Here is a 67,685-nt window from a genome sequence, read left to right as displayed (position 1 = left end):
TGAATGATACGGTATGGCCTCACTAATCTGGTAATGGACCTTAATCATGTAGCCAAGTTAGAAAGCTGGAGTCGCATATTGGGGAAAACTAAACGAAAAACCAACTTTTTTAAGCAATTATTTTTCTCCATCAGAATAAAAATTGCAATCTGCTTTATATTCAAAAAAGATTAAACCGAACCATGATGTCAGTCTCAAATTATGAAATAAATACTTCATTTGATTAAACTACTATAAACATTACAAGCAAACAAATGAAATAAGTTGTGTTTGGGCTCATTATTTTCTAAATATTGTGCGGATTTATAATTTTGAAATGCTGGTTTACTTTCTTGAACTCATGAAAATTATACCTCAATGCATTAGCCTTATTTAGTTCACCGGTTTCATTCTTCACCACATTTAAATTAATACTATGAAACGCTTGTATAGAAAACAGATCTTTTTGAGCAGATCAAAAAACTCGAATAAGAGTATCGCCCACCCTAACCAGTTTGCTGCCGGTCCCCAAAACAGAACCCAAATGGTGGTGCAAATTACCTTTCCTTGGCCCCCTGTCTTACAGTGTTCACAACCTCATACCCAAAGACTAATGCCGAGTGTTTTTATGCCCCGACCCCCTCAGGTGAAGTGATTTTTAACTCTAAGGACAAAGTGCATCCTGAAGACAAAAGTTGTGTCTATGCCCTGACATGTGATGAGTGCAATGGTGTGTATGTTGGTCAAATGGGCTGCAAATTTAAAACTCGTGTTGATGAACACAAAAGAAGTGCTCGTTTGAAAGACTCCAAATCCCATTTATCTAAGCACCTTTCTGAATCCGGCCACAGCAATGATTTCAATATTAAAATTTTACATGCGCATGACAAAAGTGTAAAACTGGATATTTTAGAAATCACCAAGTGCACTCTTGCACGCTACACCAAAATTTTAAATGATATGACTGCATTCAAATGTTCTAATTTTTTATCTACAGTTTTAAAATCTGATTTCTTTGTTGACAATCCTCCTCCTCCCCTTCCCATTAACCTCGTCACCACCTGACCTTCTATCTGCCTCCCCCCCCCCAGCTTTTATATTTTATGTTTTGATCCTCCAATCCAACCAACAATGCCCCCTCCTCGTCTTTTAGGTCCCCCCTCCTCCTTCCCTCACGCTGTTGTTGGGGAAATAAGGCTGGACGTTGTACGCTATTGCTCTGTTAGTCTTGTTAATGACAGTGTAAATGTCGAAACTAGTTGACAGTTAAAGTAAAAGTTTGTGGAATAGTACGGGGTTTTGTTTCTCCATAAACAGATATTTTTAGTTTTGCCATTAGAAATAGGCATGCCATAAACTGAAATAAATATTCTCTTGGGAGGGAAAAGAAAAAAATTATTAACGATAGAATAAAATAATTCTCTGGTTTCTATCAGGGTCAGGTGCTCCATCTACCTTTCTGCTGACATTTCAATCAAAGACTTTTCCATCATCATCATGGCCTTTGATACATACTGGGTGTTAGGTGCCATGTTTATAAAATTTTCCCTCTTCTTCTCTGCAGACTGTTAAATTGAACGAAGTCATTAGCTTTGTTTTTCCCATGCTACTATTCGTTTACGGCGATGGTGCGACTAATTTTTAGTGATTATTTAAGAAAGTATTTTCTCTATATCAATGAGGCTTCGCATAATTTTCAATAGGCGGGAGCAATATGTATATGTATGTGAAAACTAAATGAGGTTAAGGTACACGTTTTGGGGTATCTTTTTTGGGAATTCGAACTAGTGAACCAACACTTCCTCTAAATGAGAAAAAGTGTGTTGTTGGAAAAACTGAATGTGGATAATAACGGTTCTCCCTTTATTTCCCTGATATTGGTAGATGCTTCTCCAGCCTTTCTCCTGTAGAAACCTTGCTCCTGTCAGCATATAAGAAGAGAGATGTACAATATAAACATGGCACCCCACTTAGGTCATAAATGGCTTTGTAGAAAATAGTATACTATGTGATTTTTGATAATACTTACTTACTTACTCCCAGGGCCATACATATCTAAGTAGATATTTGGCCGCACCAACAATCCTCTTCCATCTATCTCTATTTCCTGCGTCCTCCTCGGTCGCTCCTAATCGCTCCAGGTCTACCTTCACTTGGTCCCACCACCTTCGCCTTGGTCTTCCTCTTGGCCTTCTTCCTTCAGGATTCCTCATTATAACTTGTTTTAAATGATTAGTGTCCCCTCTTCTCAAAATGTGCCCAGCCCATCTAATTCTTCTACATTTAAACTCGCACACTACATCTGGATCCTTGTATAGCTCTCTTAATTCTCTATTGTGTTTTCTCCTCCACTCTCCTCCTTCAGAGATTGGTCCATATATTTTCCTAAGGATCTTATTTTCAAAAACAATTAATTTTCTTTCTTCCTTTTTATCCAGTTTCCAAGTTTCACTTCCATATAACAGTACGGGTCTTATGATTGTTTTATATATTCTGGTTTTAGTAGTGTGTGATAGTAATTTTGAGGACATGAGTTTGTTGCAGGCGTAGAAGCATCTGTTAGCCAGATTTAGCCTGTTTTGTATTTCTATTGCTTCTTTGTTTTCTCTTGAAATAAAAACGCCTAAATACTTAAAGGAGTCCACTTTTTCAAATTTGTGGTTGTCTATGTAGAGAGGATTTTGATTTCTGTTCATTTCAATTCTTGTAAAGTGTATATATTTAGTTTTTCCATCATTTACTTTTAGTCCTAGCTTAGCTGTTTCTTCCATGAAAAGTTTTGTAAGCCGGCGTATGTCGTCTAAATTTTCTGCTAAAATTACCACATCGTCTGCAAAAGCAAGTATATTTATTCTGGAGCCAATTGTTACGCCTTCGTCCATTTTTGCTACTTTTTGAAGAGCTTCTTCTATTGCTAAGTTGAATAGGATTGGGGATAGTCCATCACCCTGTCTTACGCCTGCCTTTATCCTGAAAGGTTCCGACACCCGTGCATTTATTCGTACTGAGCATGTGGAGTCTGTTATACTTGTTTTAGCGAGGTTTATTAGCTTTTTTGGAATTCCGAACTTGTCCAACTTTTCCCACAGTTTTTGATAATAACTGAATCATAAAAAAAAACTAACTCAAAAGGATCGGACATTCAACTGACAATACAGAAGGAACAGTTTCTTACCTACGAAGGTTATTTTGGAAATGAGCTATGGCCTTTTTTTCTTGTCTCAGAGCGGTTAGGCCGGCTACCGTGAAAATTCATTGGTGTTGGAAACAATTATCTATCTTACGCACAGATGAAAGTTGCTATTCGCTACTGATCACAAATTTCTTTTCCAAAATTCATTTATTAGATTCATTTCTTTTACAAAAATTTTCAATTCGATTTTTGATTATGTTTTCTGAAATGAATAGGAATTTCTTTAGTGCTAAGGTTGTTGGTATGTATGTATTTAACTATAAAGAATGGGAATTTTAAGGTGGTATGATTATTAAATGATCTTTCACAGCTTAAAAGCAATGACGAAAAGAATTATCGGAGAATTATAGTGTAAATAACCGCTGATAATGTTTAAAATAGGCCACTGAAGGCAAATTAGAGCGGTGGAAACATAAGCAAACATTTTTTGCGACTGGACAAAAAGGTTTGAAATTACAAAATTTGATATTACTAAGTGCCAATATTCCGGCCCGATGACTTCGTATTATTGAGAGTGTACTGTATCTATGCATTTACATACCCAAGAGGTTCTAAATATGGAGGTGAACCCTTACTTGAGTACAAAATTTAAAAAAAAGTTCATGGTCTTGAGTTAATGGAGAGAGAGAAGTTGATGTTATGAGAGAATTGCTGCAATTGCTACTAAAGAAAAGTCCCTGGGTTTGGTGGATGTAATTGAAGCAATGCAGGTGCTCAAATTGTCAGAGACATTTTCATTGAAGTGCCTGGAAGCAATTTGTAGTAAGCAAATATAAAAGAGGATAATTTGGCCACTATGGCAAATTTTTCAATTGAAAATACAGGAGTTTAATTGTAATTTGTCCCTTTATGTAAATTGAAAACAGAAATATGTGAAGAATAAAATATGTACATTTAATGTGAATTCAGTCAATTCTCCAGGTTAATGATTGCTACCATTATCCTTAGTCAATGGCATTCAAAAGTTAGGGTGACAGGAGCGCCCACTAACAGTGTGGCTGTTATCAAAATCAATTATTTTGTCGTTAAAATAGCTCCGATTTCAGGTTAAAATAACCCCATTTTTGCTAAAAAAAATCACTACTTTTGGCTCTAAAAAACTAACTGATAATAAAGATTAAGTACAAAAGATAATCTACTTTGTCCCAAGAATCACTTTTATCCCCTGGATTTCATTTCAAACTGCTTCCATTAGAATCTGACTTCTACATAATGACATTATTTGAACAGGGATTCATTAAAATAGTGATTTTTTTTTAAACTTCTAATTATTACAGTTTCTGTGGCCATATTCCATGCATTTATCACCTTGGGCTACCATTGCCTTAGGTATTCTCAATTTTCCAGCTTTGGTGTATTTTTATTTGGCTGTTGGCAAAGGTGGATCCAAGATTTTTTCTGGCAGGGGGCACAAATATTTGACAGGCAAACGGTCTTCTTATATTTGAGTTTATGGACAACATACAATAATAACTGTACAAAAAATTCTCTTTATTTTTATATTATACTTAATGATATGAAATTAAATGATTGAGGCTCCAAAGTACACAAATCAAAATGAACATAACAATAACCATTTTGAAAATCTTGTCTCTTTTTTAAGCATCCGCAGGAGGGGAATGTGTGCCCCTCCCCTAAATCCACCCATGTCTGTTGGAGCATCTGCTATGAAAAATTTATGTGACCAAAAATTACAAGTGCAAGTGAAATTCTAAAACCAGGTTTAGAAGAGCACCTGGTCTCCTTCGTTGAAGCACTTTCATCCAATCCAGTACCAGCTCTTCTGTCATCAGTGTATTATCCTGAATCCTAATCAGTATTGCTCAGGGAAAATTTTCTTTCGGCTGTTTTTTTAATCGTGTATAAGGTAGGGTTATTCCATCAGCAGTGATTGCAGCAGCAAGTAATCCTATGCTAATAATGTCCCAAAGTTTTCACTAGCACTGATTTATTTCATCTCTCTTCTTCCGTGGTTGATCTCTGCATTGCCCATTTGCCCCTGTAAATAATTGCCCTGCAGAAATTGGATTACACACTTATGGGGTTATATGGTACTGCCTTGCATTCTGTTGTAATATGAGTGGTTTTTTGCGGGATTACCATGAATCATCCAAAACTCATGGTCATCTGAATATCTCCTCCCAAATTTCAGCTCACGGGAAGAGCAAGTGGACGACTAATTTCCATAGTTCAATGGAGATGATGGTGTGCTCAGTGTAGAGGTACTGGTGCAAAAGTAGAAACCCTGTTTTAAATTATGTTATAATTAGCTTGTTTTCAAATGGAGTTTTTATAAATTCAGGAAAAAAACTCACAAAGATACTACCCTTTATAACCGCTTTTGGTTTTATGCTAAATTTATCATTTACTTCGTAAAGATAACAGTAATTTATAATTTGACACTACGATTACATAATCAAAATGTGCTGGTAATGTGGAAAAATTTGTATTCTGGCTATAATACCATAGCATAGTGAAATATCAGATCATCTACTTATTATTAATTGAAAAATCAATGCTTAAAAAGTAGCAATTTTCAATATAATGTTCGTATGCATAAGTCACAAATGTAGTTCTCATTCTCTCAATTGGTGCACAAAGTATGTTCTTCTTTTCTCTTACGGAAACAATTGCTTTGATCATAGAATGGACATTCCAATTTTCCCATTTACACTTGGGCTTGGGGTCAATAATCTTCATCGGCTTCTGAGTCTGGCCAAAAGGTGATGTAGTAGACAGAACACATTTAGGTGAGGGTAATGTGGAAACATTTCCACATTTACCCCAGTGTTCTGCTTCCACATTACCAGCATCGGCGTATTGAACCATGAAGCTTAAACAATGCTACACTTTCCAGCTATTAGATTACATACTTAGTTACACCAGATTGTAGCATGCTTTTTGCTTAAAAGTAACTTATATAGCACTAAGAAATAGCTTGGTGAACTAGGTGATTAAATTTAACTTAAAAACTTACCTCAAAGGTTTTACGAGTGAAGAGAAACTTGGAACAAGTATTTCACGGACAATAAACCATGAGTTAATTGTCACCGCTCCTACAGGCTTACTTAAGAAGCAGGCCAAGAAGTTGATGCAGTCACTGTTAGCCTACAGTACCTCCTAAGCCCTAAAGGTTATGATTCCACGTTACCAACAAGCTTCGACATTTGCACCAGTCCCTCTATGTATAATACTGGAAATATGCCTGGAATGAAAGGTACATCTTCATGATACATGTTTTGATGTTGTCACTAAAACACCTAATATTCCAATTAAAATGTATTATCCAAATTTTCGTAAGTGAAATAAATTTTTGGAATATAAAAAGTATGATTCCAGATATTTTTAAAGTCAAACTTAGTCAAGATTAGTGAGTAATAATTATTTAGTGGTTAATTAGTATGCGCTCAAATGTACATTCAGTATCACAAACCATTAAGTTGATATTGACCTCGGGTATTTACCGCCGTGTAATGGTTACCATGTTTATCAAATCCCTAACCCTTAAATTGTATCAGCCATCCATAAAATGGAAATGCCTGCCCTTACCTAATTCATAGCATTTTTATGACTACCGTATTTGCACGAATCTAAGACGAACACGATTCTAAGACGACCCCCCCTTTTTTGGAACTCCACTTTGGGAAAAAAATTTTTGAAGGGAAAACAATCAATGCGGGAATGTTTGGCTATGATGCCTATGTCCCAGGAAACGCAGGATTTTTGGCGCGTAATGACAGGAATAGTGGTACTTAATGGAGACACTTAGGTCTTATTGTTGATTCGACTAATAGTTTCTTTGGAGGGTCCATGATCTGAAGACGAATAAAATTAAACTAGTGAAAATGAAACCTGACTTTATTAAACCCACACGGAAAACACTCCGTGGTATGAAGGCAAGCCACCCTGGAAAGTAGGTAACCACTCGTACGAGCTATGCTATCACGTTCGGCGTACGGAGAGCATATTGGAGGGGGTGAAGCATGACCATATGACTGTGCCATAAAATTTTTTGTCCCAAAGATACCCTTACCCATTCTTCTCTAATTAGCGTAGCGTCAGATGGGCGGATGAATTCGTATTGTTCGTAGGGAGGAACAATATATCCTGAGAAGATATCCCTTCCTCAGTAACTCTGACAAGTGAGACTTATGGTGTAACTCGTAAATTGGTAACTGATAATAACCTGATATCCTGTTTTCGGAAAAAAAATGCCGCATTTACTGCCGAGAAGCTCAGCTACGAGGATAACGAGCTTCGCCAAAAATCACCATCGTATTTTTCCAAGTAGTTCCTTGCTTAAAAATGCTTAAATAACGTTATAAATACGTTGTGTTTGGTCTCGTTCTTTTTTGAATTACATTGCAAATATTCCAGCCTCATAAAAGTGTAATACCAATTGCCGAAATTCATTGTTTGACACCTTTTGAGCTAATAGGTGATTGCATGCAGCGGTTGACCTCCAGAAACTGGGGACTTTGAAGCAAGTAGGCTGAAAAAGGTCAGTGGGTGAGAAAAGGGGGCGGGAAATGCGTTCCTATTGTTCTCGTGTAACTTAATATTTTTTCGAAGCTAAGGTCTTCGTAATACGATCCCTGCGCTAGCTGGGACCTTTCGCTTGTTTTGGAGAAGCGTCAGAGGGAGGAGGCGAGAGCTGAATGGAGGGGGATAGCGGATCTTGGGAAATGTGCTTATGCTACTACCCCAAGGCTTTGAGCTTCTCCCAATGGTAATTTCATTTCGTGGGGAATATTTAATCTATGTGCCTGTCGTTATTAGCCATAACTGCCACATTGTATTTATTTCGTCTCATTTTCGTCAAAAGATGGATGCGGGAAATTTTCGTCGGGACCACGATCTTCAAACGATCAATTCGGAAAAACGATACTTTGGAGATGCGGGAAAAAATTAAATTGTCTATTTGGAACTTTATTTGGGACCAGAAACGGCGAACGATTAATGCGGGAAAATGATCAATACGGGTACGATAGATCGGGGTCCCACTGAATAACTTTTCTTTTGAAAGTGGCAGTGTAATAAATTCTTTTCTCTGCCATCGTAATACTCTGAATGGCACTGAATCACAACTAAATCGATTTCTCTAATCAGAGGCAAATCATGTTGCCTTCCTACCTTCTTAATGCAACGAATTTGTAGCAGTTTATTCCGCGACGGCATTGAGGCTTTAACGTTACAATTTAGGTAAATTGTAACCAATCACACGAACATTTTGTGAGTTGATCGAGCTTTAACTTGAATGGAGCCGATCCCAGGGTAAAGTAGGCAATCTCGCGGACACGGCAGAAGTGCACCCGGCGGCTGATCGGAACGCACCGAATCTTTGCCTGCTGCCCAGAAATGGAAAATGTTTTTTTTTTTACTTGAACGCAAAATTAAATATGCTAAATTACTGTTAAGCTATTTTTGACGTTGATTTTTCGTTGTATTGCTATCAGGTGGCAACCTAAGGTGTCAATAATTTTTCCGACGTAAATTATGCAACCCGATTGACATCGAGAATTTTGCATCCGATTGTAAGACGAACCCTCTTTTCCGCAGGAGTTGCGAGGGAAAAAAACCTCGTTTTAGATTCGTGCAAATACGGTATTTACTCCCTCCAGGAATCACTGATTAATTCAAGTATGCATCTCATGAGTGTGTTTTCACCTTTTTTAATAAGTTCTGGGGCTCTTTCATCTTCACCAGGTGACCAATTAGGTATTTTTTATGTTCCCGACTATCACTTCCTCCATCATAAGCTCTTGGATGTCCTCCTCGACTAATTCCTCTTGACCTTCATGCACCCTGCTCTCTTCCACAAACTCTTCATCATTCAGCAGATCACATAAATGCTGTCCATCTCTAGTACTAGTGACTAGTGACTAATTTTTCATCATCTCCCAGTATCTTTCCCACTTTGTCCCTATACATGCCCAATTGCTCAGTACACATCTTTTGTCATTCTTTCCACTATTTAATTTTCTTACTTCACTTGATTGATCATTAAATTCTTCTATTTCTTGTAACTGCTTTCGCATTGCTCCTGATTTCTTTCATCTGCTCACCTATTTGCTATCCTTTTCATACTATCTCCTACTGATTCTTGTGCATATTAGTAGCAATCATGATTTCCTGGGCTTTGTTTTTGTTTCACACAGAGTCAATACATTCTGTATCCAACCAGTCACTATTTCTTTCTGTCCTTTCACCAATGTCTAACTCTGCTACTTCCTTAATGAGTCTTATCTGCCTGATACCCTAAAAGTTTTTTCTCAATACCTCTTTGGTACTTGTCTGAGCTCTTTTGGATGTCTAGCTTTCCAATTTTTTCGTGTTGATTTAGGTGCTATTTTGGTATTTGAAAAGTTTTGTTTTTGATGGCCCATGTGAAGTTGTGGTCACTGTTGCAGTCACTCTTGCAGGCTCTGACATCACTAACTGATGGACTGATCAATAACCTTCTCTTAGCCAGCATGTGATATATTTGATAAATAATTTCATGTTTCTGAAGTGCCTTGTGAGATGTGCAATATTTCCCTGAGAATGTAATTTTTGGAGAAGAATTCAGAAAAGTTATAAGATGAAGATGTTGGCATTAATTAATTATTATTAAAGAGCATGAAATGTACCATAAATTTAATTCTGACATCTTTAATGAAATTCCTACTAATTTTTCCTAACATGATGCTTATCTGCCAAATTCAATATAAAGACGTAGCTTATTTTGGTAAAATGGGTAAGTTGGCTTAATGTTGTGCCTTGCGAAAGCACATTGTGCTAAGTAGGCAACCTTCAACTCATTCACCTTTTTTCTTTGTTTCTGCCCTAAATAATCTGATTAAAAGGGCTTTCTCTGGTATATTTTGTCTTGGTGACAAATGTTTTGATTATGTTGAAGAGACTTGAAAATTTCTTGATTTTTGCCATAGCTGCTCTAGAATTCTAAGATAATGGAAAAGAATTGGATCCAACTGTGCCATAACTAAGTACCTAATTACTTGTCTCTTAAGTCATTGAAAATGGGTGTGAACCTTGAATATTGAGGTTTAAATGTCAATATTGATCATACCTGAATAAATTGGATTGTTAATAAAATTGCATTGGCTTTTCAAAAACTTAGTCTTTGAATTCATGCACATATTTTACTGTGTAGATTTGATGAACTACTGAAATGTTATGATTTATTTCATATTGTATCCTAAGCAAATGAAATAAATTATTTTTTCTTTCTCAAACTAAATGACCACCTTTGCTGCTAAAAGCCATTTGCTAGAGTCAGCTGGTTTAGGTATTGGATCAATGCCAGTATTTCTGTCAGTGATTTCATGACACCGACCTCACCCCCTTGGTGTATTATATGTCACATTGTCCCATGCTCAAGAGCTGCTGGTAATGTAAAATAACTTGCACCTACGGTAACCTTGTGTTGGCCATTCAGGATAAACCAATGGGGAACCAGATGGTAGACACCAGGTAAGCAAAGAGTCTGTTGTCAAGGTGGCAGGTAGTTGGAACTTGGGACTGAAGGCAACTGTAATGAAAGAGCATTTTCTCTTGAGTGGCCTTCTGGTTTTTCTCTGCTCTGCCTGGAAGTACCAGTGGAGGAGTGCTAACACTAATATCCTGAAGAAGATATAATCACCAAATGTAGCTTGGTTCCTCATTTAGGTGTATTGGATTCCATCACTGTTTAAAGAGGTAATCACTAGGCAAATTGATGAACTGGATAGTTTTATCGCTCACATAAAAAAAATGTTTCAATATCGAAGAAGGTTTCAGAGTTCATGAATCATCCTTATTCAATGACTGCTAGGTTTGTTCAGGTAAGGACCTGCCATCTTATTACTAAAGGTGAGTAATTTATAGAGTTGTGAGTTATTGAAAAGAGCACTTTAGTTGCCCTGTGGGAGGGGGCTTATAGAAGAATACCCCCTCAGTATCCCTGCTTGTCGTAAAAGGCGACTATAAGGGTTGATGCTGGAAGCATCGAGTTTAATTAATCCAATATTGGACTAGCCTACCCAACTATGTAGATGCATAGTGTACTATTGTCAGGAATTATGCATGTAAAACCTAGCAACAATTCATATGTTTGACTGAAAATATCGTAGGATATTGCAAGTACTGCATACAGATAAGCAGCAGATAATATCCATACAATATCCATTTAGTGTTATAAAATAACCTTAATATCCATTAGATATCCAGCATATTTGTATAACCTTATGTGGATATCCAGAGAATAACCTAAGTTCCCACTTCAAGATATTCAATAAATTTCCATTGCTTACATACATACAATATTATTGTACAGTTACATGGATATCTATGAAATATCCGTGGAGCACCAAAAACCACCCCTCCCTATTCTTTATTATATCGAAAATCAAATCTGCTTCTACACCCTGTATCGTCCCCTATGGTACTAACAATTATTGCTGGAAGCAACCTTTAGTCTGAATCTTAATAATAAATCATAAGCCACCCAAAGTGACATGTGATCCACTTAGATACTTCAGAGGCAGAAGGAACCATAATCACAGATGACAAAGAGGAGGCCAATGCCCTAAATAATTGTAAGCAAGTGTTTTTTCAAGGATGGAAACCAGAACGGACAAAATTAATAATGTAACCCAAACGATAGGACAACAGGAAGACAATAATAATAATAATAATTTATTCGCTGGAGGCAATACAATTGCACAGTTTCGTCAAGTTATATTACATAAAGGATAAAAACACAAACAAACGATGGCAATAGAACGCAAATGACAATTAAAGATACATCAGGACAATATTTAATGCATTAATTTACATTTAAGTTTTTCCTTACATACAACATAACTCATTTAAGTTTTTCTTTACGTACAGCATAAAATTCATCAGTAGAATATAAAGGTTTTTGTATTAAAATTTTTTTTAGCTCAGTTTTGAATTTAAACAAATTGCTGATTTTTTTAATATTTTGAGGGAGTTTTGGTTATTTTTAGACCGATTAAAACTTAGCGCTCAGAAATTTTTGGCAACATTAGAAAAATGAAAAAAAATAAGTCAGTAGGACTCGATGGAATTTCTTTCGATTTATTGAAATTGGGTGGCTTGGCCGTTTCGAATTGAATATACCATTCATACAGTGTTACAATAATAATAATAAGAATAGTAATAATTTACTTTGTCCAAGGATCTACAAGAAGATATAAGCCACGTCAAAAAAAATAAAGGGAGGAGAAGATTCATACAATTTAGTAGATTAGAAACATATAGTTGAAATGTTATGTACAAGTATTTATTTTCACATATAATATATTTTCAAAACATGCAAATGAAGCACAAGATTGTGGAGTCTGTCAGGTATTCCGTAACAGAATAATAATTCTCTTCAAGCAGGAATGCCTTCAACTTCCATTTCAACGATAGCAATGACTCGCATTGATTTTTTAATTGGTGCAGGAGTTTATTTTATGTTTGGAGTCACATTTCTCTTGGACCTAATTTAGTTCTATTTGTCCTTACCGTATTACCTATAGTGAAGGCTTTGCCTATTTCTGGTTTCATAATTATGAAAACTGGAGTTAATTTCAAACGTCCAGATTTTTACGCGTAAATAATAGCATCATTACTGGTCAACAATCCTAGCATTGGTTTGACGCAGCTCTCCACTCAGTTCTCATATCAGCTAATCTTTTCACACCTACGTATTTCTTCTCTTTCACATATCTCTTAACTTGTTCCATATATTTTGTTCGAGGTCTTCCTTTTCCATTCTTGCCTTCCACTTGTCCTTCGACGATTGTCTTCATCAGGCCATCATGTCTCAAGATGTGGCCTATAAGGTTGTTCCGTCTTCTTATTAACTCGCTCCCATTGGTTTGTTGGTCGTATCCTCCCCTATTTTATTTTCTACAGCCTCTTTAAAAGCCAGTTGATGCTGAACCTCCCTCAATTTTTCAACCTGCCATATGTTTTTCACGGCTTTCTTCAACTTTTTAAATTTAAGGTGGCATTTCATCATAACTGAGTTATGGTCACTATCGATATCTGCCCCTGGATAAATTTTGCAGTCCTTCACCTGGTTCCTGAATCTTTGTTTCACTAGAATGTAGTCGATTTGGAATCTTCTACGGTCTCCTGGCATCTTCCACGTGTATCTTCTTCGCAGGGGATTTTTGAATAAAGTGTTGGCAACCACTAGCCTGTGCTCCGTGCAGAGTAGTAGCATTCAAGTAGCCTTTCTCCTCTTTCATTTCGGTTACCCAACCCATATTTCCCAGTTATTATTCCGTCTTGACCTTCGCCGACGACGGCGTTCCAGTCACCTAAAATAATAAGATTTTCTTCCCATTTTACCTGCTTGATAACTTCCGCTATATCTTGGTAGACATCTTCTACTTCTTCGTCTTCATAATCTGACGTAGGCATGTAAACCTGTACCACTACAGTAGCTACGGGTTTAGTATCTATCTTCACCATTACTATCCTTTCATTAAACTGCAGGTAGCTTTTAACACGCATCCCGGCGCTCATTCTAAGCACTATGCCTACTCCAGCATTACCATTTAGCGATCCCGTGTGTATCATTCTGTAGCTTCCACTCCAAAAGTCTCCTTCCTGGGGCCTAAGTCCGTAACTTGAATTCTCCTTTCTCCGGAGAAAGTGTACTCTCCCGTAGTTTCCTCCCGACTGTAGTCCGTAACTCGGCGGAGAAAACATTGGTTCCTGGCCGCTACCGGAGAAAACTCTAATTCTCGGTATCGGATAGGAAGAGCAGATAGGTATGAAAAATATTGAATCCGAAGCCGGCGATACCGTGAAGAACCAATAGAAAAGCTTTGTTTCAAATAAAAAAACGAGAGGGAAATCAAACGATTCTCACCTGTAATAAGGGCTACTCGTTCATCATTAAAGTTAAACTTTCAAATAAAAGAAATTGATGCATCGAAATTATAATTGATTGTGGATAAATCGATTTAAATCCATCGCAGATATATTTGTTCATTAGTACACACAAAAGAGTATATTATACCATTGAAAAAGGAGAGACTAATGCGTAACACCAAAGCATTTTTATGTTTTAGATGTAGGTAATCTTGTATACAAACGGCCGCTGTATTCATTGATGATATATATGGCATATTTTTTTGCACTTCGGATGCTTACTTTCATTGGTGAATGCATGATGAGTATGGAAAAACTTAACTATCAACGTCAGTATTACATGCATTTATCCTCGAAAAGCTGAAATACACAATGTGGGAGTGGAAAAAGAAAATTGAAAAACTTAACTATGCAGAAAAGAATCGTAAAGAAAATAACGTTAAGATAAATGTGTGAATGGTACATATTTATTCTTGCAAATACCTACGTGCCAGCAATTAGTAACATATGTTACAATCTCCCAAAATGTTATAGTTTAGGAAACACAACAACCTGCCTCGCTAATTTTAAAAATTTCAAATACTGACAGCGTAGAATAGCGAAAACATGGGGAAAATGGTTTACTAGAGGTATATATAGAGAAAACAAAGCAAAATTACCCTTACTTGTACATATTTATTGCTCATCATATCACATACAGCACTACAACGCACACATTTCTATCTTTTTAATACTTATAATCATTATATTCGGAATCAACTGTTTCAATAAATATCTTGGCTCACAATAAATATAAAACACTATTATGTAACACTAATAAAACATGGTAATCGGTTTTCCAATCACTTTGCACACACTAAAAGAATTTGCACTCCTTGAAGTTCGAAAGGATTCTTTACACCTCACTTCCTACTCATCACTAACGACTTAGAATCAGATTACATTATTTCACATTAACATTGCGAAGACAATTAAATGAATAGGTTGAAACAAATTGCTAAACCAGTTATTGTAACACCAACAAACTTCGAATTTCACTATCACTCTCACCGTAACATGTCCAAAACAAAAACAAACAACAACACAACGAAATGCGTGAAATGTAAACATTGCCAAGCTCACATCTCACAACGAATTGGGAATTGGTAATAGATGCAATACGTAATAAAATCAAACAGAACTTAGAAGCGAACAAACGAATGAACATTAACAGGCGTTCGATGTATCCCTAAAGTAAGACTAGTTCAAATATGAAACATATCCCCTTCGCAATAGTTAGATACCTTTCATCGTAATGTATACAGTTGATTCGTAGCCTAAGTAATATACGTGCGAAATAATTTCGTCGAAGATGTTACATTCACAACACACTTCACTCTTTACTTCATCATCTATGTGCAATCAATTCACTAAGGGGTTCACTAAGGACACAAATTTTGTTCACTTATACTAGAGGCACAATGAAAGTTCACTGCACGTAGTTTCCTTGCAAATGCAGCCATACAAAAATTTCTATCCTTGTCAGTAATTACACTACATACGTTGCCTGCCTAACTTGAAGAATGCATTTTCGTGTTATATTTTGTCACAAATACGTAAAAAACCATATTAGAATACAATTAGAACCGCAGTACGATCGCCCACAACGGTCCGCCATTGGTATTTTCCTCGTTTCTCCTATGGAGAAAATGAATCGCCGGGTCCCGGGCGGGTGACTCCGAAGCTCCCGTCCAGGGCGCGTCAGTTTCTCCAAATCGCGTTACGGACTTCAGTCGGGAGAAAGATACTCTCCAGGAGAGTCAGTTTCTCCGTTACTGGGAGAAAGTTTTCTCCGTTACCGGGAGAAACGAGTTACAGACTTCAGTTGGATGAAACTGGAGCTTCACGAGTCTCTTTTCTCCCAACTCGGGAGAAAACGAAGTTACAGACTTAGGCCCCTGGGGCCACTTCATTTCGCTGATGCCTAATACATCGAGGTTCATTCTTCGCATCTCCACCTTCAAGTTCTCTAGCTTACCGCAGGTACGAAGTGATCTGACGTTCCATGTTCCTATCCGTAACATTCTATCTCGTTTGACCGATGTACCCTCTCGAGTAGTCCCCGCCCGAAGATCCGAATGGGGGACTAGTTTACCTCCGGAATATTTTACCCGAGAGAATTCCATCATGTCATTATATAAATTGAGTGGAGTAGCTGTGACTCCTCGGGATGATAATGTGGTGGTTTCCCCTTGCCTTCCACATCGCAGTACTACAGCCGTTAAAGTAAATGTTACCACGCCCGTAGTGGAATGTGTGTCGCTGTACCGACCAGTATGGTCTCCACCTTCGCACATGTGAAGAAGAGCTGCTGCCCTCTCCCCCGGGTGATGAGAGGCATAATTGTTGGCGGCCCCCAGTCGCCAAGTCACGGTATCTTCACAGGTTTTGGGCTGCTATTATGGATGGAATAGCATCATGCTATTCTTCGATATTGCAACCGATGTTGCTATAATATAGCGTATTGCAACGCCTATGCTATTTGGTATTACGAACGGTTGCAATTCGTGTTTTACTACACCGGAAGACGTAATTCTCAGAATAGCATAGGCCCGTTGCTATTTGCTATTATGAACGGCGAATTGCAACCGATAGGCTTGCAATAATATTACGCGGTCTCAGAGGCCGAGCTATTCGGTATTGCAACCCAAAAAGGACGTCCGCACAGACACTGTCATCTGTTTTCAATGTTTACTGCGAAAAATGGCGGGACCGCTGTACCTGAATTTAAGGCGATTTCTTTTGGCATACGAAGAAGTAGAGAATCGAGGTCGACTTCGTATCGAAAGAAGGGCATTGCGAGATGCGACTAATCCCTTTGAGTTGCGGGAGGATGAATTTATTTCATACTTCCGCGCGTCTAAGGAAGTAGCAAGGTTCGTGGCTGACCGTCTTCGTGGCGACTTGCACCGGCAAAAGTCTTTCGGTCTAACTCCTGAATTGCAGGTGAGTAAATACTCAATTACTTAAAAACTTATTCGTTTGCGGATACGTTCGCTTGCCTATCTCATCCCTTTTTGCGACATGCAGGTACTAATTACTCTGCGCTTCGTAGCTCAAGGGAGCTACCAGCTGGCCGTTGGTAATGACTTCGTTTTGAATGTCAGCCAGCCTTCCGTAAGCAACTGCGTGAGGAATGTCACCGCTGCAATTACCCGCCAGCTGAGTGACTGCATAGAAATGCCAAGGACACACCAGGAGAAATCAGCCATCGCACAACGGTAGCAGTCCATCAAAACCTTTTAATATTGAAGGATCTATTTATTATTCATTATTTTGACTGATAAATTTTAATCTTAAGGTTTCGGCCGATAGCAGGGTTCCCTGGCGTGATTGGTGCGATAGATTGCACGCACATAGCAATTGTGACACCAATCAACAATCCAGAAGGTTACAGAAACCACAAGGGTTTCAATTCATTCAATGTGCAGATGGTAATGTATCCATACTTGACTGCTGAATTTTTGCTTGATTTCACTGAATGTCAGAGTCCACATCTTTCTTAGGCCTGCAAATATCAATTTAAAAAAATTTAATTAGTCGATTCCTTTCCAGATATGTGATGATCAGATGCGCATCATGAATGTGGTCGCTTACCCAGGGTCGGTACACGATCAATTTATTTGGTCTCACTCCAGGGCAAAGGCTATCATGAAAGACGCCTATGATAATGGGATGGGGAAATTTTTTTTATTAGGTACGTTCCTTATGAAAAATGACAGAACTTGACTTTACTTCTCATTAATTGTAGGCCGAGTATTCTTTCAGTGTACTATTAAGATTTTTTTATACCATGTCAGGGGACTCTGGTTATGCATTGGAGCCTTTTCTGATGACACCTTTGCCTCATGCCGAGGAAGGCACACCAGAGTACAGGTACACCTTGGCCCACTGCAAGGCTAGATGTATAGTGGAAAGGCTGTTTGGTGTCCTGAAAGCTAGATGGAGGTGCTTGAGGAAGGATAGGGTGTTGCACTACCAACCACCCCAAGCTATCAATATAATTACGGCTTGTGCTATTTTGCATAATATAATGCTGAAGCACAGGTAATGCACCACTTTGCATGAGAACACATAACAAACAGGGCTCAGTTGAAATTACATTTTCCACATTTCATTTATAGAATGCCTCTTCCTGACGTGGAAGTTGAGGTAGAAATTCCCCTCAATGCTCCAGAAGATGGAGACAGATTAGCTGTAGCCAGGGGCTACCAAAGGGATATCATTCAAAGATATTTCCGCTAAGGGTATGAATGCAACAAGAATAGTATTTCACTGAAAGGATATAATTTGATGAAACCACCATTTACCTCTCTCTCCATTTCCTTCTTCACCAGGTTGATCTTTCTGGTTCCCGGTGAGGCAACCATCAATTTGTCAGCAAAAGCCTGCATGTGATTTTTTCCCTGTATTTATGGTATGCTGAGCATTGATATTTGTAGCTGTAGCTCTGTAGTATATGTAGGTCTGAGTAAAATCATGCCATGAGTAATTGATGTAAGCTGCTGAATTGCACTAACATTTTACAATTCACCCAAATTCTTTCCCTCCTCTATATTAAATTCCTCCTTTGGTTAGGCATAGCCAGTCATTTAACCCTTCACCTTAATCTCTTCCTCCATTTTCCAAGCATTCTATCAGAGAAAATATTTTCATTTTGTTGCAGGGGATCCCCTTCCCGAGGACTACAACCTTGACGTGGTGGAAGGGCTTGAGTGCTCCACCACCCTTTTAGTGTCTTTTATTCCTCCTAATTTTGTCGGGCATTATTAATGAAAGGGTGTGAGCCAGACTAAAGGTAGTCCCCCATTTCCCTTTTCAAGGCTGATGACTCCAGTGAGCTACTCTTCAAGTACTGAACATGAATTGATGCAGAAATAAGGTTATGTGAAAATTAACCTTCTTTGACCTGTTTTTGGATTGGCTCCTTGAAATGAGGAGATTCAAAAGAATTTTAGAAGAAATCCTCACAGGTTATGAAAACAAATTAAGATAATATCAATTTTCAAATGATGAATAGTAGTATCCATGTTGTACCATTTATGAAATAATTATGTTCTTCCATTCCATATCTTGCTGATCAATCCCTTACGAAACATTATTTGAGATGCTGCCTCCAAAGATTGGAATAGACTACTGGGAAAGGAAATGGAATGAGACAATACAAACCTCTGGATACCATGTTTATTTCATGAAGCTAAGTATACATAATGAATTTGATACAATCTAAAATGCATCTGCAAGTGAATGAAGGGGCACACCTGCAATTCGCTATATAATCTCTGTGTGTCTCTCATTTCAGAAATCTTAAGTAACAAAGAAATGACATACACGTGGAAGACCCAAGAATATTACATAAATATCTACAATTGCACATTCAGTACCATGCATGAGGAAGGCATTTCATAATAAAAAGCTTTCTCACCCCCTGGATGGAAATTGAAGGCTTGTAATCTGGAAGAAATACACTCAAGGAGAGAGCAATGTATTAATGCTTAGTTGAAAATATTTGTAAGCATTTCAGCATTAGTGAAATTAAAAATATTAACACTAGACAATTTTAAGTCACTCTATCATAGCGATAACAAATTCCTTAATGCATGTTTACTAGAGAAATGGAAATCACTAGAGAAATTCTATGTTTCTCCAGGATATAAAAACATCAGCCATTACGCATCAAATAAGATTGAATAGAAAGGCATTTCATCTGCTGAAAGATTAAATTGTCAGGTCAGTCATAAAAATGAGTAAATCTAATATAATAAAATGCTCCTCAAACTCTGTACATGGATGACAATCTGTTGACCTGGAAACGGAAGAAATTAGGTAATCTAAATTGTTGCAGTAGGTGCAATACTATCCCCATCGTTGACTGAAATATCAGCAGGCAAGATGCTAACACAAAAAGAACTTAACATAGATTAGGAGGTATTCCATAAGCAAAGCTACTTTCTGCTCTCTCAAGTATTTAGCCTGTGGACTGCCACAGTTGCCCAGGGTGCGCCACGGGGAGGCATACATGGGAGAGAGAGGTGAACCAAAAGGACAAAAACCAAATTCAAATGAAATGGCTGTAATTCCTCTGGGACACCCTATGCACCCCAAAAATTATAAATCCCCTGGGAGTAATAAAAACAAAATAAGAAAATAGCATTCACTGCAATGCTTAAGTAAATAGGAAAGATATAAACAAAACATGCAAAAGAGTGATTATGAAGGAGGTGATCCCTGAAATAAAATAATAAAAAAATACCAAATAATAGGGTAATCAATCACAAGACTAAAAGCTGAGGCAACTTACTCCGACCTCCTTGAAAGGGCAAACTATGACCCTGGCATTATCAGGGTCCACAGCCCTCGCGACAACCCGCAGAATCTCTTGCAGGGTCCCTTGGTTTGCCCGTTCCAGGGACAACCTCTCCCTTTCCAGCGCCAACCTCTCCTTCTCCACCTCAAGGCGCTGCCTTTCTATTTCCAACTTTTGGGAAGAGGTCACGTCAGCGACCTCTTGTCTTTCCCTTAAAAATTGCAAATTTTTTGCAATACCCTAGGATTTTGAATAAAAGTGTAATAATCCAATTGCAATGAGACAGGACATGGTTGAAAATAGGTAAATACCATAATAGTAGACACCAATATTCTCACCTCTAAGGATTCTCTTTGCCAAGCCTCGGCTTCAGTGAGCCGGTGGTAAGCATCTTCCAACTTCTGCTTGCTGCTAGATGGAGGAGCTAATGTAGAGAAAAAAAATTATGGATAACAAAAGAGGACGGAGTTCACCCAAAATTTAACTTTCTTATCAACTTACTTAGTTGGAAACGACCAGCAGCATGCCCTGCAGATGAATAAAAGTAATGATTATTATGAATACTAAGCATTCAAAAGCATAATTAGAAGAGCACACAAGAATTTCACACCTCTTGTAGGAGCAGGGGACTCCAATGCTGTATCTTCAATCTCCACAGCAATTGGTGATCCGACAATAATCTATTTGGCAAAAATTCAGTTTATTAGTTAATGGACTACACACCATTCACAACAGAATATACAGATTGGCGAGTAGGTGATACTAATTGGTGGTAGTAGTTGCCTGATACAAATTAGTCATCTTTTCTCATATATGATACAAAATTATACTTCACAGCAAGAACGATTACCTCTGTTTGCAGAGGAAGGTCCTCTTCCACTATCGCCTGAACACACTCATTATCCTAGAAGATCGTCATTATTGGTTATAATTCCAAAAAGATTATTGAAATAACGTTCAACAAGTCAACCGAAAAATTTACCTGTAGTGGAATTCCCAGCTCCACCGCTGGGGTGGACGTCTCCACTTCAATAACTGTGAGAATTAACTTCTCCACCTCGTTCAGTGGTGGAGTGTGACCCTGACAAGAATAAATATAGATTTATAGGCATAAAACACGGTGGCAAATGCTTATCAAAAATGTTGTCAATCACCAAGGGGTAAGAATAACTTCACACAAAATTAAATCATAGGCAATAGAGAAGCAAAGTTTTCACTCATGCTAACCGGCGTATTCCCGGTGGCCGTCCTCTCCGAGTTCAAGCGGGCATTTTTGGCCCTCGTCTTTCCTTTAAGGTCCCTCCAAGCCTGTTTTAATAGTATGAAATGGTTGTTTGGAACATGATTGACAGTGAGCATAAATCAGAAATCAAAACATTTGCATTACCTTTTTCCACTGCTCCTCAGTTTTATCAGGACCGTGGAGCTTCAGTAGGTCCCTCAACTCCCTCCAGTTATTTTCCATCGTCACCTTGCCCAAGGCCCCTTCATAAGTCCAAACGGCCACATTCCTATGGCCTACCATATAATTCACCATCACCTCCCTTTGCTTTTTAAGCATCTTTCCACTCCTGCGGTTGAAACATCGAGACACATGAATGCATCGCTAACGTCGTGATTTACATTTTCTCACAAAAAAAAACACTGGAATTTCGGGAGTCAAAACTGTCAATAGAAAACTAACAGACTTCGAAGCCTAACACAATTACGAAGATAGTCAAACATATTTGGCTTTCAATGATTACTTCGCAAAGCAAATATCTCACGTTACAATATAACAACCGATCGGATACAGGTATTGATTCAATGTTAATGCCCAATAAATCATTATTATCATAATCATATTAAAATCTAACCCACCTGTCTGAAGCCATAGTGAAATCTATCACAGCCACAGCAAACAGCTGATTTCCTAAATGAGATTTTCAAAGAGTATTATATAAATCCAAGATTTTAATATAATTTTTAAATGTAAATAAAGCAATTATTTATAATTTCAAGTCAATATTCCGTAAAATACAGAAAAATATATAAAATATCTTCTCCCTCATTGGTTACGCAAACTGTTCCGAAAGTTTTTCATACCGGAAGAGGCGGAGCTTCCAAATAGCTCGCGCAAGAAATAGCATGCTGCTATTCCGAACAAAATTATTACTACGCTTCATTCATAATACGGGGTCGTTGCTATAATGACCCGCAGAATAGCGTATGCTATTTTTTGCAACGCTTATCCATAATAGCAGCCTTGGTATCTTTTAAATGGCCTACCTTACCCAAGGGTAGCCCAATACCGCCGCTTTTTGTCCACGACTGCTTATGCGACGAGAGAACTCGCTTATCTCGCAGCTTACCTCTATATCTAAAGGTCGACCCACCATCCGCAAGCTTTGGTGAGGTCTAAACTTGAGTATGGTTCGGTTGCCTACTCTTCGACCCGAGAGTCCTATTTAAGACCTTTGACGACAGTACACAATGCTGGCCTCCGGCTGGCCACTGGTGCGTTCAGGACCAGCCCGATTACTAGTATTTATGCTGACTGGAGAACCACCGTTATCCATCCGGAGAAATATTTTAATGTGCAATTATGCTGCCAAAATTTTATCATTAAAAGATCACCCTTGTTTTAATGCAATTTTAAACCTAGATTTATGGATGTTTTTAACCGTAGGACAAGATCTTCGAAGCCTTTAGGCGTGCGTTTTCGTAATTTTATGAATGAAGCTGAGTTTCGGCTACCCGATCATCCTCCAAGGATGCTCAGCTAACCCGCCGTGGGTCATTCCACGACCAGACGTTATTTTTTCTTTAGCGCGGGGAGCTAAGTCCTCCACTTTGGATTTGGAGTACAAGCTCCTTTTTAAAGAAGTTCTCGACCGCAAACCGCGGTTTATACCCATTTATACTGACGGCTCAAAATCCGAATCAGCTTGTGCCTGCGCCGTCATTCCTTATTATGGCGGCACGATCCAAGCTAAACTCAACCCGCTCTGCAGTATATACTACGCAGAACTTTTTGCCATAAAATATGCTCTGGAAGATATATCTTTACGCAAGTCCTATCTAATCTGCTCAGACTCCTTAAGTGCACTCCGTGCCGTTTCAGATTACTACCCCTCTCATCCCTTGGTGCAGTCCATACACGATACCCTTTACTCTTTGAGCAGGAAAGGCATTACAATTTCTTTCATGTGGATCCCGGGGCATGTCGGAATTCAAGGCAATGAGATAGCGGATGCAGCAGCGAAGAAGGCACTTAGTAAAACCAACATCGATTTCGATAGGATCTCCTCGGACGATCTAAGAGCCGCACTGAGGAGAGTATGCATGGAGCAATGTCAATAGGTGTGGAATAATATCGCTGGCAATAAACTAAGAAACATCAAAGTAGAGACGACCGCTTGGTCCACCTCAGCCAGGAATAGTCGTAGGGAAGAGGTCGCCCTCACTAGGCTTAGAATTGGTCATACCGCGCTCACACATGCATACCTCTTCACCGAAGAGAAACAACCTCCCCGCTGTGATAGCTGTGATTGCATCCTTACTGTGAGACACGTCCTGGAGGAATGTACAAAATACTCTCTTGAACGCAGGGAACTAGTTGGAAACCAAGATATACGAACCATTCTGGGTAATAATCTGGATAATATTAATAATATAATGCAATATATCGTCAACACAGGAATAATTAAACTCTTGTGACCTCACATAATGGGATACCCTTTTTTGTTGAAAGCGCTTAATAGAACCCAATGAGCTTCCTTAAGGTAAGGGAACTATGAGAGGTGCAAATGACCTTGCTGTCGACGCACCCCAAAAAACGCATCTCTACTACTACCATCCGCAACCCGGTGGACGCACTCGGTGGCTTTAAGCTCAGCCGCGAGTAAATAATAGCAGAGATAATAAATAGACAAATGGTAATGGGAGGATCTTCAAAGTTTTAAAGATGGGGCTAGAGGGAGCATCATAAGGTTTAAAAAAAAAATAATTCTAATTGCCATTTTTTGTAAATATTATGGATGGGTGAGGTGAAGAGATGTTATACGACATCAGGGAATGAAAAGCACCATAGTATACAGTAAGTAAGATATCTACATTAACTGAGTTTTGGAGGTGGTGTAAAAGGTAGCAAATAGAGCTAAGTTTATTGGCTAATTATTCAATATTATTAACTCAGGACATATTACCACTTAGATATGAGCTAAAAAAATTTAGTTGAAATAACATTCTTAATGGACTTTTGTCAATTTTGATTAAAATACTTTCCAGATGACTTTTACAACCAAATTGAACAATATGTAACTTTTCAGTGTTTAATTTCAGTTCATTATCTACGCACTAGTGAAGAATGATTTCATTTGCAGATTTAGAACTCGTGATAAGGTCATTTTTGTGATGGGGCAGAAAGTAAGATGTTTGTGTCATCAGCGTGTATTATGATTTCAGCATTAGGAACATTGGAAAAGGATGCTGGCAAATCGTTTATGTAGATTAGAAAAAGAAATGTGCCCAATATGGACACTTGAGGTACAACAACAGAAGTGGTACTACTGTACAAGCAATATCTATTACCCCCCCGCACGGGGGAAGAGAGTAATCTCTTCCTTTGGGGAGCCGCGACCCCACGGACCCGAGCCCACCGAGGAGACAAGCTCGTTAAAAAACCCCGTCGCTCGCTCGGATAGTGTCCAGACAGCATGTGACTCTGCTGTTCTGAGTAGCCGTAACATCTGGCGTCCAGAATCACCCACATGTTTGCCGTGCGTGGAGACCCGTACAAGGGGGAGAAGGGGATCCTGGTGGGTGAGTACTCCGGCACCCAGCTGGGCGTCGGAAACCCGGTATGGGCCGGAGTTCAATACCCCGCTTCGGCCCTGGATTCCCCGCAAAACGGTCGGCCGAGAAGAGCCCAGCTCGGTCAATCGGCTCCTGGCGGCTGGGGAGCTTGGCGGCTCCTTCCGAGCGTACGCCAGGACGGGTTAGTGCTGGAGATATGGGGGTCTCCGTAGGGCGGCCGAAGGCGTGTGGGTTCGGAGGCCCCCCGCGCTGGAGGTTCTAACCCGAAAGAGACCCCCTTTCGAAGGTTCCTATATCCCTTGGGTAGCCCTGACGTCCATTCCGGCTTGCGGGTGGCGTCCCAAATGTGTGGCTCCATGGTGGGTGGGGAGCCCAGGGGATGAATAAAGGGTTAGTCTATGGATCACAATTTATCTCCACCTCCAAAAAGATCCCGTCCGGAAACGGGCGGGGGAGAAATGAAAAACAAGTTCTTGATAATGAAAAGCCAGAAGGAAGGGGAAACGCTGAAAAAAGTGTCCCCCTTCTTAATCCGTAAAGTGCTATCTGCAGCAGTACCGGGAGACATAAAATCTGCAAAGAAGCTACGCGACGGGACCCTATTAATTGAAACATCGAACAAGGCGCAAAGCGAGAAGATAATTAAAACGAAGCTGTTGAATGATATCCCAGTGACAGTGGAGATCCACCGAACCCTAAACACTTGTCGGGGCGTAATTAGTCACTACGATCTTCTGTATCTGGAAGTCGATGAAATAAAGCATGAGATGGCATCTCAGGGAGTGAGCGATGTTCGTCGACTAACCACAAAACGGAACGGAGAAATAACAAATGCCACATCCGTAGTGCTTACGTTTTCGTGCGACCGGTTCCCCGACAAGGTGTTCATAGGGTATGAATCAGTTCCCGTGCGACCCTTCATACCAGCCCCGATGCGCTGCTTCCAGTTCCAGCGCTTCGGTCACATCGCGTTGCGATGTGAGGGCAAGGCCACCTGCCCACGCTGCGGCCAGGATGCACACGGTGACTCCAGCTGTCCCAAGGGTCCGCAATGTGTGAACTGCGAGGGCGCACACCCCGCTTACTCCCGCAAATATCCAAAAATGTTAGAAGAGCGTAAAATAATGGAAATAAAGACAACAGAGAAAATAACATATTTAGACGCTAGAAAGAAGTACAGTTCAATAACTGCCCCAACCTTCTCGAAATCGTTTGCTTAAGTTGTCGAATCAACTGTCACTAAGGCCTCAATTGGGACACAAACCGAGACTATTACCAAGAACGACAATAACACCATAGAACCTGCCAAACCGGATAAGGCATCTAAACCGGCTGCTAAACATAATTCCACCGCTGTGGGTTCCCCTATAAGGAACCCACCCAACCAAACCACTGGCGTAACGCAAAAGAAGCGAGAGGTTACGCCACCCCCAACTACCTCCGGCGTCACAAAATGTAAACTGAACCAACCGGAGTCAATGGAGGAAGACGAAAGTCTCTCAGAGACAGAGATCCTCCAAGCCAAGAAAAAGACAAAGAAGAATAGACTTCGGCGTTGAACACCCTTCACGCAGTTAAAGTTTTTATATACCTTTTACTTATTTATTTATCTTTAATCATGGCTTTTATTTTGCAATGGAATTGCAATGGTTTTTATCGGCACAAGGAGGAGCTGGCCATTTTACTGCGTGATTTTAATCCAACGTGCATTTGCCTGCAAGAAACACATTTTAAAGCAACGGACAAGGGTATTTTAAGTGGTTTTAACGTTTTTAGATTTGACGACACGAGTGGCCAACGGGCACACGGTGGTGTTATGATCGCCACTAGGGAGACCCTTCATGTCTCCCGGGTGGCGCTTAACACGCCTTTTCAGGTGGTAGCGGTAACGCTGCATGGCCCCAGTCGTTGACTCTATGTAACGTATACCTTCCAGAGGGGGCACCGGTGACCCTTTTTTACTTAGACGCTCTTATCTGCCAACTGCCCAAACCCTTTATTATAGTAGGTGATTTTAATGCCCATGATACACTATGGGGTAGCTCCAGACCACAGTGCAATCGGAGATGACGCATTTTATCGCAGTTTTTAACAGTCTCTAACCTGGTTTCATTAAATGACGGAAAGAAAACTAGGTTTAATAGTTTTAACGGCAATTATTCGACTATTGACCTTTGTTTTACTTCGAGCACATTATTGGACAAAGTCCAAATGAATGTTCACGACGATCTATATGGGAGTGATCACTTCCCCATTACTATTAATAGAGAGGAATATTTTAACCCCAATATTTTACGTCCTAGCAATTGGAGTATCCGGAGAGCCGACTGGGCCCTTTTTAAAGAATCATTCCATTTTAAATTTAACGAAGGCCGCTGTGGTATCCCGAATATTGATTTTTTGACAAACAGTATCTTCGAATGTGCAAATAGTAGTGTGCCAAGGTCAGGACACGCCCATTTGAGGCCTGCCGTTCCATGGTGGAACGACGATTGCGCCAAGGCAATTCAGGCACGCAAGAGAGCGCCAAGAATTTTCAATAAATACCCAACAGCCATCAATTTGGCTTCCTTTCGCCGTCTTCGAGCCAAAGCCCGAAAGGTGGTCAAAGAGGCGAAGAAGGACTCCTGGATGTCATTTGTATCCGGGATAAACTGCCGGACACCAGTGTCGAGGGTGTGGAAAAAGGTGAGGAGCATCTGTGGTGACCACCATCAGTTTGGAGCCACATGCATTAAAAACAACGGCAACATCGTAACCTCACCGTCCGCCATCAGCGAGATATTCGGACGGAAGCTAGGTAACATTAGCGGCAACGCCAACTATGAGGACTCCTTCCTATCCTTGAAGAGACGCTGCGAATCGCACATACTTTCGTTTGCTGAGAGGGGAACTCTGGCGGACTACAATGTCCCATTTTCCCTTTGGGAACTAAAATCAGCAATCGCAGCTTCCCGTGACACGTCTCCAGGGATGGACGAGATCCATAATGCCTATCTCCGGAATCTTCCAGAGAGAGCTTTATTGGAAGTGCTCTTATGTTTTAATCAACTTTGGGCAGAGAGAAGCTTTCCACCGTCCTGGCGCGTATCTATTGTTGTTCCAATTTTAAAACAGGGCAAGGATAAATCCGATCCGAACAACTATCGTCCAATATCCCTCACCAGCTGTCTGTGTAAGGTAATGGAAAGAATGGTGAACCGACGACTCGTTTGGTGGCTGGAACGTCGAAACCTTCTTTCCAATGTCCAATGTGGCTTCCGACGCGGCCGATAGACAGTTGACCACCTTGTCAGGACAGAGAACTACATCCAGGAGGCCTTTGTCCTTCGTCAGCACGTAGTTGGTATTTTCTTCGATCTAGAGAAGGCTTATGACCGGGTCTGGCGCCGAAAAATACTCTTGACGCTCCACAAATGGGGATTTAGAGGCCATCTGCCAGTATTTATTGAAATTTTTTAAAAAAACCGAACCTTAAAGGTCAGAATAGGCCGAGACGTATCGCAATCTTATACCCTGGAAAATGGGGTACCACAGGGTTCCGTATTGAGCGTGACACTTTTTGCGATTGCCGTCAATGACGTGGCGGATTGTGTTAAAGCCCCGACGATGAGCTCGCTGGTCGTGGATGACCTGGCAATCTTTTACCGGTCGTCCAAACTTGTATCGGCAGCCAGACAACTACAGCTAGCATTAAATAACCTAGGCAACTGGTCGCGGATGAATGGTTTTAAATTTTCACCGGAAAAGACCAAATGTGTGCATTTTCACCGGAAGAGAGGTTACTTTGCCCCTCCAGTTTTAAAACTGGATGGCAGACCCCTTCCGTACGTGGAGTCGGCTCGGTTCCTAGGTATGACCCTAGACCACCGATTAAATTGGCGGGAACATATTCAGTTTTTAAGAAATAATTGTCTTAGGACCCTAAATATTTTAAAGTTTTAACCCACTCCTCATGGGGCGCCGACCGCAGCATGATGCTTTTACTATATCGCGCACTTGTTCGGTCCAAGCTGGACTATGGGAGTTCTATTTACTCGTCTGGCCGCGAGTCAATTTTAAGAACCTTGACGACGCTGCACAACACAGGATTGCGGCTCTCAACTGGTGCCTTCCGCACCAGCCCGGTGCTCAGCATTTATGCAGACGCTGGAGAGCCGCCTTTGCAGAGCCGAAGAAACATCCTGATGTTGAACTACGCGGCGAAAATCTTAGCCTCAAGAGGCCACCCGTGTTTTAACATTGTTTTTAATCCAAAGTTTTTAAGAAATTTTATTATAAGAACGAGAGCCACTAAGCCACTATGTATACGACTGAAAGAGTTCATTTAAGCATCCGGAATTCAACTCCCGGATGTAGCTCCAATCGTTTACCCCGACATCCCACCATGGATAATTCCATATCCCAAAATGTATGATGCTTTTAAAGGACTCCAGAAAGAATACTCCACTACCTCAGAGTATCAGTGTCATTTTAAAGAATTCGTGAGTCGCCATAAGGGCAGTCGACTCGTGTAAACAGACGGATCCAAGTCGGAAGCCGCCTGTGCCTGCGCAGTGCCCTCCGCATACCACGGCATCATGCAGACGAGACTCAGCCCATTGTGTAGCATTTACACAGTGGAGCTCATCGCCATTAAGAAGGCGTTAGGGATGGTCGCCGACGATTGCAAACGTACCACCATCATATGCACCGACTCAAAGAGCTCGCTACAATCTATCGCCACTATCTTCCCAACGCACCCTATTGTGCAATACATTCAAATCGCCCTATATAATATCTGTAAACGAGGACGCAAAGTGTCCTTCCTATGGGTTCCCGGGCACATGGGAATAACAGGAAATGAAAAAGCAGATGCAGCTGCAAAGGCGGCACTCACGCTGCCGGCGCAGGCTACGGCTTCTGTAACGTATCCAGACTTACAGACTGCCATGCGCAGAATAGTTCTACGGCAGTGGAGTGAGGTATGGACGAACCTAACGAATAACAAACTAAGAATGATCAAACCGGTTAAGTCAATGTGGCCCTCTTCTGTTGGGAGGAACCGTAGGGAGGAAGTCATCATTACTAGACTGAGAATCGGTCATTGCGCCCTGACACATTCCTATCTCTTCACCGAAGAGAAGATCCCACCTCGATGTGGCTATTGTGGCTGTCCCCTGACTGTGAGACACCTCTTGACGGAGTGTGATGAGCATCATATTACGCGAGACCGGACAGGCGTCAGGGGCAACCTAGAATGTAATCTGGGCGATGACCCTGGCCGCCTATGCCGCGTCATAGAATTCGTTAAGAAAACTGGTCTTGTGAATTCGATTTGATTGGCTCGAAGTTTACATCAATATTGTCAACAGTGCCGCACTAAACTGAAATTATAGTATATGCTTATGTCGCAATTTGATTGCGCGTGGTGCTAATGACCTTAGCTGTCGACGCACCCGTAACCCCAAACCTACTACTACTACTACCTACTAATATCTATTACCCTTCATGGAGAGTAGGCCGGCCCTTATTTTCAGAATTGAGAAAATTTATGTTTTCCTAGTCTCAAAATGGTCCAAATGAGGTTCATATTCATGTGTTAAAATTTGGTTACTTTAAAATAACGGCAACCCGTGCCCCAAGGGCCCTAAGTACTGAGGTCCATCAATTGAGATATTTTGGTCCGAAAAAGTGCTATTTTTATGTAAAACGTAAAAGTAAAGTTCTACAGGGCCGATTTTCTGTTTGTTTTGACCTATCTCTAAGCGTTTACGAGATATCGTCCGTCGTAATGCAATCCACCCCCCAGGGCGCTACCCCGCACCGCGGCGCCGCTGAGGTACGGCCCGCACCACTTACTAGACACTTCCCCTCCACCCCCTCCCCTCCCTCGGCTCAGACTTTGCTCCTGAAGGCAAGATGTAGTGTTTGAAGAAATGTGCCTACGTTAAAAAGAATTCAATTGCCATGGCAATACTTCCAATCAAAGTGATCAATTTACTGTTATTTTCACTTGCCCATGAATTTCAGTACATATTAACCAAAACAAACTAATACATTTTCGTATTTCTAATCTTTCAGTAACACCTCATATTTGGTATTTAAAATGTATTTGCGCACATTAGGGGCTGTGCTAGCTCTCGAGCTTTTTTCCTAATTTTCAAGCTTGACCGCATAAAAAATTTCCTTATTATTTCAGCACTTACCATTATCTGATAAGGGTTGGCTTTCCAGAAGTTGCCTCTTCTGAATGGAAGCATCTTCAGTCACAGTGCAATGTGCTGCAAAAATAAAAATTAATATTCTTCAAGCATTTCACCAACAAAGATTCGCTTGTACACAATAATTTAATTAAAGGAGTCTTTCAACCTACACTTCTGCAATTTGGGAGGAAAAGGTATCCTCCTCACTGAATCATCCTCATCAGAGGTTTCACCGTCAAAGAGCACTCTTGCTCGCTTCCTTCTTAATCCACGCCCAAGAGGCTTATTTGCATCTAAGTCAGACGTGTCCACTGCCACCGTCTCCATCTCTCCTGCTTGTTCATAAGTATCTGAAAAACAAAATTATTTCATTTTATCAAGCTGGACAATATTGAAGCTCAGTATCAACAGGAAGTGAAAAAAGTGCTTACCGCAACTGCTGTGAGGAAATATCCTCACCTCATATGTTGGCCAGGAGGACTCACATAGTTGCAAAAGCAATTTGTCGAGGATTTAATCCAGACCCTTGGTCTGGATAACTGCACACATTCGTGCAGTTCTTTTTAAAGACCCAAATATAAGGCACTGCCTTGCATTCCGGCAAGCCATCTTCATCCCCTGCAAACTCCACCACAATCCATTTTTTATTTGCTCCTCCATTGCTACACATCTTGCTGCCCTGTCCCAGTACAGGCAAAAGTTAAACATTGCAATGACAATAATTTTTATAATGACCTCAAAGAAGAAAATAATCTCAAACTTCAGCGGGCCTTAAACTCCTGCCATAACTGATGTTAAAAATTGCATATCTTTTAAAACATTTAAACTAAAATATCGTGATTATTCATTTTCTTGGGAATAGCATACATGTTAAAATACATTTATACTAAAATATCATGATTATTTATAGTATCGGTGATAGCATAAGTGGCTCTATTTTCTTCAAATTTGTATTCTTGTTTCTTTTTTCTGGTTTAGTTAAGAATACATTGAGTTTTGTTTTTGTTTGTATCAAATCCAGCTTGGCTCATATCCATTTCCCATTTTTTACTTTGGTTTTATGCATTTGTTATGTTTAGTGATGTCATGAAATGAGTAATATATTATATATACATAGAAATTTCAAAATTTTAAGTTTATTGCCATTGTAATAATCTATTTTGTCATTAATGTGCATGCAAACTGTATTTTATGTTTTTAAACTCTTGGATTTTTTCCTGAATTATAAATATTTTTGCTTTCTACCTTTCTATTCTAATGTGTGCAGAATTGTAGCCACATAGCATGAATCTTGCAAGTCATGCTTCACATAGGGAATATTGACAGCTTTGCTTTTAATATTTCTAACAGGCCATAACTTGCTATGGGATAAGGAATGGCAAAAAAATTCCTACTTTCAGGGAATCGGCAGGATTAGAATAAAAGTTGGAATAATGGAGAAAATTCTGCCCTACAACCACAGTTTCACCATCTTGAGTGCCCAAGTAGTTGATCACAACGATTTCTCCTCCTGCCATCAACACACAATTATCTGGCAACTTTGTTGTAACTTTACCACAGCTCAAGTAAAGGGATTTAAAAAATGGCATCCCAACTTCTGAAGGAAGCTGTTCCCCTCTGAAAGGGACATACTACCTATTCTCTTTACCAGCTCGTTTAACAGAATTATGGTTTCTGCTTTCAATAACCCTTCGAACTAATTGCTGTAATGGGTGTTTAAAACTTCTTATCCTTTTTTGAGAAAATACAAGTGATTCTCAAATTTAAATGCACTAAATTTATCTAGAGGTCCAAAATTTCTCACATCATCAACTAAGTGTATTAATCCATGGACATTATAACTAACACTCTCTCTCCCATATAGAGCTCCAAAATGTTCAGCAAAATATTCCAGGAGTTCTTTGGCATAATTTAACTTCTTTTCGTCAGCACAATACTCTGCAGCAACCAAAATTGTGATGGAGAAATGCAAACTTAAAAAATGATGGAATACATCACTTGGAACTATATCATGGAAAATAAATGGTCCAGTATACAGCAAAATCTGTCGGAATTCGGTAGCTTTCCACCGTAACAAATGTACAAGGGACCTAGGTTTCCTAGCAAACTCTGCTGGCAAGTAGGAATTAATTTGATTGAGGCGTGAATTTATGACATTTAAATTTGTGGAATTTAATCGTATTTTCAGATTTCCCCTGGTGAATGAAATTAATAACTTTCTCATTACACCAAGACAAACCAGGTGCATGTATTCAAATGGGAAGTGAGACACCATTAAGGTATTTGGAATTTTTTCGAGAGGAGAGACACTGATGTGATGCTCTTCTTGCTTCCTGTCAGCAAAATCTTGGTCTGTTCTTTTAGGCGCATCAATTAATCAAATACAACCCTGCCTTTGATATAATCCCCTTCTATTGTACACTTACCACACCCAAAATAGCCTGAGTGGCCTTTGATTTGTGCAATAAAAGCACGTGCCGGAGCATCACAAATATATGCAACAACTTTCACACTGTAAGTCTTTCCATTATACAGGAAACCATCCTCTTTTAAGTGAACTACTTCACTAACATACTCTGACAGGAAGTCTACACATGATTGTGGCTTTTCGAATCCGTGGTAAATTCCCACAGCAAATGTGCTAATATTTGGATGATCAGAGAAACTCATCAAGATGGGCCATAACTGACTACTCGAGCTCTTGGCTAGTGGTACCCCATCAATGTTACACATCAAATTAATAGTAAACTTATCCTGAGTTTCTGGATGCTTACCCAGGGCATCTTTCAAAGATTCTTGTACACCCAAGTGACAATATTGCCCACTTCCAACAGCCTTGGACACAAAATTACGGGGTGTTTTGAGTAAGGTTCTCACATCTGAAGGCAGACTTGAAAAACAACTGTGTCCTCTTAATATTTTTAAAAGGTCTTTCACTTTTACTAAAGAAATTCCTGTTTGTGCCCACTCTGCCAATAAATGTGTAAATTTCTCTAAACCAACGTCATCTTCAACAGAAACATCGGAATCTGAATCACTCTCACAAAAAGGTTCAACATCATCCATTATGAAGTTTTCTAAGTCTCTGTCCTGTATTGACGTTGATGGATCAGATGGATTCGACTCATTCCCTCCTGACCTTATTTGGCTGAAATTATGAGCAATATCAATAACTAGACACGCATTTGCTATTGAATGAATATCACCTTTACTTATGCTTCCTGTGGTTGATACAGATCTGCACTCAATCCATCTGCGCTTATGTCTAGTACTCATATCTAGCAAATGTTTATACTTTTTATAGGGCATTTTGCAAGAATATTGGATTACAAACAAGGAGTAAATACCAAATGGATCGTAACAAGGAGTTAGTTCAGCTTCCCTGAGAATGAATAAGAATAATTTCTGCTTACTTCCCCAATGAAGTCCAAGCCACATTGTGGGGCCGCCTGTATTACTGAACATCATAAAACCACAATAGTAACTTTTTTCATCATAATTCGGCATTTTTTTCACATGTGTATAATCAGTTTAGATAGAACTTTCTTAAACTCTGCATGTGACTTGACTATTTTTTTTAACTACAATTAAATTAAAGGTAGCTCAAGATATCTTTTGCCCACTTGAGAAGCTTCACACTATTTGTAGGGAAATACTTTCTAATAAGGAAATAAATGATCTAGACTAGTCACCCGATGCTGCCTGCAGCCAAATGGCATTGAGAACAGGTGTATAGAGGAGGGCAGCACCACCGATGTCTTTGGAGGGCAGTTTTTTATATGCCTTTGTGTTATAGAACCTTAATACGCAATGTAATTTGACCCATGATTTTTGGTTTCCCTAGTTTACAGCTATGATTGCATGACTCGAGAACCAATGTTCACAAGCAGCTAGATCCCACACAGAGCTGCAGAATGAGTTATTTTTTCTCTTGAACAACTTGTTTTCTACGTCAATATTTTTACACAACATATCGAAGCCGCAGTTTACTTTCTTACGAAATACTTCTTATTTTACGTCAAATTTTATGCCAAGAAACATCCATTTCGACCACATTTGGATCCAGAATTTTTTCTGGGGTGGGGAGGAGGGGTGGACAAGGGTCTGACATGCAAACTGTCTTCTTATATTTGAGATTGAAAACAACATACAATAATTACTATGCGAATTATTCTCTTAATTAATGAAAGTTATCGATATGAAATTAAATGATTAAGGCTCCGTGGTATAGAAAACTAAAAAAAATTAATGATAACCATATTAAAAATCTTGTCAATTTTTTAAAGCGGTTTCGGGGGAACACGTGCCCCCGTGGCCCCCCTCCCCTAATTTCGCCAATTATATCCGCCTAATATTCGCGTATTGTCATCCCGCAACCACGGGAAATGTTTATGTCAATAATTTGTACCGTACCTAAGGTATCACGTACGATTTTGGCGGCTTTTTCCGAAAACCCAGTGAACACTTCTACGAAAGCGTTTGAATTTTGCGGTTTTCCGATTTCCAGCCATTTAGGTCCATGTAGTCCATGGATGGCATTTTCTGCGTTTTTTCCATCGGATTCCCGCAAATGTTGCATTGCACAGTTGTCACGAAATTTTACCCAAAACGAACGCAATAATAACAGGACCGTATTAAAAATCGACTTGCCTATTTTTTAAAGGGTCTTGGGGGAACTTGCCCCGTGCGAGACCCACTAAAACGGCCAAATCAAAAGGAAAGCCTTCATAGAAATGGACTCCAAATGATCTGCTAACGAGCCACGCCCGACCAATATTTAGTTCCCGAAATGGCACTACCAGGTAGAAACTAAATTATAATTAAGGTGTGTCGCATGATCGAGTAAGTATTATGTAGTACGGCGTCTAGAGTGCTGGCTTCTCTCTCAGTTGGTCTGGGTTCAAACCCCGGCATTGGCAGAAATTATGCAGACGGTTCACTCTTAGCTTTAGTGCTTTTTAGAGGACATTTCAAGTTCAGCAGCGCACTTCGTTCGTCGGTTGCAATGGAAAGCCGTGATCCCCTTGGCTGCTTTGGTTAATAGCAGGGTAATGCCGATGCCCTCCTTCCCTCATGATCGTATCCATAGGCGGATTTAGTGGGTCGGGCACGAGTGCACGTTCCCCCCATGACTCTTAAAAAATAGGCAAGTCGATTTTTAGTACGGTCCCGTTATCATTGCATTCGTTTTGTATTACGGGGTATCCTTGTCCCCCACCCCAGAACGAAATCCTGGATCCGGCCTTGATCGTACCTGTCAGTCGTCTCCGCCAAATATCACATTTACAGCAAGGCAACAATGCACACTTAATATATAATGAGAAGGTCATTTTGTAACTTCCTTTTAATAGCTATATTGTTGAAGTGTAAACCCCCCCTAGCCTTAATTGTTCCCTAAATGTCAGTAATTGTAAACCTCTGCGTGCCGACAGTGTCACGAAAAAAAATGAAATCCACGATATCGAGGAAAGGTTAAGTTCACGACTCATGAGGCTTACAGGGTCTCTGCTCTGTCACATTAACAAGTTTTGAGGTGATTAAAGGCCTTCAATCAGGGCCGGGAAGACGTTCACGTCCAAAAACGCAAGAATAAGCTAATCAAAAATGAAATCAATGCTCATTGACTTTTTCGACAGCAAAGAAGTGGTCCCTAAGGCATTTTCTTATCAAGGACAGGCCAACAGATTTGGCAGGAGGCGACAATTAATTCACAATAAGGGTATATAATAGCGTACACTTACCTTTAAAAACTTCCGGCGAAATATGGCGGAGGAGTCCAGCAAATGCGTCACACAGAATGAACTATAGTGACAGCAGTAAAATTCACTCGCGAAAAACGAAGTGAAAATCACTCACGAAAAACGAATGTGAAAATCACACACAGCAATTCACGAAAGTGAAAACGAAATTATGCCAATGATACGTGACGGATGGCAACGATCTAATTGCAGATGGAAGTGGAATGAAATGGAAGGCGAAAAACACGAATGGTGATAATGGTGATTATGTATTGTAATATAACCACACTGCCTTACTCTGATAAATATAGTTTTGTCGCACTAGCCTCAACTGACACTCGCAAAGACACTAGTTTCGAAAAACGTAGTCACCCAGATGTCAAGTAAAAAGTAAAACCAGTAAATCTGCGAAAAAACGTTTCCCAGCTTTCCCCCTTTTATGACGGTCGCGGGTGTACGAAGTCTTTGTTTCGGAACCCAATACTGCGGGGTTTAGGCTTTACCCTCTGAGTCCGGGAGCAACTACCCGGCTGACCCTTCGCCTTCATGGGGCCGCGGTCATGCAATTGTTTATCCAGTCATTTTTCGAAATAAATATTTGTTCTTTTCTCAATAAATATTAACTAAGAATTGAATTCTTTGTCTTTTGAGGAGCGTTTACAATTTTTAAACGAAATTTTACGATAAATATTAACTTATATTTCGAGTTCTTTATAAACATCAACATGGAAATTGATGCTGCATTAAATGCGTTAATATTGACCTTAGAACTTCGTTTAAAATTTGACAAGGCTCAGAAAAAATGAGGAATTCAATTCAAAGTCTGCAATTTACGTGCAAGAAACAATTATCCATGTGCCAAACACACATATTAAGCAACCCATGAGTTGACCTCGAACCGATGCCACTGGTAGGGTCGTTCCAGAGAGGAGGGAGCACATGTGCTCCCTCCTCTCCGGAAGCACATGTGCTCCAGTCCTCACTGGAAGGGGTTGAAAAAGGTTGGAGCTGAAAGCGTGTGATTATCCGCGAGACACTTCAACGAATGTCCTCCAAAAATGCTCCGTACCAATGGCGCAGCGAGGGCGAGGTTTTGGGGGATAAACAATTATTCAAGGCAATGGGCAATTATTTAAGTTTCATACAACGAACGTATAACATTCACAACAAACGTAAACATAAACGTAGAGGCAATAGTTGCTAATGACAACAATCCCAGTGAGACATGGATGAATCCACCTCGAATCTACGTCGTCGACATCGATTCTTGTGTTGCACCTCCCCAACCCCCCTCGAAATATTAAAACACGTTTACTTTGCTTCATAAAAGAGAAAAATTATTAATTTTTAAATTGGGGGGGGGGGGGTTCAGGAGTCCGAACCCCCCCCCCCTGAAAAATAGAAACGCATTAATTTTGCTTCATAATAAAAAAAAGTGAAGAATCAACAGTTTTTATATTTCGTTTGGGGGGGTCCCTACCCCCCCCCCCCCCCGAAATACGAAATATAAAAACACATTCACTTTGCCTCATAAAAGGAAAATTTTTAAAATATTCTATTTTTATATTTCGTTTTTGGGGGGGGGGGGGTCCGCACCCCCTTTTAGCCCCCCCCCCCCTTTTAGCCCCCCCCCCCGAAATCCGAAGTATGAAAACACATTCACTTTACCTCATAAAAGGATAAATTTTTTAAACCATCAATTTTTATATTTCGGGGGGTTCCAGTGAGACCGGGTCCCCTCCCCCCGAAATATATAAAAACACATTTCTTGCCTATTATTATAATAGAGATATTTAAATTAAAGTATCCAAGACATTGAAGATATCTTCTAGACATCTAGCAGATATCTAAAATATCCAAGACATTGAAGATATTTTGTAGACATCTAGAAGATATCTAAGATATCCAAGACATTGAAGATATTTTCTAGATATCTAGAAGATAGTTTGTGCTGTGTGGGCATAACTCGAGTTATGCCAGATCTTGTATTGAGTTTAGCTAAAAGAAATGTCAAGTTTTAACTATACTCGACAAAGAGACGCAAATATTTTGAAATATGTGATAAATATATATACAATACAGATATGTGTATCTATATATGATGTATACCAGAATCTTTAAAATATACAAATAATATCCTTATGCTGTAACCAGGGATCATCAGACATGTATAAAATCTGTATAATATACAGATTTGTAAATATGTATACAGGTGTATTTCAAAATCTTAAAAATATACAGATGTAATCCTTTTTGTGCTACTAGGGAAGGTGTCCCCCTTTCTTATTCGCAAAGTCTTATCGGGTTTGGTTCCCGGGGAGCTGAAATCAGCTAAAAAGCTTCGCGATGGTACACTGCTCATTGAAACCGATAACGATACCCAGAGTGAAAAACTACTAAACGTTAATAAGCTTCATGATATTCCCGTCAGGGTCGAGTTGCACTCCACCTTAAACACCTGTCGGGGAGTTATAAGCCACTTTGATCTGCTTTACGTTGAGATCGACGAGAGCAAACGTGAGATGGCCTCCCAAGGATTCTCTGATGCTCGTCGACTCACTACAAGGCGCAACGGAGAGAAAGTTGACTCGACATCTGTCGTACTCACGTTCGCGCGCGACAAACTCCCTGACAGAGTGTTCATCGGTTACAAATCGGTCCCAGTGCGGCCATTCATACCGGCACCCCTGAGATGCTTCGAGTGCCAGCAGTTCGGTCATATGGCCACGAGGTGCCAAGGCAAGGCCACCTGCCCACGATGCGGCCTGGACAAGCATGAAGGTGAGTGCAATGGCGACCAGCGTTGCGTGAACTGCGAGGGTGCTCATCCCGTGTACTCCCGCAAATGCCCGAAGTTGATAGAAGAGCGAAAAATAATGGAGATCAAGACAGTCGATAAGATCCCGTACTCTGAGGCGAGGAAAAAGTACAGAGCTCAAGTAGCTCCTGCTTTCTCCAGATCTTTCGCCCAAATCGCTTCCGCTCCTATCGCCAAGATCACCATCTCGACTCAGACGGAAGAAAATATGAACAAGAAGGCTGGAGAACAAAAATCGGCTAAGGCCATAGATCCGGCAAACAAGAATAAAGTCGTGGGAACGAAATCTCCAAATAAGAAACCTGACAAAAACAACGCCGGGGCTACTCACACCAAACGCGGGAACTCTTAGTCCCCCGGCCCCTCTGATAAGGCTCCAAAGAGCCAAACCAATTTAATGGAGTTAGAAAAGCTATCCGACACGGATATTTTAAAAATTTAGAGCAGGGAGAAGAAGAGTCACGTCAAGCGCCTGATGCGCCCTTCGTGACTCAACTGCTTTTTTTAGTTTTAATCCTCTTTTATATTTTTAATCATGGCTTTTATCGTGCTGTGGAACTGCAACGGTTTTTATAAGCATAAGGAGGAGCTTGAAATTTTAATCAGAGATATTAACCCTTCCTGTATATGCTTGCAGGAAACGCGTTTTAAAGATGCAGACAAGGGATATTGAAATAATTTTAACGCTTTTAGACTGTACGATACTAGGGGCCAACGAGCCCATGGTGGAGTTTCGGTTTTTGTTCGGGGGGCACTTTACACCTCCCGAATAAATCTTAACACACCGTTTCAAGCGGTAGCGGTGACGGTGCACGCTCCGGAGGCGATAACGGTGTGCAACGTTTATCTGCCGGAGGGTGCACCCGTCGCCCGTTTTAATCTAGAATCCCTTGTTCACCAGCTACCTCAGCCTTTTATTTTACTCGGAGATTTAAATGCTCACGATCGTCTATGGGGAAGCACCCCGGAACAGTGCAACCGCAGGGGACGTATTTTATCAAGTTTTATTAGCGATTTTAACCTATTTTTACTCAATAGCGACGAGAAAACCCGTTTTAACTCTTACAGCGACGATTTCTCCTCCATTGACTTGTGTATTGTATCAACTAGTTTGGTCAATAAACTCACACACTGTGCATAAGGACCTTAGTGGGAGCGACCACTCTCCCCTTCTAATTAAAAGGGAGCAAAATTTTAACCCCGATTTTATTAGACCAGGCCGTTGGACTGTCCGGAAAGCCGATTGGCATTGCTTTAACTCAAATTATAACTACGTGTGGGATAAAAACAACGACTCCGTAACAAACGTAAATCATTTGACGCCCAGCATTATTCAAGCTGCCGTAATTAGCATACCGCGATCTCGAAGCATCCTTCCAAGAAAAGCGGCGCCATGGTGGAATGAAACCTGCGCAGAAGCCATTAAAAACCTGAGAAAGCTCTGCGAATTTTCAACAAGTATCCTACAGCAAATAATCTCTCCGCTTTTCGGCGACTGAGAGCGAAAGCGCGTCTTGTAATAAAGGACGCAATGAGGACTTCTTGGACGAATTTTGTCTCCGGTGTCAACCACAGGACTCCACTTGCACAGGTATGGCGTAAGGTGAGGAGCATATCGGGTAGCAGCCAGCATCTAGGTATATCCTTCCTAGAAGTCGAAGGAAAGATTATCACTTCTCCAGCTGCGATAGAGAACGTATTCGCCCAATTACTCGCCAAAGTGAGCAGCGACGAATGCTATGAACCTTCTTTTGCGATCCTCAAGAAAAGGCTCGAGAACGTCCCTATATCCTTTATGGAGCCTAAAACAACGGCTGACTACAATTTGCCATTTACCATTTGGGAGCTGAAATCTGCCATTAATGACTACCACGACACGTCCCCAGGACCCGACGAGGTCCATAATGCCTTCCTCCGGAATCTATCGGAATCGGCGTTGCTGGAAGTCCTTGAAACTTTTAATCAGCTCTGGGCCACTGGTGATTTTCCTCCGTCCTGGCGGGAGTCCGTCATTGTTCCCATCCCAAAACATGGAGAAGACCGAGCTGATCCGAATTCTTACCGGCCGATTTCTCTCACCAGCTGCCTGTGCAAATAAATGGAGCGAATGGTGAATCGACGTCTCATTTGGTGGCTGGAGCGTCGAAAACTTCTCTCTAGCATACAATGCGGATTCAGACGGAACCGTTCCACCATGGACCACTTGGTTAGAATTGAAAACTTTATTCAAGAAGCCTTCCTTCTCCGCCAACACGTAGTCGCTGTATTCTTCGACTTAGAGAAGGCTTACGACCGGGTCTGGCGACGTAAGATTTTACGGGTATTACGCGAGTGGGGTTTTAGAGGCTGTTTGCCCATTTTTATACACAATTTTTTAACCAACCGTGTTTTTAAAGTGAGGACAGGACAGTTGTTATCAAATTTTTTCCCTCTTGACAATGGAGTTCCCCAAGGCTCCGTTTTGAGCGTGACGCTGTTCGCTATTGCGATCAACGACATAGCTCACTGCATCCAGGAGCCAATGATAGGGTCACTGTTTGTGGATGATCTCGCGATTTTCTGCAGATCATCCAAGGCCGTGAATGCATCGCGTATGGCGCAGCTCACCATAAATAAACTTCACAAGTGGACCCAAAATAACGGCTTCCTTTTCTCTTTGGAGAAAACAAAGTGCGTTCACTTTTCTCGCACTCGGGGCGTCCATGTAAATCCCACGTTACACCTTGGCGGTAGAAACCTCCCATTTGTGGAATCAGTCCGTTTCCTGGGGAAGACCCTCGACGACAAAGTCAACTGGAAGGAGCACATTAATTCTGTCAAGGTAAACTGTTTGAAGTCTTTCAACATTTTAAAGTTTTTAAGCCACGTATCTTGGAGAGCAGACCGCACCACCTTAATTTTACTTTACCGCACATTGGTGCGGTCGAAATTAGACTACGGCTCATTCGTGTATGCGTCCGCTCGCGAGACATATTTGAAAGCACTTAATTCAGTGCACAACGCAGGTCTGCGACTATGCACTGGGGCGTTTAGGACCAGCCCGATCCCTAGTATCTATATCGACGCAGGTGAGCCGCCTCTATGCTACCGAAGGACCTGGCTTCTTTGTAGCTACGTTTCCAAAATTTAAGCAATGACGAGTCATCCGTGTTATAGTGTACTTTTTAAACCCCGTTTTATAAATGTTTTTAACCGAAGGACTAGAGCAACCAGACCAGTAAGCGTTCGTTTTAACGATTTTATTCGCGAGTGCGATTTCACGCTGCCCGAAGTGTATCCTGTTTCATTCTCGGAACAACCCCCTTGGATGACTCCCACTCCGGTGGTGAATATTCTTTTACGATCTCGACCGAAGTCTTCCACAACTCCCTCGGAGTACCAGCGTTTGTTTCCATATTCCGATGGAATCACCCCAACCTTACCTCCGTTTACACTGACGGTTCGAAAGATAACTCTGCTGGTGCATGTGCAGTGTTCTCCCCTATCCACGGTAACATCAGAGCGAAGCTACACCCGATGTGCAGTGTTTACACGGCGGAGCTTTATGCCATAAGGACAGCTCTAGAAGCCCTAGGTGACTACGGCGGCTCCTTTGTCATATGCACTGACTCCAGGAGCTCGCTACAAGCCATCTCTGGCTTCTCACCCGTGCACCCGATCGCGCAAGAAATACACTCCCTGCTGCTGACCCTTACGAGAAAGGGTTTGAATATCCGTTTTCTGTGGGTACCGGGACATGAGGGGATAGCCAGGAATGAGATAGCAGACGCTATGGCTAAGGAAGCTCTGAGTAACGAAGATCTTGCCTCAACGCTGGCTCCCTACGAGGACTTAAGAGCATCTCTAAGAAATGCGGTATTGGAAAAATGGAGGGAATCGTGGAGGATTCTTAATAATAACAAGCTCCGTGGCATCAAAGACATAGTAGCGGCTTGGCCCTCCTCAGCTCGTAGTAATCGGAGAGACCCCGCACGGGGGGACGAGAGTAATCTCTTCCTTTGGGGAGCCGCGCCCCCACGGACCCGAGCCCACCGAGGAGACAAGCTCGTTAAAAAACCCCGTCGCTCGCTCTGAGAGTGACCAGACAGAATGTGACTCTGCTGTTCTGAGTAGCCGTAACATCTGGCGTCCAGAATCACCCACGTGTTTGCCGTGCTTGGAGACCCGTACAAGGGGGAGAAGGGGATCCTGGTGGGTGAGTTCTCCAGCACCCAGCTGGGTTTCGGAAACCCGGTATGGGCCGGAGTTCAATACCCCACTTCGGCCCTGGATTCCCCGAAAACGGGCGGCCGAGAAGAGCCCAGCTCGGTCAATCGGCTCCTGGCGGCTGGGGAGCTTGGCGGCTCCTTCCGAGCGTACGCCAGGACGGGTTAGTGCTGGAGATATGGGGGTCTCCGTAGGGCGGCCGAAGGCGTGTGGGTTCGGAGGGCCCCTGCGCTGGAGGTTCTAACCCGAAAGGGATCCCCTGTCAAAGGTTCCTATATCCCTTGGGTAGCCCTGACGTCCATTCCGGCTCGCGGGTGGCGTCCCAAATGTGTGGCTCCGTGGTGGGTGGGGAGCCCAGGGGATGAATTCTATATACTTGGATGGCTGAAGAAACTCTACCTCCAACCAAAAGATCCCGTCCAGAGGACGGGAGAGTTACAGTTAACGGCGCTAGTCAGTGCTACCTAGTAATGAGGTGCCAGAAGGAAGGGGAGAACCTGAAAAAGGTGTCCCCCTTCCTTATTCGTAAAGTTTTGTCGGGTTTGGTTCCCGGGGAGCTGAAATCAGCTAAAAAGCTTCGCGATGGCACACTGCTCATTGAAACTGAAAATGAAGCCCAGAGCGAAAAGTTACTTAAGGTTAATAAGCTGCATGATATTCCCGTCAGGGTCGAGGTGCACTCCACCCTAAACACCTGTCGGGGAGTTATAAGCCACTTTGATCTGCTTTACGTTGAGATCGACGAGAGCAAACGTGAGATGGCCTCCCAAGGATTCTCTGATGCTCGTCGACTCACTACAAGGCGCAACGGAGAGAAAATCGACTCGACATCAGTCGTACTCACGTTCGCGCGTGACAAACTCCCTGACAGAGTGTTTATCGGATACAAATCGGTCCCAGTGCGACCATTCATACCGGCACCCCTGAGATGTTTCCAGTGCCAGCAGTTCGGTCATATGGCCACGAGGTGCCAAGGCAAAGCCACCTGCCCACGATGCGGCCTGGACAAGCATGAGGGTGAGTGCAATGGTGACCAGCGTTGCGTCAACTGCGAGGGTGCTCATCCCGTGTACTCCCGCAAATGCCCGAAGCTGATAGAAGAGCGGAAAATAATGGAGATCAAGACGGTAGAAAAGATCCCGTACTTTGAGGCGAGAAAAAAGTACAGAGCTCAAGTAGCTCCTACTTTTTCCAGATCTTTCGCCCAAATAGCTTCCGCTCCTATCGCCAAAATCACCATCTCGACTCAGACGGAAGAAAATTTGAACAAGAAGGCTGGAGAACAAAAATCGGCCGCGCCGGCTAAGGCCACAGATCCGGCAAACAAGGATAAAGTCGTAGGAACGAAATCTCCAAATAAGAAACCTGACAAAAACAACGCCGGGGCTACACAAACCAAACGCGGGAACTCTCAGTCCCCCGGCCCCTCTGATAAGGCTCCAAAGAGCCAAACCAATTTAATGGAGTTGGAATACCTATCCGATACGGATATTTTAAAAATTGAGAGCAAAGGGAAGAAGAGTCACGTCAAGCGCCTCAAGCGCCCTTCGTGACTCAACTGCTCCTTTTAGTTTTAATCCTCTTTTATATTTTAATCATGGCTTTTATCGTGCAGTGGAACTGCAACGGTTTTTATAAGCGTAAGGAGGAACTTGAAATTTTAATAAGAGATTTTAACCCTTCCTGTATATGTTTGCAGGAAACGCGTTTTAAAGATACAGACAAGGGATATTTAAAACATTTTAACGCTTTTAGACTGGACCATACTAGTGGCCAACGAGCCCATGGTGGAGTTTCGGTTTTTGTCCGGGAGGCTCTTTACACCTCCCGAATAAATCTTAACACACCGTTCCAAGCGGTAGCGGTGACGGTGCACGCTCCCGAGGCGATAACGGTGTGCAACGTTTACCTACCGGAGGGTGCACCCGTCTCCCGTTTTAATCTAGAATCCCTTGTTCACCAGCTACCTCAGCCTTTTATTTTACTCGGAGATTTTAATGCTCACGATCGTCTATGGGGAAGCACCCCGGAACAGTGCAACCGCAGGGGACGTATTTTATCAAGTTTTATTAGTGATTTTAACCTTTTTTTACTCAATAACGGCGAGAAAACCCGTTTTAACTCTTATAGCGGCGATATAGGGGCGGTTAGGACCAGCCCGATTCCCAGTATATATACCGACGCAGGCGAGCCTCCTCTATGCTACCGAAGGACCTGGCTTCTTTGTAGCTACGTTTCCAAAATTTTAGCAATGACGAGTCACCCATGTTATAGTTTACTTTTTAAACCCCGTTTTATTAATGTTTTTAACCGAAGGACTAAAGCAACCAGACCAGTAAGCGTTCGTTTTAACGATTTTATTCGCGGATGCGAACTCACGCTACCTGAAGTGTATCCTGTTTCATTCTCGGAACACCCCCCTTGGATCACTCCCACTCCGGTGGTGAATATTCTTTCACGATCTCGACCGAAGTCTTCCACAACTCCCTCGGAGTACCAGCGTTTGTTTGCCATGTTCCGATGGAATCACCCCAACCTTACCCCCGTTTACACTGACGGTTCGAAAGATAACTCTGCTTGTGCATGTGCAGTGTTCTCCCCTATCCACGGGAACATCAGAGCAAAGCTTCACCCGATGTGCAGTGCTTACACGGCGGAGCTTTATGCCATAAGGACAGCTCTAGAAGCCGTAGATGACCACGGCGGCTCCTTTGTGATATGTACTGACTCCAGGAGCTCGCTACAAGCCATCTCTGGCTTCTCACCCGTGCACCCGATCGTGCAAGAAATACACTCTCTCCTGCTGACCCTTTCGAGAAAGGGTTTGAATATCCATTTTCTGTGGGTACCGGGACATGAGGGGATAGCCGGGAATGAGATAGCAGACGCTATGGCCAAGGAAGCTCTGAATAACGAAGTTCTTGTCTCAACGCTGGTTCCCCACGAGGACTTACGAGCATCTCTAAGAAACGTGGTATTTGGAAAATGGAGGGAGTCATGGAGGATTCTAAATAATAATAAGCTCCGTGGCATCAAGGACATGGTAGCAGCGTGGCCCTCCTCAGCTCGTAGTAATCGGAGAGAGGAAGTAGTACCTACACGATTGAGGATAGGGCACAGCCCCCTGACCCATGCGTATCTCTTTACTGAAGAGAAGGAACCTCCCCAATGTGGGGATTGTAACTGTCCATTAAGTATTAGACACATCATGCTAGATTGTGTTAAGTACCGCGAAGCGCGAAGACGAAATAATCTAGGGGGAGACCTAAAAACCCTTTTAGGAGACCACCCTACCAACTTAATCTGTACATTTCGGTTTCTCAGAGAAATAAACATTTTTAATAAAGTCTAATTATGTACACTTTCAACGAAGACATCAGATGCACTAGATTACTTTATACATAACTTTTGTAATTAAATCGCACAGTAGTGGTGCAAAATGACCTTGCCGTCGACGCACCCTAAATCCAAATACTACTATTACTAGTAATCGGAGAGAGGAAGTAGTACTAACACGATTGAGGATAGGGCACAGCCCCCTGACCCATGCGTATCTCTTTACTGAAGAGAAGGAACCTCCCCAATGCGATGGTTGTAAGTGCCCATTAAGTATTAGATACATCATGTTAGATTGTGTTAAGTACCGCGAAGCGCGAAGACGAAATAATCTAGGGGGGGGGGCCTAAAAACCCTTTTAGGAGATCACCCTGCCAACTTAATCTGTACATTTCGGTTTCTCAGAGAAATAAACATTTTTAATAAAGTCTAATTATGCACACTCTTTGAACGAAGACATCAGATGCAGTGGACTACTTTATGCATGACTTTTGTAATTAAATCACACAGTAGTGGTGCAAATGACCTAGCCGTCGACGCACCCTAAATCCAAAAACACTACTACTATATTTAGAACACTAGCGAGAGGCATTCCCTTAGGTGGCGCCGTAGTTTCACCCCGCCTTGTTTAATTGCCGGCAAGCGCAAGTGACTACCTATGGCTTTTGGCATTCTAATGAGCCAATACTTGTTCTGAAGTATGACTGATATTGAATGCAGAAAAAAAAGGTTCAATGAAATTGAGGTACCCGAAGTACAGGTCAATTACTCTAGAATTCCCTCAATGTCGCAAACGCAGCGACGACTAGCTTAGACCATCTCAATTGCAAGCCTTTATTTTAATATGCACAATTCCCCGTATTTTATTAATCGGAAATGATTATTTGACCAACAACTACCCAGATTTCGCTCATTACGCGAGTCCTATCTCTTACGGGTTTCAGAGAGACAAATTACTCAACTTGGTGAGGATTTCCATATTCCGCGGTGACAAATAGGGGCTTCAAAATTACTCTTACTAACTATCGACTAAGAAAATTCAGAAAACTAATATCTTATTACCGACCAAGAATATTCATAAAAAGGTATAGCAATCATTTCCTTGATATTTACTATTCAAAGTTTATAAGTGTCGTAATCACCAATGTCCTTTGTTGTCGGTGATGATCTTCCTTCTTCTTTCCGCCAACTGCTTGCACTGCTTCCTTTGGTGACTCCACCGCTCTGAAGGCGAAGTGAAAGTATCCCAGCGACAGTTAGTCTCTGCGATGCTTCCGGCTCCGAAAGCGTTGGTCAGCGGTCGTTGTCCGTCCGAAAATGTGCCTTCTCCGAAATACAGCATTATTTTGACAGCTATTTTGGGTTCAGCTCTCCCGGACTTCACCGTTACTCGCGAAAATATATGGGCGTGCAATCGCCACTTGCATGCACCGTTTACCACCAAGCTCTACTTCCCGAGAAAGTGTTTCATGGCATTTCAAATAAAGTTTTCTGGCGATTTAAAGTATTACGCGGAATTTATTATCTAAAAAATTAACTCTAGAGACGCAAAGAATGTAAAGCCAGCGCGATTATCGTTCCGACGCGTGTAAGGTGATCATAAATGAGCCTTACACTACCTAGGCAGTAATCCCACAGTCTTTTGGGATGTAATTACCACTCCCTCCAACAGGGGGGTTATGGCTAAACAATCCCACCGCTGCCACCATTGTAATGTTCGCCCCGCTTGTTTCTTTTATTTCATTGTTTCAATCACACAATTAACAAAAGAATCCTCCCCTTTTTTCCAAACGGAACCCAGGGGATTAAAAAAAAAACACAAGGGTCCCCTCGCTCCGGGCTCTCAATTGAAGACGTGGTAGTTGATTCCTTGTATCCGCCTCCGGACTGCCGACGCTGGCCAGGGACGCAGCTGCAGCTCGGCGCCTCCGGGTCCTCCACTTCGTTGAAAAGGAGCGCCAAGAAGGCCCCACTGGCATCCCTGAAGCGGAGGTAGCCCCACACTGCGCCGGAGGGCTCTTCCCAGAGGTGGCTTTCCAGCAGCTGGCCGACCACCTCGACGCCCCGCAACCATATCCCCGCCATATCAGCTCTCAGCCCATCTACCCGCACCTATATGCTATCGAACATCTATTTGCCGTACCGTGACGAAGGGATGAGGATAGGTATGGGTAGGATAAACGAGGCCATGAGTTTAAGTTTTGATACCATGAAAGAGCGCTAAATCCAGATTAGAATTCATGTAATGGTGCGGTGATCATAATTCTATGGCCTTGTTACACCATTAGCATGAACAAAAATGAGAGTTTATGAACAGATTCACAAACGAAATTAGAACAGGCTCTTTATCTTGGCCAATAATTTATTCTTTCCTACTCATTGTATTGTGGTTCCATGATTGATTTTGATCGAACATTCTCGCACTCATTCGGTTTCATGCATTTTCTATTCAAGTATTTACATAGGGCAGGAATATCTTAATACGGCATTTACGACCACAATTCAGTTTATAAGCAGCCATTGAGAACTTTTAAAATATCATTTAGGGTCTTTAAGAGTTATTTCGTGCAAAATAACTACGCCCTATGTAAAAATGAACAATGTATCAATTTATTGCGTCACGAATACAATCGAGTCGCACTCAGAGAATCGGTGAATCGCGTTGTCCGGGGATTCAGTTACGGTTTCGCGCTACGGCTAGCAGGTCGCACTCGCGTGGGCCCAGGGACGCTACTCTCGGAGAAGGGCGCCAAATCACTGGGGTACCGTTTCCCTGCCGGCGCCAAGGGTCCTCCGCCTTTCTCCCTCCAGGCGGTGCTGCCTTTCGGCGGTAGCGCGCCATGATTTAAACATTAAACCACCCCCTCACCAGTGACAGGGATCTGGAATGATATATAAAGAAAGCAGAGAGAAATAAGGGAACGGAAAGGGGATGAAGGTTGGGAGCTTATGGGGAGTTCGGTTGCGAAGTCGCGCAGGTGCGCCGGGAAATGGACTCTGCGTCCGGATCTGGTTATCCGGCCATCGACAGCCGGCGCCATCCCGTCAGGATGGGGTAACGGCGGCTGTTTGGTCGTCGCTCCTGGCGTCGGCGCTGCGGATAATGGTCATAGGTGGAGCTGTAGGCGTGGGTTGGATATCCTCAGAGGTGGTGAAGGCGGGCTTGAGGGGGTCGATGGAGACCATCACCTCTCGCCCACGTATGCGCAGCACGTACCCCTTGCTACCTCGTTGGAGGACCTCAAATGGACCCTCGTAAGGCGCCGCGGGATCTGTCATCTCGAATGAAAACATAAGGGGAGGAAGCCAAAGTTTTAAAAACAAAAATGGCTTTTTCACTATGACGGGATGCGGGCCGGGGGCTCAATTTAGACATGTGCCGCCGCAGCTGCACCACGTAATTGGACTGTTCCTCCATTGTATGGTCAGTCGATGGCCATAGAAACTCGCTAGGGAGTCTCAGCGGTTCTCCGAACACCAACTCAGCGGAGGTGGCACCGAGATTTATTTATTTATTTATTTCCATTACCCCATAAACAGTACATTTACGGCCTTTACAATGGGGAATTAACAATTAACAATGAAGGACATTCACACACGCCCATGCCCTGTGGGTAACTTACCCAGGCGGGACTCGAACCCGCGACCTTCGGTTTGGCTGTCGAGGACTTAACCCCGCCGCCACCGAGGCCGGCAAGGTATCTAAAGGCTGAGCGGAGACCAAATAGAATAGCTGGCAGGAAATCCGTCCAGCCTTGGGATTCGTGGCATCGTATGAAGACGCTCCACCAACCCATTGACGGAAGGATGGTAGGCGCGCCATGATTTGAACGCTACATACCACACATGAACAGTTAGTACTAAAATAGTAATTTCATATATTCATCTACCAATATACTTACATTTTAGGTTTCTAGTTGATCCGGAGGTAACTGGGCTCTCTTCTCTTGTATAAAGTTATAGTTTCCCAACGAAAATAATGTACGATTTGTGCAATGAAATCACAAAAACATGGGCATACAACAACGTCGACGCAACCCATGGCTAATCGCTCTTCAATTATGTTAAAAGTGTTTAAATTATGAATTGACACACTTGAAATAGAATAAACTAGAACTAGATATATTCCTTCCCAGGAAAGGAAAACTGATTTCCATCAGATTTGAAACTGATTTCCAACAGGTTTGACGCACTGATTTCCACTTAATTTGAATCTGTTATGAAAATTGAAACAGCTGGAAAGCAGCTAAAAAGGTCCAATATGGTGGCTGTTTTCCTACTCATTTCCTCCACGGGTGGTTTAAATCTGATTTCCACCATTCGACAGATTTGAATCTGGTTTCCACCGTTCAACAGATGTGAATCTCGTTTCCACCGTTCAACAGATTTGAATCTCGTTTCCCCATTTAAACTACTTTGAATGTGATTTTTACCGTCCTACAGGTTTGAATCTGGTTTTCCCATTTTTGCTACTTTGAATCTGATTTCCACTTTCTTACCAAGTTGAATCTCGTTTACAACGACTCTATTCTCACCACCTACGATCCGCCGTTAAGTTGTTTCCATTTGTAAAATTCATAGATGACCCAAGCAGTACTCACCCAACGTTCATATAGAATCTCTGTCTTCAATCTATAATCACACTCGGCAAAACAATGAAGCCTTAAAGATAAGGGAGTGACTTAACACAATGAACTTAACGCAAGTAATGCATTGCAATAAAATAGCATGCTCTCGTCACACATTTATTCGCAAATGCAAAAGGAAACTCTAAATACATAATAAAATACAAAATAATGAAAACACCCAATTACTTTCAAATATGAATAAAACTGACTTTGGCTTACGGCGAGCAAGATATTAGTCCCTTTTTTTACCATTCATTTTGAATGAACTGTACTTCTGACATTTTATAAAGTAATGGGTAATAATTCTTCTTGAAATATAACTTAGGTTGTCGATTTTTGGGGGTAGCTATATTTCTTTCCCTCCCTCCGCTGGGCATACATTCTAAGGTTCCCTGCCAATTTGTTAAACGTGGAAGCCACCGCTGGAATAGGCACCCCCGGACGTTTGAACTTCACGAACACTGTGAAATAAAGTAGAGTTACGTAAACACCACAAACAAAATCGCACGCGTCTTTATGAATGAGATATAATAATTAGCATTTAACAATTGAATAAGTGACAACCTTATATGGCAGAAAATGGTAAGTACTGACGTTCCACGGCACACAAGGTGTTTTTGTCCGCGGCTGGGAGTCCACCTTTCGCTGCCCCAAACCTCTGGCCGGTGGCCGAGTGGCTCATTATGTACTCCCTTCCTTTCAAATCCAGCAGCAGCTGCCGCTGCATTCTAGCGGGATTCTCCGCTGTGGAGTGTACAATTTTCGCTTTTGCATCCCTGCCAATGTTAACACTGTAGCCCGGCTAGAGAACAACCTGAAAGATAGGCATGAGTAATTGAGTAAATTCATTTTAAGGCACTATATACGGCAAAATGCCTTCAAAATGGAGGTCCATGACAATTGCTTGCTGCCATGAATGTATTACGCGGTGAGAATAAAAGCCTTCGTGATATGAAAAATAGGTAGCTAACTAGACCAACCATAGTGGGGTCATAATATCATCGCTCGCTAAGGAGAAGGATAGCAAGGCAGACAGCATATGATCACCACAATGACAATGCCTCTGACGAGGTTACACGATAAATCCACCAGATTTGTAACAGAATTGAGCACTTCACCCAGACCCCATAACTGACATGATTCTTATTTTTCCTCTCCACCACCATGGAATATGGCTGCATATCTCAGGCACATATCCCCTTTCTGCGCGTCACTCCCTAAAATAGGAAAGAATAATGAAAACATAAATGAAATTGGAAGAAAGGTGTAAATGAGCAAGGTTGAATTTCGCTGATTATCAACTGGGAAATGAAAAAATCTCCAATGGCCGTAACAGGGTACCTCGTCACAGGTATAAAAAAACACTTGGCATGCTGGAACGGGAAGACTCGCAGCAGTGACCAATCCCAGCCTCTCTACCGGAAACCCTTCACAAGCAATCGTTCAACTATGAAGAAACCTTCGCGAGGGTCTTGGGGGACATCGCTAAGGCTGTTTCCGTTGAATAAACTCACACCCAATCGCTCGATTAACTCCGAGGGAACCTTTGCGAGGGTTTTGGGGGGCCTCGCTAAGGCTGCTTCAGTTAAGGAATCACACACACAACACTTACTCCGTGGGTTATACTCCGGGAGAATTTGCTCGAAAACGAGCGATGGAACTGCCACCTGGACGGAGGAAGCGTACCGGTTTCGGAATCAAAGATTCCCTTCTCAACGCAACTGAGGATTTAAGCTTCTCATCAACAAAGTTGAGTGATCTACCTGTGACGAGGTCCCCTGTTACGGCCATTGGAGTTTTTCATTTCCCAGTTGAACTTGAGGCCGTAGAGCTAACCTTTTTATCTTTCGCTGATTATATTTCACCTACCCGCATTCCGTAATTCCTGCGTTAATTCTGAAATAACGTCGCTGGCTGGCTTTGGAAGCGGCACGGGCTCCGAGTGAGCGCATCCCCGGCCGGTATTGCCGCCACAAATTCCTGACGTCTTGCATAGTGTTTTGCCTTCTCCCTCCTAATACGCAAATTCGCGTGGGCGGGATATCCGCGGAGCTCAACTGCCTCCTTCACAGGCACACTCACAGCCCTCAGCCTCTCGAAGTATAATTGGGCCTCCTTTGCTTCCTTCCTCCATCTATCCTAAGGAAAACACAAACCAATATTTATATCAATTAAGGCCGCTTAAGTTTGGCACACACACTATACTTCGTAAAAATGTAATTACTTACTACCAAATTGAATCAGGTGTACTTTCTCCTCACGACCTTCTCACGTGGTCGTGAAGTCCTCATTACCGATGGGAAACTTAATGTATTTCCCTACGTCCTTTACTGCGGCCGTCGTGCTATCACCCCATACAGCACACAAGGTGGAATACGTATGTATTGCATCTGTAATAGAGCCAAAATACACGAAGACGGGATGCTGTATTCAAACCTAATGCAGCAGTAAGTTTTGTGTACTTTAACTGTATATATGCTTCAAATTTCCCCTAGTACACGTATAATACAGTGTAATACATGATGTGCAGTAGTGTATTTTTCCACGAAAATTACATGATGTACCAAAATGTATATTTCGATGGCAACTACATTTGTTACAATTGCATATACAAGCTGCCTTCCACCTCAGTAGTTCATTAAGTGAACGTGTTTTCCTAACAAATTCACGAGGGATATGAGGTGCAATACTTATTAACCCATCAATACAAATATTTAAAGCATAGCTTGGAAGCTTAATATTTTTGTTGCCCCTCATAAAAGCGAATAATATCTTCCTCATGACCCCTTACAAAGCAAATGCATGCAGTCAAGAGGAAAATCCATAACCATCCTAATCCCAGGGATTGCTGGTAACGGGCTGTAACACAGCCACCTAGAGAGAAGGTCCCAAATGGTTTCATTAATTAAGAGTAAATTCTTCTTTTTTGACACTGAATTAGACATTGCATAGCCCATGCGCTATGAAAATCTTACCCTAGAGCCTGGATAAATAAGATTGTTCACTGATAATTGAAAGTGAAATATAAGATCGTTCACACATCTGCTTTTATTCCACTCGAATTCATCAAAATGCAAGCCAAAATTTACGTATAATCCAGCCTCAGCTACTTAAAAGAACCCTTCCCAGGCAGTTAAGTATTTGAAATATTGTTTGGGATGAGCAAAAGTTTCAATGTCACTTCCGTAGATGTATCAATCTAATAAAAATTTGAAAGTCCTGCCAAATCACCAGCATAAACATATGTATAAAGAATATTATATCTTTTAAATCACATCGCAGCTCTTACCATGCATGAAGACATCAACACAAGGAATTTTAGTGGCAGGAAAAAAAACACATGATATACACATATATTTTCATTAGTCAATCACGATAATACCAGCAATTCTCTCTTGTTACCATGAACTACTTCGCTGAAAAAATAGTCATTCTCTTTTGAACAAAAATTATTTTAAAGTGGATTGGCAGAAGCCATACTAACTATCTTCAATAGTTTCTCCAACGAATGTCCATTGTCACATCATCCACTTACAAAAACATATCCACATCCACCATAGTTCTATATGTCACATTACCACTATGTCTTTCTATTTTCTGAATGATAGTTTGGTAATTGAAGAAATGCCACCTTCCTACAATCTGCGCACCTTTAATTCAACACGAATTTTCTTCCCATCTTCTCGAGCAAGGCCACAGATTCTTTTCTGATATCACTTGCTGTGAAATGAAGCTCACACAACTAAAATAAATAAATAAGAAAGTACCATGTAAATTACTTAGTCATTCCATTTCCAATTTAAGGCATTTCTGCACGAGAAATATATCTAACGACTTGGCTGGTAAATATAGGAGATAATTATATACTTAAATGATTTTTTAATTTAAAACTAGAGCTTAATGTTATTTGAGATGGTGAAAGCCGGACATAGTCAAATTCCGGTTCAATGCACCACTCACGATTGTAAGAGAAAAACGCATATTTCCATTCACGACGGTTCATACACACAAATAGCATATATAAGTTTCTGACGAGACTCAATGAATTTCTCATCATTAAAAACTTTCCATGCAACTTATTATGTGAGTGTCGTTAGTCTTGCGAAATGATACATAAGCTGAAATTAATTTGAAAGCAAGAATACCTTAAAATGTATGTGCTTTCCGCCGTATTATAAATTACTACGCCAAAAATACAATGGCTCAGGTAGTTTCATCGAAAATACCCGAGTATATAACTTATGGCGTAAATAATTCAAACAGATTTTCAACTCTAAGTTACGAATGTATAGTTAAATAAGTATTTTTTAGCTGAGTACTGAGTTTCAGACGCATAACACACCTAAGGGCAAGCTAAGAAAGGATATTCGATACTATAAACTTGGCTGCTAAATTTTAATTCCCAGTAACTCCTTCAACCACACGTTTACTGAACGTAATAATACAAAAAAGGCAACTAAAATAAAAGAATTTTCAAATAAATTGCCGCTACAATATTTTAAATCACCACTTTTAGTATTGGAGACATTCATCAACATCTCCAAGCCTCATATAACTAGAAGTTACATCCGAATAATTACAGCGTGAAAGGGACCTTACTGTTTTTCGTGGAGGTGAAATTGTCACGGTTGATCGCCCGAATCCACTTGGTCTCCAACTCTAGATATTTTGGAAAGCTAAAAACTTGAACTTCGGGGCCACTCCTGGAGTTTTCTTTGCATCCCGGCATTTAACACGTGAAAGGCATTTTTAACAAAAATGCCTCACAAACACACGTTTCTTAACCCCAGCGAATGAAATTCAAGAATAAGGGAAAATTCACTATCCTCAGAAACTTATTTTTCACCAACTAACACCACAAAAATCCCTAAAAAGTGGTGAAACGTAACGTAAATTTACTCGTTAACAACGTAGAAGTTTCAGAGGAAACACTACTTTGATCAAAGATGGTCTGATGAGAGGACTCATTTAAATCGATAATGCGCAACTAGGCAATTATTAGTTTTCAGAGTGTATATAAACCCACGAATAAAATTTTCCCCGGCATTGTACTATCCCACATGTTTTACTTAATTTTTTGGTCGCTAATATGAGCTCACAGGTTTATGCATTATACCGGTATGGATACACCAATATACATTATGTAAATCCCTATGTAATAACGCCATAATACAGGAATAATAAGTTACAAAGTACATTATGTATAGTGTACTTCAGTTTCATTGTTAAATACATTATGTACGCGAAGTCTTGTGCTGTGTGGGACTATAAAAGTGAAAAACTCCGCAGCATTTCTTCCGCCTATCCCTCTCGCTCCTGCGGATGCTGGAGTTTGAGCACTAACTTTCCAGGGAGCTCTCATCTTACATCTCCATATCACAGATTACCAAATTTTGAAAAGTTCTCCGTCAAAAAGTTCCTCTCCACACACAGGACCTCCTCGTTACAACTCGGCAGTTAATATGGTGGTGTACATGGGAGCTCATGGGATGGCGTCCGAAAAAAGGTGAAGGGAGAAATCGGCGAAAATAATAGACGTGCGATATGCGCGGTTTGTCTGTTTACCAAGGAGGTTGTAAATATTATGTATATTTACAACCTCCGTGCTGTTTACCGTGTGACTCAAAGGGGCTAATCAACCGAGAACCCTAGTAGGGCCAATTAGCTCACCCTGTAAGGTTCTTGTGATTGATTTTGATCTTTTAAGCCTTGATTGGAAAGTTCCTCATTCTGTCCGTTACTCCGATTTTTCCGTGTGAAGTTCAGAATGCCAAAATAACGTACACAAAATCATCACGAGCGACGAATTGCCGGAGAGAGAAACGCGCTAAGGTTAACGCTGAGCTTACCACAGAAGATGAAACTCGATTTCGGTGAAGAAGACACCCGACTTCGGGAATATTACGAAGGTATATCCACGGATTTCGGAGGTTTGTTTACGCATTCAGCCATTGTTTTCGGTAGATCATGTGTTTTTTCTTCATTAGTATAAATTTATCGTTCATTATTTTCAGTAGCTGAGATGGAAAACAGCGACGGCGCAGTAGGTCCTACTGCGAATAACATAAACTGCGACGATGAAATCGGATATGGTGTGAATATTTCCTAATTATCTTTCAATAATTTTACCGCATTCAGATTTTGCAAAGTTCATTTCACCGGCACGTTAAATAATGACATTTGCTGGTGTGTCGCTACGCAACCGCATTAATTGCCATTATTTTAAAATGGGAAATTTACTGTGTGTTAGCTTCATCACGATACGTATGTCGTAAGCTGAATCTTAAAGTCAATGGATGACAGTGATTAGAATTGCTTGCCAAGTTCACATTCCATTTTCTTACGGAAATTTATGATGGAGCTCACAGTAAGTGTGATTTATTCTTACTATTTTTTATTTTAGGGCAAGTAACTGATGGTTCCCTTTCCGATGACCATGATGGTGAAGCTTTGCAATATGAGGACCTGGAGGATTTCGATTACTTCTATGATGATGAAGATGAGTTCCCAGATGAGGAATTTCTCAGGAATGATTTCGAGGATGCCAAAATTTTCTAAGGATCTGATTTAAGCGTTTTTCACAGTTGCATTATGTTGATATCACTTTTCCTGCAGTGTAACATTTCCTACTCATGCATGGATAGCTTTATCAGTCTATTTCATCTGCACCTCCCTGAGAAAAAAAAGCTATTTAGTCTCTCCATTCCTTATTTTCATACTTCAACTTCTGTAAATCAGAATTTACTAAGGTGAAATGCTGCAGTACTTGTGGGAAACTTCTCAATGCTTCTTTCTACAGTAGATGCCCGAAGGCAAAAGGCTCATCATTTCTCACATTTTCATTTGAGGATCAGGTGAAATGTCTTTTCAGAAGAAGATTTTGTGTACAATTTGACAAGTAGATTTCACAAGTTGAAAAGGGATGATTCTATTGCCTGTGCTACTGCTCTTGCTCAAAAGATGAAGTGCCTCTTCAAAAGTGTATATTATTATTATTATTATTTAATTGTTACAAGTAGGCCATTGGCCTGGTGGTAACATGTACATATGGTGTAAAAACAATAGAAAGCATTTTAAGAAGCCCTTAGTCCCTACTTCTTCGACCGATTTTTAAAAATATGTAAATTTTTCAGGAAGGGCTCAAATACTTTTGTTGGTAGGTCGTTCCAGTCCCTAATGGTCCTGTTGAAGGAGGTGAAGGAGAACTGCTTTGTATTTGTCCGTTGTGATCGATGTTTTATCTTGAACTGGTGATCATTTTTTCCAACAAAGCTGGGTTTTGAAATGACCTTCCCAAATTCTTTCCATGCTTTTTCGCCACTCATTATTCTAAACGGCTTTACGATGATGCTCTATACTGACGGTATTCAGTTGTTAAGATCAATTAGCTCTCATTTTGGCCAATTCCATTTCTTGTTAGTGAACTTCCCTATAATAAAAGGTACCTTCCGCAAAATGTTTTTAGTGGGCTATGGTATAGTTATTGCAAGCCAAACTTCAAAGCATTCATGGAACCTCAGGTGCCAAGTTTTCTCAATCTAAAATTTGGATTAGAAGTTGTGTTGCCCACCGGAATTTCAGCTACTGTTAGTGGTTTTCTAATTAATAGTACAGGTGACCCAGCTACAATTTTCTACCGGGTTCGGTAGGCTATTTCTACTGTAACCTACTCTACTGAACATTAATTATTCCATCCTAACGAGTCTACCTAACACAGTTCAGTAGCCATCTGAGGTTCAAATTATTTCTGTATCAGACACACCAATGATCTGCTTTCCTTCCTTGATGTATGGAAATAATTACCAAGCAATCTTAGAAATAATTACCAGCAGCAATCTCTTGTATTTTCATCTATGGAAGTAGCATAAATCATTGGAAAGTTTAGACATAAAATTCTCAAAATTCGAGGTTTTTAGGGTATCGTTCATTGGGGATGTCTACCATTTTCATTCTTGCCATCATAATTGGGCAATAGGAATGAAAATGCTAATTAAAGAAGTAGATTAGTTAACCAGAATGTGCTAAAATTATTGTACTCGCATTCCAATCCAAGCCTTCCAGTAGGACTGCACATCAAAGTCTGGAATAAGATAAACGAAACTTTACATTTTTTTACTCATTACATTTCAGGACTCCAGTATTTAAGAGAATCCTCTTCCAGAGAATTATTAAATAACCAGACATGGAACAGGGAACTGAAAAACTATTGATGTGTATTCATTAATGGTAAAATAAAAAATGTGAGTGAAATGAACGTGTTTATTTTCATTCATTTGCAATTTTGTTAGGTAATTCACCAATAAATACAGAAGAATCTATTTTTATAAATATAAATTTTCCATCAATTTCTTCCTTTGGTACCCCTACAAGACTACACTCAGCAAAGCATTGTTGTAAGTATCGTGGAAAAACCTCTGCCCTTCTTGCATTGAGATACACCTTCATGAGAGCCACACAGGTTTCCCCATTATACAATATATTTCTTATCTTGGCTATTCTGACATCCTTCAAAATGACAACAAAATCACTTTTAACGTGCTGCCTCCTCACTCTCAAAAACACACCTTCCCACCACAGCCTTGGGGTATTGCTTCACTTTGCCCATATTTATCAGGTCACCCGAGGCGTTTCTCTCTTCCGGGTCCTCCCTAGTGAAGTCTCTCTCACAACCTAACAACTTAAAACCTCTTCCTGATAAGGACTTTTTCATTAGAGGGTAACCCAAAAGTTTCTTGTGAAACCCTGAGACCCCTTCACTAATATTCTCTGCTCCTTTCCACACCCTTACACCTTGCTTAAGCAGGAAGCGTTTGAATATTTGAGAAGCCACTCCTTTTGGGCTCTTAATAAGCTTTATAAGTTTTCCATTCGCATTTTCTAACCCAAACCCTGAATGAGCCCATAATGGACCCCAATCTCGGACACTTGAAGCCAAATGTAGCAGCTGATGCACATTGTATGTCAATTTTGTTTCACCATACAGAATCTGCACCTGGAAAATAAATTCTGTGAGCAACATATGGGCTTTATTTAATTCCCCAGGCATCGCACATGCAGCTAATGGTTAGGGGCCTTGAATCGGGGTTCGACGACGCGGAAAAGGTAATCAAAATTTACTCCACAGTCAACTGCCCAAATGGTTATGCAATATATCAGTTGAATTTCAACAAATAAATATGCGCATACGAATTCAATAGCCATGCAACATCCTATGGACGTTGTGGAAGATGTTGCGAAGTTTTAAATCAGAAAATGTTTAGTGTGTGTGCAGCATCAAATCATCCGTCACTGGAACTTGATCCGAGGAACCACAGATTCGTTGCATAATACTTTACCCACTACACCATCGCAACGATAACACCCTAAGACAGTCTCAATGTCCAATATATCGGATGTGTCCATTGTATCCTGACGAGAGTAATTCCATTCGAGGTGAGTCGAGGGCGAAGCATACTTCGGAGAATATGGCGAAGAATTCGTAGCTGGATCTTTTGCGCCTTGTCATAATGCGACGGGCATGATTATTACCCCGGTATAAGGGATATATTGCTTTTAAAACTCCCGGTTGTATGAGAACATTATGAGGGTAAAATTTTGGTTGGCTAGTAGTTCCTGAACTGGCCGCTCTCAGAGACCAACGAGCTTTATGTTAATATTTTCCTCCACTGTACATGACAAGGGGCGGAAACTTGATTTCTTAGAACAGTTTGAAATTGTTAATTGCCCCGCTAATTTTAAATTATGTAACGATCATATGTTCCCATTCCACTCACGCCTCCTGAACATTAACCTACCTCCCAGCCATCGCCCATTGACGTCATCATTAACCTTGGAATGAACCCTCCCCCTCCTGAAAAACTCTACCAATATAAAAAGACTGTCACCCAAGGCTATGTACCTAGATAATGGCGCGAGTTGCCGAAACCATGGTCGGTTTAAATAAAAGTTTGTGGGAACAGACGAGTGGTTTTACTAAGCTGAATATCAAAGATTTCCACCGTATCACGCCGGACACAGTATCTTTTATTTTAAACCATTTGGGATAAGTATTTCCCCTGATCACCGTGATTGTGGTGGATAGACTTATAAAGTATGAAAGAACATAGTAGAAATAGGAAACAGCATCATAAACGTCAATATTGCGTAGCAGTTCAGGCCAATTTACCATATCAAGATGACTAGAGATAGCTAAAAAAATCAGTTTTAAAAATAAATGCACATAGGGGTATTTTGCTGAGTAAATGAGGCATATGCTAATTTCAGCTTGGTGCTCAGTGGGGTATGGTGATTATCAATGGGAAGTAAATTTTCAGTCGCTGAGATGATCATCTGGTCTTGACGAGATGAGAAGCCTAGATCCAGCAAAACCCTTTGGGGATTTGAAACATTACTACATTGATACAGATCACAGAAAGCAAAAGATTCCCCTATCATACAACAGATGGGATCATTTGAATTGTGTAAACGGCCATCGCACCATCTTGCACTGCGCTGGCAGGGCCTTCAAGCTTTGCGCATTAAATGCAACAAATCATTTACTTTCCCCATTCATACCCATTCCGATGCAGCCCACCAGACACGATAAACTGACTGCAGTTAGGGTACTGATGCACAACGCTTCCGACGGTTTCACAGTGGGATTGATACATCTGAATTGGTGATCTTGGTGGAATGTACACTACACCGACAATAAAAACATTATTCTTCGCAGTGTTAATGGATAAAAACAGTTGCTCGACGTTTGCATTTTCAGTTTCAATTTGAGAGGCTTTTACACTTTTTTTGTGATGATCAGTACACCGCCACCGCTACGTTTGACACTAGTATTTGGATCACGGTCTTTTCTAAATGTGATATAGTGTGGCAAGTCAAGTTCTGAATCATTAATGTCGTTCGTTAAATTGGTTTCAGTTAGTATAAAAATATCACACACGGAGCTATAAATTCCCGTTCGTAATTGCGCTATTTTGGATCTTATACCTCTCACGTTTTGATAATTGCAGTTAAGTTCACTTATTTCAACGCGTTTTTTGAAGGCTTATTCATAATTTTAGGGATTCCACTGACATATTTAATGGTAATGTCAGATTCACCCGCTGAAATACGAGAGTTAAGCTCTTGCCTCAGTTCCCTATGGTAATCCCTTTCCCTCATTGTTCGGTCCTTGTTGATCATTATGTCTTTCAAAGCAGGAGAGGCATTATTTGCATTAATGTAGTCATAGAAAAGTTGGGAGGCATCATTCTCGCTGCCAAAAGCAATTTACATAGGTCTAACACGATCTGACTGATTCGTTCTACTCGGAACACCAATTCAATGTACGCGAATGGACTCGCACGACACTTAGGAGATCTCTTGAAGTATAGGTTTCACATTTTTGAGGTCACTGATCAATCCTGAACTCTCCTTCAAGCCAAATATGACGATATTTTTCGCCTTTGACTTACGTTCGCGAACCTCAGCAACGATGGTCTCCAAAAAGACATTAGCCACTGATCTGTTAGATGTGGGCGTCACATGTAATTTTTACTCTTCAATCTTTTTTTTTCGGCTTTTCATAGCCATGGTAGATTAAGACAACACATGGTGAAATCACTTCATAGTCTTCCAGGCTCATGAGCACAGGCCACACTCGATTTCCTGAGCTTTTAGACAAAGGAAGTCCATCAATATTGCCCTGAAAATCCAGAACATCACTATCACTAATACAAAGGTATACTAGTATTAGGTCTATTAATGAAATTGGCTAATGACTTTCGGATCCCAACATAGCAATATGTTCCCTTGCCTATCGGGTTTGATTTTATTGATCGCGGCTTCTTCAACAACGTCCTGGCATCGGATGGCAGGGCCTTCATGTCTGAGGTTTTGCGCCGTAAATGTAACAAATCATTTACTTTCCCCATTTATACCCCTTTCGCTGCCCGCTCAGCAAGAACCAAGCGGAAGCTGTCAAAATCTAAGCTGCCGCTGCAATCTTCCAGAGCTGTGCTGGTTTCAACATCATCAGAAATGCTTCCAGAGCCTTGATGCATCTCCACGAAGCCATGTCCTCCCTCATCGTCCACAATGTCAGCCGCCTCCGGGAAAAACTCATTGATGCATACAGGCTGCGCCGTTTCAAAAGATGCATTAGCACTTCCAGACCCGCTGCTTTCCTTGGCAGTGCGTTACTTCGCCTCTCCCTGTGTCTCCTTGTAACGAAGCCGTAAGACTTACAACAACCGCCCCTTGGCATTACGGCCGAGTTCATAGGCAATTACCTCAAAAAACTAAATACTCAGGACCTAGCAATAACCTGAAACGACGTGAACGGTGAAATACTTAACATGCAAATACACACGATAACCTGCAAGCCACCTCGAGGATGTTTGGCAGGGGGTGAATCTCACCAATATGCAATACGGAACAGGTGGACTTAATGAAAAAGTAAAATGCACCATAAAAGACGCACCAATACAAACGCGGTATGAGCACCCACCAGGCACTAGCCCCATTAACGAGCCAAGTTTACGCAACAGAGTTAGACATAAAAAAATTTTAAACGGTTAATAGCACAAATAGCCAACGACTGAATGAATACAATTTTGACGTATTAACTGTTTTATAAAGCCACAATGTCCAACATTTCCTAAGTTAAAACATCAAAATTAGAAAATTCATTGAAAGTCTGTCTAAATGTCCACCTTATGTATATTCAATTAGACGATGTCTTTTTGACAAGAAATTTTGATACTTATTTACGTATTTTTATTGAATTTGTTTCCATATTTTATTATAATAAGTCAAATATGATTACAAATTGTACAGCCGCTCTTGATTTATAAATGGTGTAACTAAACTGTTCATTGATTGTTCATAGGTGGTACAAAGCTCGCCAGGTCAGCCAGTTAAAAATAAACACATTTTCGTGACATGATTCAACATTTTCCTTGATGAGCTCTGATATCAAGAAGGCAAAATTAGCATTGAGATAATCATGATTACAAAAAACACTATAACACATAGAAAATTAGAGAGGCAACGATAACTGGAGGAGAAGGTGGATCACTAATTAATTTATCCCTGCCAACACGTACATGAGCCACACCTGGCCTCTTGACAGACATTTGGGCAACTACCTTGATAGCTGTTTTCACATTTGACATGCAAGGCTCAACAACTATAAAGGAAAATCAATATTGAGAAAATCATTGATTACAAAAACACCCTTACATGTATAAAATTAGACGGGCAGCAATACCTGAAGGAGAATGTGGATTACTAATTCATTCCTGTCAAGACGTAATTGAGACACATCTGGCCTCTTAACGGGCTTTTGGGCAACTACCTTGCTAGCTGTTTTCACATGTGACATGCAAGGATCAACATCTAGAAAGGAAAATCAACATTGAGATAATCATGGATTACAAAAACAATATAACATGTAGAAAATTAGAGAGGCAACCATACCTGAAGGAGTACCAATACGACTTTCATGGCATTATAATTAATGCCAGTGTTGCCGATGGTGGGTGGTCTCTGGCCTGGTGAAAAACCCATATCGTTGATGAGTTGATAGGCTTCCCTTCTAGTTACAGATAGGGGACCGAACCCTTGTAAATTACTTGTTGCTACTCCTTTTAGTGGAGTGAAAGCTGACACATAGTTCACTGCTTGTTGGTCATTGGCACGATCGTAACAAGATTTATACACGGGGCCCATAGATGGAAGCTCCTCGTATATGTCGTGATTATCTGCTGTTACAACGCCCAATCCACCAGGGATATTTGCAGTAACCTTATTTGGTAATTTCGGGTAAGTGGGGAAAATGATTTCCCGTCTTAGTTTTATTGCGGCCAAGGGCTTTAAGACCGATGGACAATGGTTCAGAAACACACAGTACGTTATCGGTAAATGCGCGCTGCACGTTTACTTCCTGTACGGATAAGCCATCGCCGAGCTGTAGTTTAAGCCCAATTACGTGTAGACAAAAAAAATGCTTGCTGCAAAATATCGGATAGCTTCTATAGGCTTTTCCTTTGCGACGACTAATCCTCTATCGTTGCGTAACTCACCGTAGAGCTGATCCACGGTAGCCGTTCACCCAGTTAGTGAAAAACTGAAACGCTGTTCCCTAGGCTGCAGATTAGACCTGCGTCAGGCCCAAAGGCTGACTCGGATAATAGAGATTCATCGGTAGTTTTCACTTACGACTGCTTTGTTCTATTTTCCGCAAGCCTAGAGGGAGGTGCTAACTCCTGTTCGAATACTTCCTAAGGTGCAGAGATGGATTTTGGGGCTTTCGGATTTTGACGGTTTCCAGCTTTCGGCTTTCCACCTTTTCCACCTTTTTTACGCCCACCATCCTGTCAGGCCTTAGGCTCAATATTCCTATTTTCGGATACTCCGGCGTTGTCTGCCATTGTAATAGGATAGCTATGAAAGCACACGGATTGCACTTTTTGTTGGTGACCTAACACACGGCTTGTGGTTGTGCTTGCATTTGTTTTACTCCATTATAAAGTAGTGAGTTATGAAGCCACAAAACCAGCAATGCTGGACATTCTCCGTGTGGATTTTCGGCAGCCCGTAGAGCCTGGAAGGAGCAGGTGCTTGGGGAAATCGGAGCCTGGTGACGTCCTCTGAGAGACCAATTTCCTAATCAGGGCGAGTGTCTTCCTAGTGATGGCATCAGTAGGGTCACGGGGAAGCTTACGGTATGCTGATCCTGGAGGATATCTGTGACCTTTCGTCGGTAATCGTTGGTGTTCATGAGAACAGTGGCATTCCCTTTGTCCGCTGGCAAAATAATCACCTCTCGGTCGTTTCGCAGTGCTCTTGAGGCTGAGCGCTGTTGTGTGGTAGTGTGGGGGTTTTTAGGAACGGCCCTTTTTAGAGCCATTGCTACTTCGGTTCTCACTTCTTCAGCTATATCTGCGGGCAGCTTGCGAATTGCCGGTTTTAATTCACCAATGAAGTCACGGTAGGGTATGGCTCTGGGCTCCGCAACGAAGCTTAGTCCTTTCGATCAGAAAGCGCTCGTGAGATGTTTAGTCCTTCAGCGATCGAGGAAGCGCCCGTGAGGATGACGAACGTCAGGAACCGGTGGTATGAGCCGGAATGCCATACGTGTCCACGGTTTCCGGCAAAATCTCCGGAATTTTGAAAAGACACAGAATTGAATCCTTCCTCCGGCCCTGCACTAGGCTTAGGGACCAACTAGTTAGAGCCAAGGATCCCTGTGGCCTCGCAACTCCCGGGATATACCAGATTCCCTGTGAATGTGGAGAAGTTTACGTGGGTGAAACTGGCAGGACAATTGCCACGAGAATAAAGGAACATCAAAGGCATTTCAGGCTATGTCAACCGGAAAAATCGGCAGTGGCCGAACACGGCATCAAACAAAACCACGCTATTCATTGGGAAGGTGTGAAGATCATCTCTCGAGAAAAGAATTATTTGGAAAGGATTGCGAAGGAGGCCATATAGATCCGGTAACGGACAAAAACTTTAATAGAGATGGCGGTTACTCCCTCAGTAATGTATGGAAACCCGTATTGAATAAAATCCGATTGACTAATGCCAAGGACCAATGAGAGGGA

General features: G+C 41.3%; 2 long non-coding RNA genes across 2 annotated transcripts; one reads left to right on the top strand and one right to left on the bottom strand.

Moving 5' to 3' along the window:
* Positions 1–17,647: 17,647 nt before the first annotated feature.
* LOC124171456 lies at positions 17,648–19,645 on the top strand. The gene is made up of 3 exons (XR_006867724.1): positions 17,648–17,783; positions 17,887–18,333; positions 18,424–19,645. It is a non-coding gene; the product is annotated as an uncharacterized LOC124171456 (long non-coding RNA).
* Positions 19,646–20,361: 716 nt separating this feature from the next.
* On the bottom strand, positions 20,362–21,550 carry LOC124171564. The gene is made up of 3 exons (XR_006867848.1): positions 21,376–21,550; positions 20,732–21,297; positions 20,362–20,633 (listed from the first exon to the last, which is right to left on the bottom strand). It is a non-coding gene; the product is annotated as an uncharacterized LOC124171564 (long non-coding RNA).
* Between the last annotated feature and the right edge of the window lie 46,135 nt (positions 21,551–67,685).

Source organism: Ischnura elegans, chromosome X (assembly GCF_921293095.1).
Source record: "Ischnura elegans chromosome X, ioIscEleg1.1, whole genome shotgun sequence".
Taxonomy (NCBI): Eukaryota; Metazoa; Arthropoda; class Insecta; order Odonata; family Coenagrionidae; genus Ischnura; species Ischnura elegans.
This window is presented reverse-complemented; position numbering and strand designations above follow the sequence as displayed.